Genomic DNA, 71,835 nt, shown 5'->3' on the forward strand with positions numbered 1-71,835 from the left:
AATTAATAAAGTTAAAACAAAATAAATAAGTTATAGTAAAAACAGTAATAAAATTAATACTAATAAACTCATACCTGCGCATGTGATGAGCTGCCATAACTCAGTCGGTGCCCACTATCAAAATCTCGGATCGGTCGAGACTCATCAGTGGTAGACGGGCCAGGGAAATATCTACCCAACTCCACTCCTTGAAAATCCGAGCCCATGATCAAGAATTGACCCGATGGGGTCACCTGCGACGTCCCTGGAGTGTCATAAATGCCAAGGCTGTAAGACGGCATGTCGGTCTCATGCATGCCACCTCCTATATCAGCAGCAACATCATCAGTAGGAGCCTCAAAGCCCCCTTACTGGGGACCTCCTCTCCACCCACGACCACGTCGTCCAACACCAGCAGGTCATCGTAGAGCAGCAGCAGCTCGTCGGCCACAACCCCGTGGCATACCACGACCTCGATGGTATGTGGCTGGGTCAACATAATCTGGCTGGTGTGCCAAACGCTGATCCGATCGGCCTCGCTGCAGTGTCTGGGCAGCCACATCCATTAAGCGACGACTATAGTCCTGCATGATCACAGGGTCGTGGACATAACTCTGCACCTGCTGCCCCATACGATATACGGTATGCAATCCAATCGCCTGCACAAAAGTTTTTAACAGAAAACATACCAGAGCCTCATGTCTCCCGGCGTATGAGACGTATCGACTATCTACCTGATGAACTGGGTTCCCGATAAAAAGTCAGGAAACAGTGCGGTACCATGCCATATAAACTTCGATAGGAAAGTGTTGCGGAGCTGGGGTCAAGTCCCCTCGGCTGTCCCAAATACCCAACTGCGCTGTCAGCCACTCAATAAATGTGTCGTCCACTCTCATTTTATCATCCCTCTCATAATGTAAAGGATCCCATGCAGGCTGAGTCGGTATAGACTGCGAAAATCCAAACTGACGAAATACTCGCTCTGAGGCATGATGCTCAACAATATCGAGGCACGTGAGAGGGATGGAAGCCCTCCAAATATGGCGACCGTGCATGCAATACGCTGGCAGGGTACCTATCAGCTCTTCGCTGTACGACGTCCAGATGAACTATTAAATAATAACACAAACCGTTAGTATGTGCAACACCTAGTTAAAAAATAATTGGTAAGTTTAGTTAGATGTTCACCTGTGCATCCTCCAGAAAATCCAACACATCCCTACAGAAGGGGAGATTATGATGGCCATGATACTCTCGTGCAAGTCTACGACGCAATACCCACATACAAGCTAGAGGGAGATCAGGAATATGTACATTAGCCGGTAGCTGTGGTAGAGGTGGCCGAAGTTGCAGAAATCGCTCCCACACCCAAACTTAAAACAGAAAGTTGACGTAAAGATTAACTATAACTAGGTAGAATTGGTTTCTAAACGACAAATTATTTGAATAAGTTGTCACCTGTAGAAGTGGCAGAAAGCCAGAAACGTCTTTCTGTGTGCCCATGGATGCCCGGCACATCTGCCTGTACAAAAAAAGATAGGACAGCACCACCCCAGCTGTAGCTGACTGTATCATCAAAGTCCGCAATATGATGCAGAAAACGAAGGCTCACTAGGTTCCCCGAAGTGTTCGGGAACAAGACCCCCCAAATAGAAGGAGCAACAACAGCCTCGTATATTGCTCCACATCCACCTCCGCTGAATCGTCGGTGATAGTATCGTGGATCTGCACCAAGTGGTCTCTAATGGGGACCAACTGCATACGACTGCTCCCAATTGCTACATTTGGGTCCTCGGACCTGAAGCCCGTGAGCCTGTGCAGCATATCCATATATGAAGACCGGTTAAAATATCTCATGTTCCCAGGCAGTAAAACTGGCAAGCCATCGGTGGACAGGCCATATAAAATCTCGACGTCCTGGAGTGTGATGGTGGCTTCGCCGATGGGCAGATGGAAAGTGTGCGTCTCCGGTCGCCACCGCTCAATCAACGCCGTGATCAAAGCATAGTCGAGCTGTATCCGGCCAATGCTAATGATCCTATATAATCCCATCTCCTCCAGGTGATGGACCACACGGGGATGTAGAACGCGGGGAGGAGTCAAAAACTCCCACAATAAATCCACTCTCCTGCCCCGAAAAGTCTGCGTAAGCAACTCTCCCCCCCATATATGCTCGGATCTATGCTGGGGCTGTAGGGGTAGTAGCTCCGACGTCCGAGGGCCGGGATGTATAGGTGCATCCATGTCGTCAACTGCAAATTCATAATTTTTAATAACTATCATTAAAATTTATGTGTGTTTTTTATAATTTAAATTCATATTTTTTAACAACTTAATTGTAAAAATTATATATATATTTATGGGTTTTGTGCTAGATTTTCTAAGGCCCAGTGGTACCAAACTATCATTAATAATTTTATGTTTTTTTAATAATTTTTATTCATATTTTTTAATAACTTAATTGTAAAAATTATATATATATAATTTTTATAATTATGGGTTTCGTGCTAGATTTTCTGAAGCTCAGTAGTACCAAACTATCATTAATAATTTTATGTTTCTTTAATAATTTTTATTCATATTTATTTAATAACTAAATTGTAAAAATAATATATATATATATATATATATATATATATATATATATATATATATATATTATAATTATGGGTTTCGTGCTAGATTTTCTGAGGCCCAGTAGTACCAAACTATCATTAATAATTTTATGTTTTTTTATAATTTTTATTCATATTTTTTAATAAATTAATTGTAAGAATTATATATATATATATATATATATATATATAATTATGGGTTTCGTGCTAGAATATAAGATAATTAAACAATTACTACACAATACTACGCTACAAGGCTCTACATTTTACTACGCTAAAGGGGTCTACGTTTTACTACGCTAAAAAGGTCTACGTTTTACTACGCTAAAAAAATATACATTTTACTACGCTAAAAAATAATCTAAACTAAACGGCATAAAAACACATAAATATACATGAGGATATTAACAAACACATTTTTTAGACTAATTTACATATTTTTAAACAACACTAAAATTAAATCCGGATAAAATTTAACATGCTAGTTTCGGAAAAAATAAACACAAACCGAAATAGAACACATACAAATCAAGTAATATGCATTGTTATAAAAGTTTCAACTTAAAATAAATCGAAATACCTCGATTTAGAATTTTCGAAATGTAGATAGATCGAAATTTTGACTCCGGAAGAGTGAATCCACAATAACACGAAGCTCTACTCGACAGTGGGACCACAAATATTAAACTTTTATGTGACGGGGGGCCCAAAAAAAAATTTAAAAAAAATGGGGGCAGAATCAGTGGTGGGGCACCAGAAATGAAAATGAGGGAGATGGAACGAAGAAGAAGAAGATGGAGGATTTGTATTAAGGGGTATAGCGCCACTATTAATGGCGCTATGTCTTCAGGTAATATACATATAGCGCCACTATTAATGGCGCTATGTAAGTTTGTCAGTATAACGTCACTAATAGTGGCGCTATACAGTAACGGTACAGTTAACGTTACTGTAACGTTACTGTATAGTGCCACTATTAGTGGCGTTATATATACTTTGGTAACTTTTTTTTTACACTTATTTAAGTATTTTGAATAAAAATAAACCATATTTTGGTTCCGCACTCCTTTAAGTTCTGTAGGCGGCCGCTACCATTTGCCACTCTCTGCTCTTCTTCACTCTTTTCCTCTTTTACAGAAAAAATCCAAAAAGGAAAAAGAAGAAAGAACCCATTTTGATCGGCCATTTTCATGATTCAGGTCTTTTTCAACAAAAATTAGGGTTCTTTTCCCATTTCAAGAAAATTTTAGGGCTTCTTCCACCCTTTTTTTTTTCATCAGAATCATTAATTTTTGTCAAAGAAAATGGAGAAGTTGAACAACATTTTCAAGAAGAAGACTTCACCCAAAGGTAAGATCTTTCCCCCCTTTTTCTCTAATCCCACTTTCTCTATTAATCTTCCTTCAGCTTAGTATAGGGACTTTAGCTTGTTTCTTATCACATTTTTTTATGGTTTTATTCTTTGTTTTGAGTGATGATCTATGGTGAAAGTTTTGTAATTGATTAACAGAAGCACTAAGGACCAGTAAAAGGGAAATGGCTGTTGCTACCAGAGGTACCATTACTGTCTTGGGCTTCTATTTTCATTGAGTTTTGTTTTGATTAAAGACAACTTTTGACTTAATGAAATTTTGAAGGCATTTTTTTCAAATTTAGAAATAATGGATGTTGATTCCTGATTCCCGATCCCAATTGCACTGGCTGACTTTGATAGGGATGCCATTTGGTTAAATTCCTCTTGTTTTGATTTTAGATGTACTTCAAACACTATGCTCTTTACATTAGAACAGTCTAATTCTCCAATATGTTGAGCAAGAGATGCTTACTAGGAATAAATGTTCCAGCAAAAAGGAACAAAAGGATCACGCTTGCAGAAATTCTTATGTATTTTATATTGGGAAAGAGAAGTACTTAAGCATATTGAGGGTTGAGGGTAAACTCAAGCAATTTGATTGTAATGATGTAAGGTATTCAACAAAAGCAAAATCAAATAAGAATTGTTGTGCCTTTGCAATAAGAATAAAAAGGATGAGTGATCCTTCAGAATACGATAGTAAAAGAGGTGAGGGAGATATAATACTGGTTGAGAAGGTTCGTTAGTAAGTGGATAACCAAAATCATGTAATATCTGGTATTATAATTCTGTACGGCAATGGTGCTTCATAATATGATAGTATGATATATTAGGAAAATTGTCAAATTAGTTTTGGGGACTAAACCGTAGTTCAGGTGCATTGCAAATGATAGGCAAGCTCAATATAATTTACTCTAACAATCTAATCTGCTTTGCTTGGACAATCATTGGCAGAGTTGGAAGAATTGCTATATTGGCTAAAAGCTAGATGTACTTATTTCCTTTGCAAGTGACTAAGCGTCTCAACTCAACTACCTATAAGTTTTATTGATCTCTTTTCATTATTACAGTTGAAAACCATCAGTAGTTGGTTTTCAACAGAAATAAGCAAGGCGGTGGACAAGCCAAAAGCATTAATACTGTTGAAAATAAACTGTGTCGAAGATGTCTGTCTCATGTTTGGGTGTCGTTCTTATTTTTGACTAAAACCATCAGGGTCAGCTATTTTGCTAAATGAGTAAACAAATTGCATATTTGAGGTTTTATATTTTGGACTGTTGATAAAGATTTGGGATATGATCATTGTTATGCTATTCTAGTAAATTGCGTGTCATTGTCATTTGCATAAGCAAGGAGTTGGATAACACCAAAAGCTTTAAACAGTGTTTGGAAAAAATTATCCTTGTTGAGGATGTGTCATAGTTGGATGTCATTCATACTTTTTACTTAGCCGTTATCAGCTTATTTTGGTAAACAAGAAGATAACTTTGTATTCCATGCTATCTTTTGTGTTGTTATAGAGCGCTGGAATATGATAATTGGTGTGCAAGTTTAGTATATTTCACTTCATTTTTCACTTTGTATTGTCTTTCTCATTCTTTATTTGGTTCTTTTGTACTTTCATCAGTTCATTTCTTTGTTCATGTTTAACTTTTAGGCATTGAGCGGGAGATTTCATCTTTACAAATGGAGGTAAGTTACTAGAAAAATGTTCATAGACATGATGCAAGTGTTGTTTGTTCAGTTAGTTCAGAGTATTCTTGCCAATTTATGGTCAATTATGTTCTGAGTATTCTTACAGTACCCAATCTTTTTCTTCTGTGTTAGTTATATTCTTATTTATTAACTTATGTAATTCTTATTTTACCATCTTGTAGGAGAAAAAGTTAGTTGCAGAGATCAAGAAAACAGCCAAAACAGGAAACGAGGCAAGTGTTTGTTCATTAAACTTATTTTTTGTTACTAACACCACACTTGGAATCGCGATCATATTGATATTGGTCTCCCTGGGTGCTTATTTGCACTAGAAACTGCATGCTTTTTGCAGCCTCTTATTTCTTTTGGTATGTAAGAAAGAGGCCGAACAAGTTACAAAGCCGGACGATCTCGCGTGTCCCCGGTACGTAGCCTCCTCCTCGACTCGAGCTGTCCGCTCGGGTACACAGTCTAGAACATATACCCAGGATGAACCTAGTATAACAAAACCTCATGTCGGATCCTAGTAGGAACGCTTATTTGCATCACGTTGCATCTGACATAGGGGACTCAACACAGGGGTTGGGTCCGTCTAGGACAAGCAACCCGAAATGAAAAGACCATCCTGTTGCATCCCGTTTGTTTTGCGCATTTATTTGCTTCAGATCTGCATGCTGACCGGTTTCTGCATAGAAAAAAAAATCTCTTTTTAGAAGAAAAGAAAAATAGCAGCGTAGGGAGATAACTACTTATTTTTAAAACCAATGTCCAAGTAGTGTCAAAACCTCGCAGAAATTTTCTTTAAAAAAAATATAAATAAAAATAAAAACAAAATTTGTCTTTTATATATATATATATATATATATATATATATATATATATATATATATATATATATAATGCAAAAAATATAGTTCCTTTCAATCGCTTTCAAAAATAATTGTTTAAAATTAAAAAAAAAAAAAGAGAAAATTCAAAATTCAAAAATATTTTTTTTTCCTTTTGTAGAATCTCTTTCATAAATTCAAACTAATAGTCCAAATATTTCCTTAAGAGATTTTTTGAAATTTCAAAAAAAAAAAGTGAAAAGAAGTAAAATTCAAAATGTTTCTTTAGTTGTCGTTTCTTTTCAAAAAATATATAAAAAAAATACACCAAAAAAAAATACAAAAATATTTTCTCCTTTTCTTTAAAAGGTTTTATTAAAAAAAAGGGTTTAGTTTATTTCCCCTATTCCTGATCGGCCCGAACTACGCCGGTTTGATTCTCGCAGGGTGTGAGATACGTAGGCAGCCTTCATCAGGTCCAACCTCCCTTTTTTTAGAAATAGCCAAAATGTCAGAATTTTAATTTATGAGTCAGGTGATGCCGTTTGTCAAGATTAGCCGAATGTTCCCGAAAAGGGACGCCGGAAGGCTGACTTTGCATAAATAGCCATTTTGGTCATTTTTTTTTGTGACCAAATTGCCCAATGGCCTTAGGATCCTCGTCCCCGAGGCTCTGCGAGGTCATGTTCCCAATGTCGGGTCACCATTCTAAAAAAAACAGAGTCATAAATAAATCAAGTGATTGTTTTGTCAAAAAAAAGCCAAATGTTCCCGAAAGGGACGGTGGAAGGCTTACTTTGCATAAACGGCCACTTTCGATCATCTTTTAGAGTTTTGATCGGTTGACCCTCACAGCCTTAAAATCTTCATCCCCAAAGTGCTGAAAGGTCGTGTTCGAAAATCGGATCTTTCTTTCTGAAATATAGTCAAATCATTTTTGAGTCAAATCATTTTTGCTTAAGTCACTTTAATAAATGTGCAGGATGAGCACAATGCAAAATGAACGCTTTACGATAATGACTAAAATCCCTGTCAAGTTACGGCTATGGTGGAATGATCTAGGTGTTGAAGGGCAAGATGATGTCAAGAAATATCTGAAAGGTCTCACGGGTTTATTGAAAATCCAGCCTCGGGGAGATATCATAAGAGCTTTGGTCACCTACTGGGACCCAGCGCACAATGTCTTCCACTTCTCCAATTTTGAACTCACCCCGACTCTGGAGGAAATAGTCGGGTACATCGGAAATGCTGAACTTCCATTAAGGCAGAAATACCTGGTTGCCCCAAGAGCTGTCACGGTACATCGATTTCTAGATTCATTAAAGATACCCAGGATGGTCCATAACCCGGATTTGGCCGCAGATTTTTGTAATCCGTGCTTCATATACGACAGATATGGTCATGTAGGAGGATTCAATAATCCGGTTAACAAGCTATGCAGCAAAGGTAACCGTCAGAAGTGGGATGAGCACAGACGAGTGGCTTTCGTGATAACATTTTTGGGCCTTTTGGTATTTCCGAGGAAAGACGGAAACATTGATCTGAAAATATCCGGGGTCGTCAGTACTTTGCTCACTCAGAATGAAAGTACTCTCGCGCATATGGTAGTATCTGATATCTTTCGAGCTCTCACAGCCTGCAAAGCCAGGGGAATTTCTTCGAAGGGTGTAACTTACTGCTACAAATATGGATGACTGAACATCTCTGCCATCGTTCTGAGCTTTTGAGTCATGGTTCCTCGAAGAAAACTTGCATAGAAGAGTTTTACACGAGAACCAAGGAGGTCAGTCTGCCCGAAGGAGTTACGGCATGGACGTCGTTCTTTCAAACTCTCACGGCCAGCCAAATACAGTGGACATTGGGATGGTTGCCTGTTGATGAGGTTATGTATATGCCGGCGGCTAGAACCCACTTTCTATTGATGGGACTTAAGAGCATTCAGCCTTACGCGCCCTATCGAGTTTTGAGACAACTCGGGAGATGCCAGATAGTGCCACACGAGGAAGATCTTAGTGCTCAAGCAATTGAGATTAGCCCTGACGGACAATTTCCTGAAACAAATGTCCGACAGATCTGGAATGAATGTCAATATTTGAAAGCAGATACTTGTGTGCAGGATCGGGCCAAAAGTGAAATGGCGCCAGGTTACCTTGCGTGGTACAGAAGAGAACTTGAACACGAAAGGCCGGCTAAAAGACCCCACATCCTGAATTTTGCCGAGTCATCACAAAAGCAATGGGATTGGTTAGCAAAAGAAAGAGGCTATCGTGTCAAAATCAGCAAATTAAAGCGACAAGTCGAAGGTCTAAAATATGAGCACAACGTGCAGTTTGCTACTGATCTGGGAGAAAAGAACAGGTTGACCCAGGAAAACGAGATGCTCAGGGCCCAGATCCAGCAGATAAGGATAGCCGCTAATAACCAACAAAGGAGCCGGTCGGATGAACGATTGATAAAAGGTTTAAAAATGGAAATTGGTGAGTGCCGGAGTGAGTCGGAAAATCTTGAGAGTACCATAGCAGGACTCAAAGCACACTGGGCAAAAAGAACAGAAAAACGTAACTGGTACCTGCAACAGTTGAAAAGGGATCACGAGCAAACCATTGCCAATTTGAAGAAAAAGGTGGTCACTCTTGAGGACAGAGCAGCTGAGCAAGCCCGAACCTTTGAAGCTGAAAATAGACGTTGCCACAAGCTACTGGCCCAAATGGAAGTAGAAATTCAGCAGTGGCAAAATCAATATCTCCAGGATTCTCGGGTTTTGACAGCTCGTAATGATCAAATAGAGCGCATACTCATAGAAAAAAGGCGAACCAGGGATAAGATTAAGACCATTGCCCATGCCATCATCAGGAGATGTCTGCGATGCGAAGATATGACCAGTATTACCTTTTTCTCGGCAGTGATGATTTATGTCAAGCAGACCATGTATGAGCTGGAACAACTTGAAAGGGACCTCACACCTGAGACCGCGGCAAGGCCGAACGATGCCCCGCGAGCGCCAATTCTTGAAACCTTAATGTATTTATAGGTCGAGTCTGTATTTTTGGTCATAGCATCTTCTGTCTGTCTTTTCGCATCAGGGTGTATCAGTAGTGGTTTGAGTTTGTCTGTTATTTTCACTTTTTCAAAAATGTTAGTTTGTAATAGATTGTTTCAGTAATAAAAAAATGCTTCTTTTTACACGCGTTTGTCTTTGAACTACGTAATGATCTGATTCACGCGGCATCGTGATAAGTAGGCAATCCTTATCAGATCCGGTCACATTTTAACTGCAAATGATGAAAATAATAATAAAAATAATAAATAAAGGGGAGCATAAAGAGAAGCCGGAATGACGTATGTCATCGATGCAAACATGTAGAAATTCACTTAACTGTATAGGTGCATCACACCCCAAAGTGAGATTACCTGTCTGTTATTTGTTTCAAACTAACCATTTGCTTGCTGCTAAGTCCAGGTTTTTAGAAAAGGTGGTTTGGTTTGGTGAAGGTCTGGCCTCGCATTCATACTTTACGAGGTCGAAAGGAAGTGTTCAGTTACCCGTCATTAAGTCGAGAGGAAATATTCACACTTACTTCACAAGATCAAAGGGAAGTGTAGAGATGTCTTCAGAAATTCCTTTGCCGGCAATTCCTGTCTCCGAGGAGAGTTCAATCTTGGCCATCCCAACTTCCGAGTCAGCAACTGCTGAAGAAAACAGAATCTTGCGACTTCGCATGTTGGAAATGTTGGATGACTGGAACAACAGAAAAGAGCCGCCGAGTGTAATCCCTGGATTCCCCGAGTTGTTCTCTAGGACAAATGGGACTTTCAACGTCCCCATAAGTTATCCAACTGCCCCATTCGGGTACCCGACCATTTTCAGCCCACTCTGCTGGATCACCCTCTGATTCTTATCCCCGGATGTCAACGACAGATGTAGCTACAAACACATTCACCGTACCGCCCTGTCCAATCATGGCACAACCCGCTACACACAGGCCTAATTTTGACTCTTCCTCATTCACATTTCAAGCACCATCCTTCTCACTGGAACCAACTCGGTTTACCACCAGCACTCACCCTCAACAGCCTCAATACGGGCTTACGCCTGGGAAAGACCAAAATCCCAAAGCTTTTGAATAAGATGAAATGGCAAAAAGAATGAGGAGCCTCGAGCAGAGTTTGAAAAATATGCAAGGTTTGAGCGAGCAAATGAGTGTTTCCTATACTGATCTGTGCATGTTCCCTCACGTGCACCTACCCGAGGGGTTCAAAACACCGAAGTTTGAGAAATATGATGGGCATGGCGATCCCATTGCTCACCTCAAAAAGTATTGAAACCAATTGTGTGGAGCTGGCGGCAAAGAAGAATTGTTGATGGCGTACTTCGGAGAAAGCTTGGTAGGAATAGCCTCAGAATAGTATATGGATCAAGACATATCTCGATGGCATATTTGGGATGATCTCGCCAGAGATTTTGTAAGACAGTTTCAGTATAATATCGACATCGCGCCGGACAGGAATTCGTTGTCAAACTTGAAGAAGAAACCCTCGGAAAGCTTCAGAGAATATGCTATTAAATGGAGCGAGCAAGCATCAAGGGTAAAACCTCCCATGGATGAAATAGAAATGGTCACTACTTTCCTCCAGGCTCAAGAATCAGATTACTTCCAAAACATGATGTCAGCCATGGGAAAGCCTTTCGCGGAAGCGATTAAGATCGGGGAGATGGTAGAGAATGGTTTGAAAACGGGTAGAATTTTGAGTCAGGCAGCCATAAGGGCAACCTCCCAAGCCGTCCAAAGCGGGTCCGGAGGAATGGCAAGAGTGAAGAAAAAGGAAGAGACATCCATGGCGGCATCAGAAGCAAGAGAATATCGTAATCCCAAGCCCCGTTTTCCAGAAAGAACCCCACAACATTACTACCCCCACCAAAATGCGACCTATGCTCTTCAACCCTACATGGACATGAATACTCAGCCTTATGTCCAGCCGCCGCAACAAGCCAATCGGGGCCAAGCTCCACCTCCCAGAAATCAGCCTCCTTACCGAAACCACTATAATCCACAGCTACCTCAAAATAACTTTCGTCCTCAAGAACCACCCAGAAGACGGACTTTCACACCCATTGGTGAACCATATTCTACCATATTCCCAAAGCTAGTCCAGATGGGTTTCCTGCAACCAGTCCCTCAGACAAGGCACAATCCAGCATCACCTGCTTACAAAGTCGGTGTCAGGTATGCTTATCATTCGGGAGCAGAAGGGCATGATACCAATGATTGTTGGACTTTAAGAAGGGTGGTAGAGAACTTAATAGAACAGGGAAAGATAGTGTTAAGGGATGAGGAGGTCCCAAATGTGACCAACAATCCGTTGCCCGCTCACAATAATGGCCCGTTAATTGGGATGATCTGTGAGGACAAGGAGTTTGATCCCGCCCTGAAAGCTATAATCGCCATTGTCGATGCAGGGAAAAAGCCTAAAGCAGCCCCGAAGCTAGAGAAAGGAGAAAAGAAGACTAGTATTGTCAAGGGTGAGCTCGAAGAGAAGGCCGAGACAAAGACAGTGACGATGGTGCCCGCGAAGAATGAAGTTCTTTATATTCCACGAGGTCGATCAGAGAAGCCGCAAAGATTCGAAGTCAAAAGGGCAATACCAATGTACGTATCGAAAGGGGCCTATGTGGTTCGGGGACGATTAAACCACCTCGGCTGAATGAGCCAGTGGTTATCGGACACGTACCACAGAAGCCAATGACAGACCCGTCCACAGTACCGTGGAACTATCAAAGAACATTGGTTACATACAAAGGCAAAGAAGTCATGGGGGAACTTCCAGAGAATACTTTTGTTGGAAAATATTCAGACACTCAAGAGTTAAACAACGCCACACGGAAGCGCTTCCCACCCAAGAAGCCTGTAAGCGTTGAAGAAGCGGAGGTTTTCTTTCAAAAGATGAAAATGCCTGACTACGAAGTGGTGGATCAGTTACTCAAGTACCCTGAGCGAGTGTCGATGCTATCTTTGCTAATGAGGTCGGTCGAACATCAGAAGATCTTGCTCAAAACCCTGAACGAAGCATATATACCGGCTGAGACTTCAGTTGAACAACTGGAGAGAATGACGGAAAGGTTCTTCGAAGTTAATCAGGTTTCTTTTAGTAAGAACGATTTACCTCCGGAGGGAGCGGCTCACAACAAGGCTTTACATCTGACAATTAAGTGTGAAGACTACTACGTCAAGCGGGTAATGTTGGATGGAGGTTCGGGTGTTGACATTTGTCCACTCTCTACGCTGCAAAGAATGGAAATTGGGACCGGAAGAATTCGCCCCAATAATGTCTGTGTAAGGGCTTTTGATGGCATCAAGAGGGACACCCTCGGGGAAATAGACTTGGTATTGACTATAGGACCGGTGGAGTTCGAAATAACTTTCCAGGTACTTGATATGGATACGTCTTACAATTTTCTCCTCGGAAGACCTTGGATTCATGCGGCAGGGGCTGTACCTTCCACTCTCCACCAAATGGTGAAGTTTGAATATGAATATCGGGAAATTGTGGTCCACGGAGAAGACGAACAATCTATTTATCGGGACTCATCGATCCCATATCTTGAAGCAGGGGAAGGGAGTGAGCACACAGTTTACCAGGCTTTCGAAGTTGTGCTGGCAGAGCAGTATGAAGAAGGAAAACCTTGCCCCCAACCTTTCTTGTCCAACGCCTCATTCATGGTTGCTAAAGAAATGATCCGATGGGGATTCAGACCAGGGAAAGGGCTTGGGCGAACGCTGCAAGGAATAACGGAACCCATCACCTTACCTTCCACTAAGAAACTCTTTGGGATAGGTTTCCAACCCACTCCAAAAGATGAGGATTGGGCGAAGAAGAGGAAAAATGAGGGTTGGAAGTTGCCTCGACCATTGCCACATTTATACGAGACTTTCGTCGGACCAAAATACATTGAAGAGGAAGACGACGAGGCTTTTACGGTCGAAGAGATCGAAGAAATATGTGGGGGCAATGAGAGGAATGCTTTATGAAACTCACATGGTTCAACCGGGAGAAGGCACAAGCACCGCTGAGATGCTATATGTGGGCCAAATGCTAAGCTTCAGAATTGGGAGGTCACGCCATTCCCAACTAGGCAGGAGTCCGGGTAGACCTGTCTTGCCACCTTTCCTGCATCACGAGTTATCCCAGGATGTAACTCGGATGTTTTTCTTTAGTTTCCTGTTTTGAATCCCTGAATTATAAACATTGTTATCTTCCCAATTCCAAAGAATAAAATCAGTATTTCCTCATTTTTTTCCTTTATTCTGATTTTTGCTATTTTTCCTTTATCTTTTCCTTTCAGTTATAATAATGCGGCTTTAAATAATATGACGTGTTTGCGGACTTCACGCCCAGAACCTAACGAGCTGTTTAATTGTGAAATAATGAACCAAGAACCGAAATATGACGAAGAAGAGGCTTTTAGGGAAATAAATCGAGAATTGGAACACTTTGAGAATAAACCTAAGCCGAATTTGAATGACACTGAACCGGTTAATTTGGGAACTCCTGAAGAAATCCGAGAGACCAAAATAAGCATTCACACGGACAAGAAAACGCGAGACGCAATAATTCAACTCCTTTTTGAATTTAAAGATATGTTTGCTTGGTCATACGATGACATGCCAGGATTAGGTGCTGATCTAGTTGGTGCATAAATTGTCAATTTACCCTGATTGTCCTCCCGTTCAACAGAAGCAGAGAAAGTTCAAGACTAATGTCAGTGATAAGATCAAAGAAGAAACACCAAGCAGTTGAAAACAGGAGTAATCCGGGTAGTCCAGTACACTACGTGGTTGGCGAATGTAGTTCCGGTACTGAAGAAAGATGGGAAGACTCGGGTATGTGTGGATTATCAAGATTTGAATAGGGCGAGTCCCAAAGACAATTTCCCATTGCCCAACATCCACATCCTTGTTGATAATTGTGCCAAACATGAGATACAGTCTTTCGTAGATTGTTACGCTGGATATCATCAGGTGTTGATGGATGAAGAAGATGCCAAGAAAATCGCCTTCACTACACCTTGGGGTACTTACTGTTATCGGGTTATGCCATTCGGTTTAAAGAATGCCGGGGCAACTTACATGAGAGCCATGACTGCCATTTTTCATGATATGATGCATCAAGAGATAGAGGTGTATGTGGACGACGTGATAGTCAAGTCCAAGACTCAGGACGATCATGTCCAAGACTTGAGGAAATTCTTCAAGAGGCTGAGAAAGTACGCCCTGAAGTTGAATCCGGCTAAATGCGCCTTCGGAGTCCCATCGGGCAAACTTTTGGGTTTCATAGTAAGCAGGAGAGGTATCGAGTTAGATCCAACAAAGATAAAATCTATCCGAGATCTACCTCCTCCAAGAACGAAGAAAGACGTGATGAGTCTGTTGGGCAGGTTAAATTATATCAGTCGATTCATTGCCCAGCTAACCAGCACATGTGAGCCCATATTCAAGTTATTGAGGAAGGATGCAGCAATCAAATGGATGGCTGAGTGTCAAGAGGCTTTTGACAAGATCAAAGAATATCTTTCAAACCCTCCAGTTTTGGTCCCGCCAGAGCCAGAGAGACCCTTATTCTTGTATCTGATGGTCTTGGAAAATTCTTTCAGTTGTGTCCTCGGGCAACATGACATAACCGGAAAGAAAGAGCAGATGATATATTACTTAAGCAAGAAATTCACCAGCTATGAGGCCAAGTACACTTTGTTGGAAAGAACGTGTTGTGCTTTGATGTGGGTCGCTCAAAATTGAGACATTATCTCCAAGCTCATACTACTTACCTCATAACCAGGTTGGATCTGTTGAAGTACATATTCCAGAAACCAATGCCTACTGGCAGACTAGCCAACTGGCAAATCTTGCTTACTGAATTCGACATAGTCTATGTCACTCGCACGACAATAAAAGCCCAGGCGTTAGCGGATCATTTGGCCGAGAACCCGGTTGATGAGGAATACCAACCATTGAGTACTTATTTTCCAGATGAAGAAATAAACACCATAGAAGTAGTCTCGGAAAACGCCCATGTTTGGAAGATATTCTTTGATGGGGCCGTAAATGCCAAAGGTGTAGGAATTGGGGCAATCTTGATCTCACCCACTGGTCAGCACTATCCGGCTACAGCTAGGCTTTGTTTCTTCTACACGAACAATACAACTGAATATGAAGCCTGCATCATGGGCATGAATATGGCGATCGATCAGGATGTTGAAGATTTGTTGATTATGGGGGATTCTGACCTGATTATCCGGCAAGCCCAAGGTGAATGGGAAACTCGAGATGTCAAGCTTATTCCTTACCGACAGCACGTGGAGGATCTCAGCAAGCGATTCAAATCAATAGAGTTTAGGTATATCCTGCGGTGTCACAATGAACTAGCTGATGCACTTGCCACCTTAGCTTCAATGTTGCCTTACCCAGGCAACGCCCACATCGATCCCTTGGAAATCCAAATCAGGGAAAGACACAGTTACTGTATTGTAATCGAGGCAGGATCAAGTACCCAGCCATGGTACCACGATATCAAGAGGTTCTTGAAGACACAAGAATACCCCGAACATGCTACTGGAGATCAAAAGAGAACTATTAGGCGGCATGCGGGTGGTTTCTTTTTGAGTGGCGAAGTATTGTATAAGAGAACCCCGGATCTCAACTTGTTAAGATGTGTTGACACCGAGGAGGCAGGAAGAATCATGCATGAGGTACACGCGGGAGTATGCGAGCCCCACATGAACGGGTATGTTTTAGCAAAGAAAATTCTTCGAGCGGGTTATTACTGGATGACCATAGAGAAGGACTGTTTTAGTTTCGTTCGGAAGTGTCATCAGTGTCAGGTGCACGGTGATTTGATTCATGCACCCCCCACAGAACTACATCTTATGTCGGCGCCGTGGCCTTTTGTCGCTTGGGGTATGGACGTCATTGGTCCGATTGAGCCAAAAGCCTCAAATGGGCACAGATTCATATTGGTCGCTATCGACTACTTCACAAAATGGGTCGAAGCTGTCACTCTCAAATCGGTCACTAAGAAGGCCGTGGTGGATTTTGTACATTCAAATCTTATCTGTCGTTTCGGTATTTCTGCAACTATCATCACAGATAACGCGGCAAACCTGAATAGTCATTTGATAGAGGATGTGTGCGAACAGTTCAAAATAACGCATAGGAACTCCACTCCTTATCGGCCCAAGGCCAATGGCGCTGTTGAAGCAGCAAACAAGAACACCAAGAAGATTTTGAGGAAGACGATCCAAAGTTCCAGACAATGGCATGAATAGTTACCTTTTGCCTTGCTAGGATATCGCACTACAGTGCGCACATCAGTAGGGGCAACCCCATACTTGTTGGTTTATGGGACCGAGGCTGTGATACCGGCAGAGGTAGAAATTCCTTCGCTCCGAACCATTGTTGAAGCAGAAATTGAAGATAGCGAGTGGGTTAAGACTCGATTGGAGCAGTTGACTTTGATTGATGAGAAACGAATGGCCGTGGTTTGTCACGGGCAGTTGTACCAACAAAGAATGGCCCGTGCTTACAACAAGAAAGTGCAACCCAGGAATTTTGAAGTAGGGCAATTGGTATTAAGGTGCATTCTGCCACATCACCAGGAAGCGAAAGGAAAATTTGCTCCTAATTGGAAAGGCCCGTACATCATCAGGAAGATACTGCCAAGAGGAGCGTTGTATCTGGGTGATATTGAAGGAAATGATCCTGAGACAGCGGTGAATGTGGATGCAGTCAAAAGGTACTATGTCTGAGTTTACTTCGGTGATGTCTTGGCACATTTGAGATGATGAAGGTTTTATTCCCACTACCCAAACACTATCAACTCTCTCTACAAGCCCTTTGAGCCGGTTACATTTCTTTGGCTACCTTCTTTCAAAAAAAAAACAATCGATTTGAGCCTGAAGTACGTTTGACTTGATTCCGAAAGGATACGTAGACAGCCTCTCTCTGGGGTTCAGTCACACCAAAAATAAAATCCAATTTACCCTGAAGTTGAAATTGGGGCCCACCAAATGGTTCCGAAGTTGTAACGTCATCCACAATTTTTTTTACCAAAACCCAAGTACAAGTCCTTCGGATCAATTGCCAAAGGCGGGGAAAACCAAGAAATATCATTATTGGAAGCTGATGCATTCTGAAATTGAGAGAAATAAAATGAGAGAGTCTTGTCGGTGAAAACCTTCGGGCACCATAAGGCGACGGGAGTAGAGAAATCGAAAATGAGAGAGCTTGTTTAGTAAAAACTCGCAAAGAGTGCTATCAGGCTACAGTGAGAAGAGAAATGAGAGAGGTCGACTAGCAAAAACCCGCAAAGGGCACTGTTGGCCGAAAAGATGATTCCACCTCAGAAAGTTCTGGCAAGGTTCCATGGTTTGGAAACATAGATCCGTTTTTGGTTCATGAGGAAATGCAAGTTCGTGAGGGTCGGGCATCCAGTCCAAAAGACATGTCATGTCAATTTAAAGCCAGCATGCACCTCAGATAAGTCCTTCTTTTCCCCCCGAAAGGGACGCTTCTCTTTTAAGTTCGTTCCTCCGCTTTTCGTTTACCTTTCCTTGAATCCCTTTCGTTTTAACTCTAAATTCCAAAATGTGTTAGAAAGAAAAGGTGGCAGGACCGGTTTACAGAACTCCGTCTATGCAAGAAGTGGAGAAAATACTCAGCCCCAGTGGTGCGTCAGTCCAATCCCGACTGATCATGATGTTGATTGCCCTCAAAGTAAAGACACACACACAAAAAAAAATCCCCAACGAGTCTGCCCCAGTAAAAATCCCCACTGAGTCTGCCTCAGTAAAAATTCCCAAGCAGAATGAGATGGAAGAACCAAAGCATTACACGGGCGAATCATCACAAAATCCGGAAATGCGAGTCTGATCAGTTCGAAAGGGGGTCGCCTGTTGAATCCAATCAATGGCGGAGTTTCTCAAACGGAAATGAGGCCGGGACCAAGCAATCAAAACCACCGAACCAACCACCATTTTCAAACTGACAATTGTTCTTTGTTTGGAAATTGAAACAGGTGCGATCCAAAGCAACCATGCAAGAAGCAAGTGCCGCCCAAAAGGAAAAGAAATGCACAAGTGCAAGAAACAACTTTGCAGCAAGGAATCGACCCAAGAGGGAAGTTTCCTCCAAATTCTTTCCTGCATTTTTACTAAACAAAAAAAATAATTAAAAAAATATATATAAAAAACGAAAAGAGAAATAAGAAGAAAATTCCAAAAAAGGGTTAGTTTAGAATCCCCAAAATCAATCCTTCACCTGTTGCCAACGTTAGGGCCCCAATCCCTGAGTTGAGAAATTTCTTTTAGCCGGCGTTAGGGCTCCAATCCCTTAGTTGAGTAATTTTCCTTTAGCCGACATTAGGGCTCTAATCCCTGAGTTGAGCAGTTTTTTTCTTTAGCCAACATTAGGGCTCCAATCCCTGAGTTGAGCGATTTTCTTTAGCCGACATTAGGGCTCCAATCCCTGAGTTGAGCGATTTTCTTTAGCTGACATTAGGGCTCCAATCCCTGAGTTAAACAATTTTTTCTTTAGCCAACATTAGGGCTTCAATCCCTGAGTTGAGCAATTTTTTCTTTAGCCAACATTAGGGCTCCAATCCCTGAGTTGAGCAATTTCCTGTTAGCCGACATTAGGGCTCCAATCCCTGAGTTGAGCGTTTTCCTTTAGCCGACATTAGGGCTCCAATCCCTAAGTTGAGCATTTTCTTTTAGCCGACATTACGGCTCCAATCCCTGAGTTGAGCAATTTCCTGTTAGCCGACATTAGGGCTCCAATCCCTGAGTTGAGCATTTTCTTTTAGCCGACATTAGGGCTCCAATCCCTGAGTTGAGCATTTTCTTTTAGCCGACATTAGGGCTCCAATCCCTGAGTTGAGCAATTTCCTGTTAGCCGACATTAGGGCTCCAATCCCTGAGTTGAGCGTTTTTCCTTTAGCCGACATTAGGGCTCCAATCCCTGAATTGAGCGATTTTTCTTTTAGCCGACATTAGGGCTCCAATCCCTGAGTTGAGCGATTTTCTGTTAGCCGACATTAGGGCTCCAATCCCTGAGTTGAGCGAGTTTTTTCTTTAGCCGACATTAGGGCTCCAATCCCTGAGTTGAGCGATTTTCTTTTAGCCGACATTAGGGCTCCAATCCATGAGTTGAGCGAGTTCTCCTTTTAGCCGACATTAAGGCTCCAATCCCTGAGTTGAGCAATTTCCTGTTAGCCGACATTAGGGCTCCAATCCCTGAATGGAGCAGTTTTCTTTAGCCGACATTAGGGCTCCAATCCCTGAGTTGAGCGTTTTTCTTTTAGTTGACATTAGGGCTACAATCCCTGAGTTGAGCGATTTCCTTTAGCCGACATTAGGGATTCAATCCCTGAGTTGAGCAATTTTCCTTTAGCCGACATTAGGGCCCCAATCCCTGAGTTGCGCGTTTTTCTTTTAGCCGATATTAGGGCTCCAATCCCTGAGTTGAGCATTTTTCTTTTAGCCGGCATTAGGTCTCCAATCCCTGTGTTGAGCGATTCCCTTTCAGCCGACATTAGGGCTCAAATCTCTGAGTTGGGCAATTTCCTGTTAGCCGACATTAGGGCTTCAATCCCTAAGTCGAGCGGTTTTTCCCTTTTAGCCAATATTAGGGCTCCAATCCCTGAATTGAGCGTTTTTACCTTTTGCAAACATTAGGGCTCCAATCCCTGAGTTGCGCCTTCTAGACTTGAGATTTCCAATCCCCTCATCAATTCTGTAGATTTTTATGGCAATTAACTCACGAAATTTTCCTAGTGAAACTGGGGCAGAAAATTTCGTTCGTTTGTTTTGTTTTGTCTCAGCAGGTCTGACCTTGAGGCGCATGGATCGAGATGACCTACAGAGTGAGTCTCAATCCAGAATAAAGAAAAGAAGAAAAGAACAAAAAGAAGATTGTTCCCAAGGAACAAACAAAGTGCAGGTTGCTCAAAATTTGATTAAATTCCCGAGCTCCGCCAATCCCGTTTCACTCAAATGCTGCAGAAATGAACAAGCACCTACAACTTGCGAGCATCAAGATTCGGATCGGAGTCTACAAGCAGAATCAGCTAAGACCAAGATCAAGTTGCGAAAGAATTATAGATAGGAATCTTGTAACTAGCGGTTGACAGGCATAACTAGTTAGTTCAGTTTCAATTTTCTTTGGTTGTAATAAGGAGGTCGGTAAAGCAGTAGCGGCAACAGCAACAGCAGTAACAGCAAGCATTGCAATCCCATGGTAGTCCCAACTACCAAAATTTCCCGAACTACATTGACCTGATTCCTGTTTAGCCCAGGATATGTAGGAAATCTTTGAAGCAAAGATTCGGTCAAATCTTTCAAAATGTGCTTCACACGGAGTAGTCAAACAGACGAAAATCGCTCGTATCCGCTCACTTCATCTTTGCACGAAAACCCTTCGTGTTTTCGAACAAAGAGGGGCAGCTGTGAGCACGTGATTTTTGTTTACACGACAATTACTCCAAAAGAAATCGAAAAATAAAACAAATCGTCTTGTTGTACAATTTTAGAATTTGCATGGCATTTTTTGGTAGCTATTTGTAGTTTTTGTCTGTGATTTGTTTAGTTTTATCAATTAAAAATAAAAAAATATATGTCGCATGTAAGTTTAGGATCTCGTTCTACTATTAGGAATTAATTAAATCATATTTGGTTTTGAATGAATAAAAAATCACAAAAATATTACCTTTGGTAATTTTGTCATTTTTATCATTTAAAGGTTGATTATTACTAAAAATCAATTAATGTCTTTTTAATATAATTGTAATTTTGCAACTTATTTTAGGATTTTTGGTAGATTTAGTATTTAGATTAGAAATTTTAAAAAAAAAAGCAAAAAGAAAAGAGTACAAAATTGAGGAAAGGATTCGGACCTGGGCTCGTTTTAAACCCAAAAATCAGGCCCAAAACACACTGACCCAGTCCATCCCTCAGACACCATAAAGAACGACGTCGTTTTGGCACCCTCCATCTGAACCGTTGGTCAAACAGATCCAACGGTCCAGTTCAGGTCCCTCATTAATCCAAACGACGTCGTTTAGGCATGACCAATCGGAGCCGTTTATCCCATCCAATCCAACGGCTCCAGGCTTTCCCCAGATACCCGACCCACTGATACCCGGATTGACCCATTCCTAACATTAAACCAAACGACATCGTCCTTTAAGTTGAGAGATCAAGGCCGTTGATCATCAATGATCCAACGGCCAATATTCAACCCCTCGTCCCGTATATAAACTTTCCCCTCTCACCCCCGCGCCCTAAGCCAGACCCCCCTCCCTCATCTTTGTCTCTTTCAGAGACTGAACCCAAACACCCCCAAGAACCCTAGCGCCGCCCTTCCACCCCCTCACCGTAAACCCGATGGCAACGATGCCGGTGACCACCAGACTAACACCCCTAGTGCACCTCGACCCCCTGGACACGGATCTGCAAACCGTTGGTCTCGAATCTTTCCCCATCGTCTCGAATCTTCATTTGAAGTTTCGAGCCAAACCCCAACCTATGCCAAACCACCCCAAATCCATACCAGTTACTCCCCTGACCTCCCTCGTGACCAAACCAAGCTTGGTTTGGTTCGAATCTAACCAGAAAACACCAAGTCCCAAATCAGCCCCAAGAACCCTAGGAAATCCAGAACCTGAGGGTTTTGTCCAATTAAACGAAAGGGTTGGGGTCTAATAGACCTTAATCGAGGTGTTCTCAGTTGAGAACACTTCGATTAAAGTCTGTTCAACCCCAAAAGAAGTCTGAGTCAGAATCCAAGACGGGTTCGTCTGATCTTCAATTTCTTAAGGTATTTTTTTTCTTTTCCTTGTCAGTTCCATGTTGTTTTCTGATGATATTTGTTTATGTGTTTAAATGTCAGTTGAGTTGTTTTCATTTTGTGTCGACTATTCTGTCCACCTTGCCCGGACCTTTTATTTGGTCGAATTTTTTCCTCTATTCATTGATGAGTGTATGTGTTTAACTATATAATCGATTGAAATGAGTTTTGATCGATTAATTAGTTTCCAGGGAAACTCTTTGTTTTTGACAGTACAACTTGAATCACCTGTTAATACTGTTTGATTCTGATCATTTGCTACTGAGTGTATGTGTTGTAATTCGCGTAGTCGATTCGATATATGTCGTCGATTAGTTTCAGTTTGGAATGGTAGTAATCTGACTTATGCTGTTTAATTTTGTTTACTGAGGCATTGTTTGAATCAGCTGAGAATTGATTATAACTATTTGTAGTTTGTTAGTTGAATCAAAGTCATCTAAGGATTGGTTATAGCTGCAGTTTTAATATAGATTTTAGAGTTTAGTTTGAATTGATTGCAGGCATGTTTACTCATTTTAGATCTTGGACAACATGTGCATTGTAGTTTTTAATGAATTAAAGTAGAATGGACAGCATGTGCTGTCAGGACATACTCATGCTGTCCATACTTGCTTAAATTAATAAAGGATAAACCTTTATAATAAGGAAAAGAGGGTTGTCAGGGGAATCTCATGGCGAATACTTTTCTTTTGAATCGTGAGTGGAAAAACAGAAAAGAGAACATGGGGGGTCAGTTTTAATGGGCTTGAACAGGCTGTGGAATGAAGTCATTTTTGGCTATAAAAAGGGAAGGGTTTTCAGAACTAAGGGGAGACACCAAAACAGAGAGAGAGTTTTTGACATAACATTTTGGGACACCAAGAGTTTTAAAAAACCAGAAAAAGACAGAACCCAAGAACTGAAGAAAAAGAACTAAAAACCAGAAAGAGAGAGCAGGTTTAGGACCAAAAAGAGATTTGGGAACAAAGAAAGAAGTTGAAAGCTTTTCTTTTCTTGCCTTTTGTTTTGAAATCAGCATTAACTGCCTCTTTCTATGCGAAACTTGGGTTTCTTGCTTTGAGTATCCAAAAACCAGAAACAGTTGTTCCATTGTCATTGCGGATACACCTATTTCCGTCTAGCCTCAACTGAGTCTCCGGAGTCTGTTTTGGCTCGGATTTTGAGTGCTATTTTCATTGAGTTTTATGCTGTTTCCATTCGCTGGTTGTATTTTGTTGGTGGTTACTGCTGTCACACCTCCTTTTTCCGCACCCAAAAGGGGGCAGGGGAGTTTTTTCCAATTAAAGGACAATCGAAACGGGATTGGTTATTTATTTCAGAGTCGCCACTTGGGAGATTTAGGGTGTCCCAAGTCACCAATTTTAATCCCGAATCGAGGAAATGAATGACTCTATATTACAGTCTGCGTACCAGAAATCCGGATAAGGAATTCTGTTAACCCGGGAGAAGGTGTTAGGCATTCCCGAGTTCCGTGGTTCTAGCACGGTCGCTCAACTGTTATATTTGGCTTATTTATCTGATTTTAAATACAATATGAACTTATGTGCAAATTTTATCTTTCAACCGCTTTTATCATTTACTGTTATTTTTATCAAGAATTGCAACGTTATAAAATGTATCTCGAACCACGTTACAATCAATGTACCCGTGGTCGTCGACACACTTTGACTCCGTTGAGATTTGGATTTGGGTCACATCAATGTGCACCCGAGTTTAAGGAAATTAAATTATTAAAGGCGCGCCTAAAGCGACTAGCGTATTTATTTTGGGTAGGACCGTGGAATTTTACTAAACGGTCCATCCCGAAGTCTAAACAATTTTTAAAGCAAATATTTACTGAGGGCCCCGCAATTTGTATTTTATTTGGCGAGGCTCATCTCATTCTTATTTTTTAAAATGAATTTGCAACGTCATGGACACGCATCTCGAACCACGTCACAATCAATGTACCCGTGATTAGAAACACATTTCGACTCCGTTGAGAATTGGATTTGGGTCACATAAATGTGCACCCGAGTTTAAGAAGGTAAGATTTATTAAGGCGCGTCCTAAAGAGTCTAACGTATTGTTATTTTAGGAAGAGGCCGTGAAGGTTCATTAAACGGCCAAATCCAAAGTCTAGTCAATGGTTATGTATTTTATTGAGGGCCCCGGCGGTTTGTGATTTATTTGGCGAGGCTCGTCTCATTTTTATTTTAAAGGATAAACCTATAGTGACTACATTTTTCTATTAAGTTCGTCTCTAAAATAAAAGAAAATCTCCTAATTATTTACATGCTAAAAACGCAACTTATTAGTTATTAAGTTACGGCTAATGTGAACGGAAAATTGCGATCGCGTTTGTACAAGGAAAAACTGCTTTCATTCTACATTCTATTATTTGCTAGAACATGAGATTAGATACACAATAATATCAAAACAGATTAACTATTCTTCGGTTAATTTAAACTAACATTATTAGATGAAGAAAGTATACATATGCAGCCTCATTACTCATTAATTAATCGACTACATTTTTATACAAAGAGAGGAAAATTAATATTCAAACACAGATCCAAACAAAAGAATTCAACAGGAACAGGAGCCTGATTAATATTTCATTTTTCGCTTCAAGCCAAGAGTGTACAAATGTGTACCTGGAAACAGCAGTACAAGAACAAAAGAAGTAGGAGTCAGCAACAGTAATAACGCGGCAACAGCAGGTTCAGCAACACCGCAAAACCAATAACAACCAGTAGAATAACCCAGCAACGGATTGAAAAATCAGCAGTGCCAAAATGCAATCACAATCAAAGCAGAGAAGAGAAAAGATACGAGATGCAGTAGCTTCGGATTTTTGAATAACACTCGAAGAAAAACAAACAGAATTGTTCGAGTGAAAGTTCAAATTGTCTTTCTCTTTTACTATCACAAACTCTCTCAAGTATCCAAGTATGTCAACTCTCCAAATCTCTCTTAATAATATTCAATTTCTAAAAACTCTCCCAAAAATCCTCCCAAGTTTCAAGTTCTAGTCCCCTTTTAATGTCAAGAATGACTCTATATATAGTAAGACAAGTCTTCCATTCCCAACCCCAAAATTATTCCCCCAATGGCATGCTTTGGCCCACTATTAAATGTCTTCTTTATTTTAAATTTTGTCCCCCATGCCTACATTAAATAACTAACACATTCCCAACCCATTACAATTTGTCCCCCATGCCTATATTAAAAAAGTACAAGATTCCTCCCCATTATGTTTTGTCTTGTCCCCCATTATATTAAACAAATACCTCAAAAACCCCCCCATTATATTTGTCCCCCATGCTTAACATAAAGAATCAAAATAATGTTCAATTACCAAACTACCCCTCTGACCTTATTGCAATTACAAATCTACCCCCGAATGCAATGCAATTTACCAAATTACCCCTCTGCTCTAAACAATCAATTAATCATAACTCAACCAAAATATAGTCAAGATGACCAATTTCTCAACAATCTTCAACAACAATTATATGAACACGATGAACAACACAACTCAAAATTAATGGAATGAATTAACCATATCGGGAACCAATCCTGGTTAATTTAGACCATGAATGTATGAGCAAGAACACAACAATACAAACAACAATATACATGATTCAAATTAAATCAAGCGAATCACAAACAAACATAAACTCACATTAAATCACTGGATTTAAGACATGGACTTCAAACAAAGATGAACATGAATTAAATCTATTTTTAGCAACAAACATGACAGATTCTAACGATTCAAACAACATTAATATTTTCTGGAAAATTCATAACAACATGACACAAATTGAAGAAATAATTAATTAAATTTCAATTTGAATCTAACAAACATTAAACTAACAAATATTCACTTAAACAACAATACAAACATGAAATAAACATGAAAAATAACTAATTAATCTTTCATTTGAAATCTGAAAAATTAATTTAACAAACAACACATGAACATGAACTAAAATTAATTCAAACGATAAACAAAACAAACATTTGCCGATTTTAGATTCGAAAATATCAAAACAAAATACGGACAAAATAAAACTCAAAAACTACTAACCAGACCGACACGAATATGTATGGACTGTTTTGATGAACCTCGACCAAAGCTCAACCAAACGACGATGAACGAACTTAAGAAGCAAATTGAAGTCGCGCCGAAGCAGCAGCAGCAACAGTTGTCGCGGCAGAAGTGATGAACGGAAGCAGCTAGTTCATTCATGAGGAAAATGAAGGCAGAAGAAGCAACGATGGAGACTGGCCATGGTGCTGCTCAAGCTCGAAGAAGACGAAGTGAGGCAGCTGTTCGTGCGTTCGGCTAGCCATGGAGTCAGCAGCGACGAGCTGCAGACATGGCATCCATGGGGTTTCAGAAACAAGGGCAGTAGCGAGAGACAAAAGCAGTAGCACGAGCTTGAAGCGGACGACACAACAGCAGTTGGGTTCGTTCGAAGAAGGTCGATTTATAGGTAGCAGCTGCGACGAGAAAATAGCCGCAGTACGGAGGAGCTGGAGCATTTGTTGGCTGCGTCAATGGGGACGTTCGCGATGGTGAGGTCGAGGAAGAAGAAGGCAGAAGCGTCTGGTTAAGGGCAGCCATGGGAGGTCGTTTGGTGGTTCTTAGTTTTTGGAGAAGATGGAGCGTGGGGGCGGGTAGTTTTCTTTAGGTTTTAGGGTTTTTTGTTCTTTTTGTTTTTTCTTTTGTTTTGTTTTTTGAATGAAGAGGGGTGTTGGGTTAATGGGTTAATGGGGCAGATCGGGTCGACCCGTGTGAAGTGGACTGGGTCGTGGACAATTGTTTGGGCCTGGGGTTGAAAATTGAAGAAGTGGCCCAATCCGATTTTTATTTATATTTTTGTTATCTTTTCTTCTTTCATTTTCTAAAACTAAATTATGAAAATACTTAAATTATTATTAAGAACTAAATTAAGTTATAAAAGCGCAAATTAACTACCAATAACAATTAACGCACAATTAGGTAATAATTAAGCACAAAATTGTTCATTTGGACATTAAATGCTAAAAATGCAAAAGATGCCTATTTTTGTAATTTTAATTTTTGTAAAACTAATTTAATTACTAACAATTGTAGAATTAAATCCTACATGCAAAATGCGACATATTTTTGTATTTTTTATTAATTTAACAAATAAGCAAACACAGACAAATACAAATAATTATCCAAAAATAGCACAAAATCTCACAAAATTGCACACCAAGGAAAATCATTTTATTTTGCATTTTTTGGGAGTATTTCTCATATAGGGCAAAAATCACGTGCTTACAACTGCAGTGGCTGTTTGTGTTGCTGTTGTTGTCGCATACTTCATCTGTTGATCCTCCTCTTTTCCTTCTTGTGTCCAATATCCAGGTACACACTTAAATTTCTTACTGATGTAACAGTACCAATGAGTATGAAATGAAAGACACGAAGAATTTTCAATCATTTGGTGTTGTACCTATAGTCTTATAAAGTGTTAGTAGATTTGTGTAATTCTTTAGGTTGTAACTCAATAGGAAAATACATTAGGTAGATTGAACTTACTGAAACTTAATTTGTTCAATATTGTGATCTATAGTTATTTAGTTATATATATGATATGATTATGTAACCTGTGGAATGCACTAGTAGTTAGTATATCGATAACTAGGCTTCACCTTTAGTCGTATTTTGCGCATATAAGGCAGAATGTTTCCAACCTTGCCAAATGCAATATAGCTTTCAATCATTTGAGTTAACTCTATCAAAAAATCGGATTCCATTAGGCAGTTTATAGGACAATGTTCGAATCCCATTAATAACATCCTCTAGTAGTTAATTCCATTAATCTCATAAAAAATAAGTTAGTTTAAATTCAACTTGGAGAACGTTTAGCGTTAGTTTAGCATTTTATCAATCTTGTATGCAATTTTTTAATTAAATTAAAAGCATGTTCGCTCATGGAATAAGGCATGAAATAATTCCCCGTCTCACAAATAATTAATCTGATAAATTGCATGTAATTTAATTAGCGTATATTTTCTTTCTTTCATTTTTAGAGACAAACATAATAGAAAATGTAGTCACTGTAGGTTTATCCTTTCAAAAAAAAATGAGACGAGTCTCGCCAAATACAAAAAAATGCAAATTGCGGGGCCCTCAATAATTAGTCGTAATAAATATTTAGATTTCTTGAGATGGACTGTTTAGTGAACTTCACTGCTTTCCCTAAAGATAATTACGCGTTAGACTCTTTAGGCGCGATTTAATTAAATTACCTTCTTAAATTTGGGTGCGCATTTATGTGACCCAAATCCAAATCTCAACGGAGTTGGAATGTATTAACAACCACGGGCGCATTGATTGTGACGTGGTTCGAAATGCATTTTCACGACGTTGCAATTCCATAAAAAATAAATAATAATAATAATAATAATAATAATAATAATAATAATAATAATAATAATAATAATAATAATAATAAAAAAGCGGTTTTAACCTAATAAAAGCACACAATCTATAACATGTATTAAAAATCAGATATTTGGCCATTGTAACAATTTAAGCGACCGTGCTAGAACCACGGAATTCGGGGGTGCCTAACACCTTCCCTCGGGTCAACAGAATTCCTTACTTAGAATTTCTGGTTCGCAGACTTCATTTGGAAAGTCTAATATTTTCCTCGATTTGGGATTCAAGATAAACCAGTGACTTGGGACACCAAAAGCCAAACCTTTCCCAAGTGGCGACTCTGAATTAAATAAATAATCTCATTTCGAATATTGTCACTTAAATTGGAAAAACTCCCTCACGCATTTACCTTTCGGGGCGGGCGCGCAAAAAGGAGGTGTGACATATACTATATGTGAATTCTTCTCTTTTTTGTTTATCTCCAGTGAATTGTCTTCTCTTTTTTACATAACTCTAGATTGAGTTATCTTATCGGGTAAATCGATAACCGAAGCGATAATGATCGATAACTGATTAATCGATAGCCGATAACCGATATCTTATTGCTTCAGTTATCGGTTTATCATATTTGTAAACCGATAACCGATATGTTAAACCTATAATATTCGCAACCGAATCGATGCGACCGATGCTCACCCCTAACATAGGGACTTAGGGGAAGAGGGTGAGAGATTAGTATAAAAAAATATTTTCTACTATCTAATCAAATACTAAAAAATATTTTTCGGCAAAAGAATTTTATTCATCAACCAAACAAGAGAAAATAAGTGTTTTTCCTCGTAGCCAAACACACCCGGAGCGGACACGAATTTTCCTCGTACCCAAGCTCAAAACAATGTGTCAAACAACCAAAAGGACAATATTGTCTTTTGACCTTTTGTGAGGGCAAATATGAGAATGGTAGCTTGGTCATTTCAACCTGTACAACGGCTACTTATTTGCTGGCCGTTAGATAAAATCATAGTATTATGTGGGAAAAGAACAGAAGTCACTGCACGCTCCACTAGAAGTTCTGTAGGCGGCCGCTACCATTTGCCACTCTCTGCTCTTCTTCACTCTTTTCCTCTTTTACAGAAAAAAATCCAAAAAGGAAAAAGAAGAAAGAACACATTTTGATCGGCCATTTTCATGATTCAGGTCTTTTTCAACAAAAATTAGGGTTCTTTTCCCATTTCAAGAAAATTTTAGGGCTTCTTCCACTCTTTTTTTTTCCATCAGAATCATTAATTTTTGTCAAAGAAAATGGAGAAGTTGAACAACATTTTCAAGAAGAAGACTTCACCCAAAGGTAAGATCTTTCCCCCCTTTTTCTCTAATCCCATTTTCTCTATTAATTTTCCTTCAGCTTAGTATAGGGACTTTAGCTTGTTTCTTATCACATTTTTTTATGGTTTTATTCTTTGTTTTGAGTGATGATCTATGGTGAAAGTTTTGTAATTGATTAACAGAAGCACTAAGGACCAGCAAAAGGGAAATGGCTGTTGCTACCAGAGGTACCATTACTGTCTTGGGCTTCTATTTTCATTGAGTTTTGTTTTGATTAAAGACAACTTTTGACTTAATGAAATTTTGAAGGCATTTTTTTCAAATTTAGAAATAATGGATGCTGATTCCTGATTCCCGATCCCAATTGCACTGGCTGACTTTGATAGGGATGCCATTTGGTTAAATTCCTCTTGTTTTGATTTTAGATGTACTTCAAACACTATGCTCTTTACATTAGAACAGTCTAATTCTCCAATGTGTTGAGCAAGAGATGATTACTAGGAATAAATGTTCCAGCAAAAAGGAACAAAAGGATCACGCTTGCAGAAATTCTTATGTATTTTATATTGGGAAAGAGAAGTACTTAAGCATATTGAGGGTTGAGGGTAAACTCAAGCAATTTGATTGTAATGATGTAAGGTATTCAACAAAAGCAAAATCAAATAAGAATTGTTGTGCCTTTGCAATAAGAATAAAAAGGATGAGTGATCCTTCAGAATACGATAGTAAAAGAGGTGAGGGAGATATAATACTGGTTGAGAAGGTTCGTTAGTAAGTGGATAACCAAAATCATGTAATATCTGGTATTATAATTCTGTACGGCAATGGTGCTTCATAATATGATAGTATGATATATTAGGAAAATTGTCAAATTAGTTTTGGGGACTAAACCGTAGTTCAGGTGCATTGCAAATGATAGGCAAGCTCAATATAATTTACTCTAACAATCTAATCTGCTTTGCTTGGACAATCATTGGCAGAGTTGGAAGAATTGCTATATTGGCTAAAAGCTAGATGTACTTATTTCCTTTGCAAGTGACTAAGCGTCTCAACTCAACTACCTATAAGTTTTATTGATCTCTTTTCATTATTACAGTTGAAAACCATCAGTAGTTGGTTTTCAACAGAAATAAGCAAGGCGGTGGACAAGCCAAAAGCATTAATACTGTTGAAAATAAACTGTGTCGAAGATGTCTGTCTCATGTTTGGGTGTCGTTCTTATTTTTGACTAAAACCATCAGGGTCAGCTATTTTGCTAAATGAGTAAACAAATTGCATATTTGAGGTTTTATATTTTGGACTGTTGATAAAGATTTGGGATATGATCATTGTTATGCTATTCTAGTAAATTGCGTGTCATTGTCATTTGCATAAGCAAGGAGTTGGATAACACCAAAAGCTTTAAACAGTGTTTGGAAAAAATTATCCTTGTTGAGGATGTGTCATAGTTGGATGTCATTCATACTTTTTACTTAGCCGTTATCAGCTTATTTTGGTAAACAAGAAGATAACTTTGTATGTTATCTTTTGTGTTGTTATAGAGCGCTGGAATATGATAATTGGTGTGCAAGTTTAGTATATTTCACTTCATTTTTCACTTTGTATTGTCTTTCTCATTCTTTATTTGGTTCTTTTGTACTTTCATCGGTTCATTTCTTTGTTCATGTTTAACTTTTAGGCATTGAGCGGGAGATTTCATCTTTACAAATGGAGGTAAGTTACTAGAAAAATGTTCATAGACATGATGCAAGTGTTGTTTGTTCAGTTAGTTCAGAGTATTCTTGCCAATTTATGGTCAATTATGTTCTGAGTATTCTTACAGTACCCAATCTTTTTCTTCTGTGTTAGTTATATTCTTATTTATTAACTTATGTAATTCTTATTTTACCATCTTGTAGGAGAAAAAGTTAGTTGCAGAGATCAAGAAAACAGCCAAAACAGGAAACGAGGCAAGTGTTTGTTCATTAAACTTATTTTTTGTTACTAACACCACACTTGGAATCGCGATCATATTGATACTGGTTTCCATGGGTGCTTATTTGCACTAGAAACTGCATGCTTTTTGCAGCCTCTTATTTCTTTTGGTATAATGTGTGGTGTTATTCTGATCAAAAGCACATCAACCTGATTCTACCTGGCTAGTTAATGTGAATTTACCTAATCATCCCAAGCATACAAGAGTTAGATATAAGAGTTCTATTATTTATCACATTATATTTGAACAGTTTAAGATAACTAAAACACTGATTAGACTAGAGTTAATTTGTATGTACATAGTCTTGAGTCATTCTCAGCTTGCATAAATCATCCTTCTAAAGTACTCATGCATAAACATCTTGTCACAACCTTAGAGAAAGATATTATTTGACAGGAAAGTATCAGAATTTGAAAGACATATATATGGTTTATGTCTGCAATTGAATTGAACCGAGTCAAATACCCAAGGTATTGACTTGATTAGAGCTTGAGCTAGAGTTCGAGCTCAACAAAAGTTTAACTGACTAGAGCCTGACAATTGTTTAACTAATTTCAAATTCTTAAGGTTCATTCTCACACCAGCAAATAATCCACAGAATTTGTATACGTGTACGAATCCTATATAAATTTTAAAAAATACTTGTATGAGGGTGTGAGCCATGTTAGCTAGCTTTCTCTACCCGAGCATCTCCTTTTCATATTCAAGATCAAAATTTATTTGAGCCCTTTTTTTAATTTTTTTTTCTATTCGAGCTCAATAAGATTTTAAGTTTGAATCAAGACTAATTAAATTCGAGGTGTAGTTATTCATTTAGGAGTTGATTCAGTTGCAGCTTTTGTGGTAACATGAATGTTATACTATGTGATTCAAGTAGTTCTTTTTATGTAGCATGCTCAACCGCTGTGGAATTATCTTGTCAAACTCTTTGATGTCAAATGAATGGCATTTTTTTAAGAAGGGATGAGCAAATAACTCATTCATCCGACGTAATCTGTACATCAGCCATTTCTTTCTCCTCAAAGTAAATCTTGCTCATGCATTTTGACTTGTCAGGCCGCCACTAAAATTCTAGCTCGTCAACTTGTGCGACTGCGGCAACAAATTGTAAATTTGCAAGGTAGTCGTGCTCAGATTAGGGGTGTAGCAACTCATACACAGGTGAAATCTTTTCTCCAGATAACTATTGTTTATGACCAAGCAATTGAAAATTTTTGGTGGATCTTATACATGGCTTCCTTTCTCTTCTGTAGGCACTGTATGCTAGCACCTCTATGTCTACTGGAATGAAAGGTGCAACTAAAGCGATGACTGCCATGAACAAGGTACTGATTATTTGCTGGTAGTGAGTTTCTTTTCCTCTTTTCTTCTTAAATCATTCGAACATATTAAAATGAAATACAAAACATATGAAAGTGAAAGATTTGTCACCTACATCTTTTCTCCTCCATTTTGTTTGCCGTTGTGCTATCATTTAGGTTCTGTGCTCCACAAGCTAATCAAGGTGTAATTCCATCTAATTGGTTTGTTCTTTGTGTGTTAACTTCTCAGCAAATGGCACCTGCAAAACAAGTTAAAGTGATCAGAGAATTCCAGAAGCAGTCATCACAGTTGGACATGACAGTAAGCACATTCATCAATGCAGTTTCTTCAAGGCAACTAAGCAAAATATTTTAGCTTGGTGAAGTTCAGCCTATGCATACTGATAAAAATATCTGATTTTTTCAGATTGAGATGATGTCAGAGTCCATTGATGAAACTTTGGATAAAGATGAAGCTGAAGAAGAAACTGAGGAGCTTACAAACCAGGTTCAATACTCATTTTTCATCATGCAGTTTATCTGTTTCCTAATTGTATTTTTCTGGTCAACTTTTCTAATTTGGATTTTCATTTGTTAGGTGCTGGACGAGATTGGTGTTGACATTGCATCGCAGGTAGATTGTTGATTAAGGATAGTTGAGCCATCAGTTGTTTTTCTCATCTTTAGTTTGCAAGCTGGTTTATTCATTATTGTTTTCTATTTTGGCAGCTATCTTCAGCTCCAAAAGGTCGAATTGCATCGAAGAAAGTTGAAAATGTTGCTCCCCCTAGGTACGTCGAAACTGTTTTTATATCATGTCAGACATGTATTATCTGATATACTTAAGTTGGATTGTGTGTCTACATGTGTCAAGCTACATTTGTTGTGCATTTCCGTATCAATACTGATAGAGCCAATTCTCAACTATATAGGCATAGTATTCTTCTTGATATGTTCCCTTCTGTTCTCTAATTGTACTCCCGCTGCGTCTGATCATGATGATTATTTACTGCTTTGACCAAGTGCTGACTATGAACATTGTATTGATGCATGTACCAATCTAGAATTTCTAAAAGTTCGTTTTAGTTCTTCCTTCTATAATATGTTTTTGGTGGTCAGAACAATCAGAAAATAATATATTCTTTTGGAACATGAAGTTTATACAGATGGCTTCTTATCTTCTCCTTTTCAAATACTTTGTTATGTTCTTGCTGTTTGATTTTGTGGCAATACGAGATGAATTCTAGCTACTTAGAATACCTAACAATTCTTCTGTTTTAATGCAGTTCTGACTCTGCGGACATTGAGGAACTTGAGAAGAGGTTGGCCTCTCTTCGACGAATTTGAGGAAGAACGTGCATATTGGACAGCTTCTTACATTGATCCCCTTTCTTCTTGTATAAATTCTCTTTAGCATAAACATATAGTATGTACTAAATTGTATTTCTCTGACTATTGTTCTCTAGCACTAAACATCAACATTTATGAATTAATATCTAGAGGTATAAATGCTGTAAGAATGATAATGGATATGTTTTTGGTTTCATAAATCCTTCTTCACGTAGTTTTGTAATTCAGCATTCATCAATTTCATTTCTCAGTTAAATCAACTGCACAAAAATATGTTAAATCTTCATTATATTAATACAAACTTCTGCTACAATCCAAATGAAAACCAAAACTTAACTTATTTTTACTTTTACCTTAAATTTTACAATACAACATCAAACCAAAAGTAATGCTTCTTCAGTGAATCAAACTTTTCCCTTCTTTTCCAACTTTAAAAGGAAGGATTGGGAGACTTTGTTCATGCCAAAAAAAGTTATCAGGATCAACCTTAGTCTTCACAAGCACAAGCCTATCATAATTATTCTTGAAATACTTTTTACCCCAAACACTAGCTTCCAAGAAATTTGAGTTGGCATTTCTATTCATTCCCAAATCAAGATCTCTATAATTCACATAAGCTTCTCTAGGAAACTTGGATACAAAAGTGCCCATGTACTCATATAGCCCTCTGATCCAGTTGATATGTTTATCTGCAGATTTCTTGTCTCCTTCTGTCCAAGAAGTTAAGTACTGTATCTTGCATATGACTCCTTTTCTATGTGGGAAAGGAATGGAAGATTCTGATATCTTTCCCATCATTCCTCCATAAGGATTCCATATCATCATAGGTGAATCTTCTTCCAAAAACTTCTTCCACATACCTTCAAGTCCAGTTTCTGGAACTGGTACGCGGAGAAAGTCTGATTTAGCCTTGAAGTTTACTGGAGGGAATAATGACTTCCCTTGAAGTAGAAACTCAGGCTTAATGCTACTTGGATATCCTGCAATATAAATGACTGATTCAATCCAGCTCATTTCGACACAATCCTTTCGCGTCAATCCCAATTCAGGGAAGCTATGATTCATCACATGAAGAAGCCTATCAGTTTTGCCAAGAAACAATGCTTGGTAAGCTGTTTGCACTGTTTTCTTCCCATTTTTAGTTGAATTGGCTGTAGTTATCAGTACCCTTATGAAGAGATCTTCATCAATCTTATTTGCAACATGTTGCCATTTATTCAGGACTTTTGTTGCACCAGTTTCCAGTGTCTTTGGAACAGTGAAAACTGTGACAGTTGATGGAACAGGAACAAGTCTAATTTTCCAAGCCAAAAGTATACCAAAACTACCTCCTCCACCTCCTCTGATTGCCCAAAACAAGTCTTCTCCCATTAATTCCCTATCAAGAACTCTGCCACTAGCATCAACTATCCGAGCATCAACAACATTGTCAGCTCCAAGTCCATATTTTCTCATCATAGGACCATAAGCTCCCCCAGTGATATGACCACCTATTCCTAAGCTGGTGCATAGGCCAGCAGGATAACCATGTGTCTTGCTTTTTTCAGCAATCCTATAGTACACTTCACCAATCGTCGCGCCAGCTTGAACCCAAGCACTGTTATCCTCAATGTCTACTTTGATCGCGCGAAGTTTAGCTAAGTCAAGCAAGATGAAGGGCATTGATCTTTTCATTTCTGATGTATAAGAGATGCCCTCATAATCATGGCCTCCACTCCTAACTCTGAGCTGAAGCTTTAGCTCTTTCGCGCAAATGACTGCTGCTTGTACATTGGATTCACTCAAAGCAGTGAAAATAAGCAGTGGTTTTGGTTGAGAAGGTGCCAAACACCTTAGATTTTGGGCAGTGGATTTAAGGACAGAGTTGAATGAAGTAGCATTGGAAGTAGGGGTGAAGAAAGCTGTGGAGAAAGGTATTGAACGGTCCGAATGAAGAGTAATGCATCGATAGAATTGATCTTGAATTGTATAAGAAACAGCACATGAAGCTGAAAATAGGACTATGAATGAAGAAAGAATGATAAAGATTGATGAAGCCATGAGCCCCTCTTGTTTTCTTGCTTGTTCTGTTCTTAGAAAGATTGAAGGAGAGAAGACTTATATTTCAACTTTCAATGCCTCTGGGTTCGTTTGGTTGGGAAATAAAAAACGCTACAATCCCAAATAACGAATCCTAAGATTAGTTATGCCACGATTTTATCCCTACCAAACATGGGGTACTCATCTCAAATTTAATCTCAGAATTAATTATCTCTGGTCCGTCCTACCAAACCAGTCATTAATCTCATATTTGGACGGTAGGAAAGAGAAAAGAAAAGAATAGAAAATGGGGAGAGGGGAAATTGTGGAGAAAGTGGGGGAGAGGAAAAAAGGAAATAAATGCCTCTTGTTTGGGTTGGAAGAGAATTTAAGGAGTAAAATAAGGTATTATTTATTTTAAGAAAGACTTTGTTGTCAAAAGAGAAACAATTTCACTCTTTTCTTTTTTGCTTACATTCTTTTTTCCATTTTACATACTTTCTCCGTTTCAATTTATGCGAATCTATTTGATTGGGCATGAATTTTTAAGAAAAATTATAAGACTTTTAAACTTGTGGTATAAAATAATACACATATATTTTATGTGGTTATAAATCATTTTATAAAGATAAATTATTTTTCAAATATGAAAATGGGGTCATTCCTTTTAACATAAACTAAAAAGAAAATAGGCTCACAAAAATAGAAAGGGACGGAGTATTTCAAACAGAAGAAGGGAAAAATTCAAAATATTTTGGTTTCCCTTATCTTCCTTTATCTCCTTGCCAAACTAAGCAAGTTTTGGGTAGGTAACTTAATGGTCAATCTCTTTTTAAGAAAGTAAAAGTGGAGAATATGTGGAAAATAGCTAGGTGGGGTCATGGGAGTCTAAAGCTTAAAGATTGCAAAGCAGAGTCAACATCAAATAATGCCTTTAATTTTGCCCAAATTATAGGTTACATGTTGGAACTTACACTATAAGGGACTTGGAGAAAATGGTTTGGAAAACGACATTGTATAGTCGCTCTTAAAATAATAATCGAAAAAATATATTTTTTTTGTATATATATATATACATTTTGTATGTTATATACAAATTTTATATACTTTTTCGACTACCAAATATAAATAATTTCTGGCGTGAACTAAAAGTGAAAAAAACTCAAAATGAGTTTGCCTTCCAATTGGGTTGAAAGACACTTGTCAAATTTCTTGCCTTAAAGAATTGCAAAATCTTGCGTTTCTTCGTTCCTAGGTTTTGTATGACTTACGTATTTTGTTTGTAGAACTGAAACTAAAAATAAATCTAAAATGGTTGGCTTAGTTTCAAGAATCTATCTTTTGCAGGGGAGAAAATCATTTACACCCTCCAACTTTGCTCTAAAAATCAAACTCCCCCTTACCTTTGAACAATAGTCATTTTCCCCCTCTTATCCTATGCAATATCAACTTTGCCCTTGACATTTTTAATTTTCCATCTATATAATACCTTTTAATATTATATAGAATAATATTTTATTTTTTAACCTAGACATTTTACCTATAGTTTAAATAATTTTCTATCTTACTATAGATCTTTACTTAAGTTTATAAACATTATAAGTAAAATATTCTTTTAATAATTATTACAAAATCTAATGTTATTTTTTTATGATTGTTATCAAAATATTACGTACATTAAGTATGTATATCTGAGTGTGTGCATACATATATATTTAAGTTTCACTCTCTCTTATTCTCTATCATCTATATAGATAAATGAGTTTTGATCGTCATTAATAAAATAATATTTAAATTATAATTTAGAATGAATTTATAATATAAATAGATAATCTTTTAGAATTTTGTTATAAAATTTATTTCTATTTTTATATCATTAGTGGTGACTAAAACTCATTTATCTATATAGAATTCTATTATAAATTAATCTCTAATTTTATTCATTATCTTTGTATTACTTGCATTCAAATATTTATAAAAAATTTACTCCTTTTTATTGTCACTTTATAAATATATATTAGAGCTTTGATTGCTATAAATAAAATTAAATTATTTTTATTCTGCCCATTTATTTCACTATAGAACATATTACTTAATTACTATTTCTCACTTCTTTTTCCGTCTCAAGAACAATTTTTCTTTTGTTATATAAATTTTAAAAAATGAAAGAAAAATATCATGATTCTAAAAAAGTAAAGAAAAAAAAAGAAGAAGAAGAGACAAAGGTTGATATGTAAGGGTAAAATAGGTATTAAAAAGTCAATGGACATGGGGGGGGGGGATGACTGTTATTCAATGTTGAGGGGGGAAATTTAATTTTTAAAGCAAAGTTAAGGGGTAAAAATGATTTTCACCGATTTTTGATGTGTAAAAATAATTTATACCATAATGACACATAATGTAAAAAGAATCTCTTTGTTTTTCTTTTTAGGCAAAGTGATATCGTAAATTATCTTCTAAGTATAAAAGAAATCCCTAACCACACTCAAAGAATGGCAACTTGGATTCTTAAAATGTGAAAATATTCTTAAATTGTCCTCGCAATTCCAACGGTAAGCCAATTGTGATTATCTATTTCTATTTATTTGGCTAAAAATAGTAAGTTTTACCTTCCATATTTTGTGGTCTGAGTCCATTCCTAGAGACAATAACCTTTCAGTTTTCTGGTTTACTATACTCTCAAAAGCTCTTTCTGTTATTATAATTTTGGGATAAGCATAGTCTTACTTATTTCCTTTAAAGTTAAATAGTTATAAGTTATTTATTCTAACTACTAGCTATCACTATAAGGAGTTAAAGAGTAACATCATATCATATATTTATTTGTCCATGCATTTCGTGTGCCAAGAATACATTGTAGTTTCTTAAAACGAGAGAATTGATTTTGTAGTCCTTTACAATTTTATTTTATTTTTGTTTTATGTCTTTTTTATAAGAGATCTTCATTTTTATATATAAGAGACCTGAAAATAACACGCAAGAGACCTGAAAAGATTATTTTCTTCTATTCAAATTGTAAGTGGTCACAGGATCATTTCCTCTCTTAAACCCGAGGACAAATACATACGCAAAATTATAATTTCAATCACGAAATATTAAGCTTTTCATTAATCATTTGTTGAGGAAAAAAACTCTTATAGTACTAATATCCAATTGACATATAGATTAAGAAGTGACTTTGATAGAAGCTCATATATACATGACAATACATTGAAAAATGTTTCAAATGTAAATTTATGTTTCCTTCGTCGAGGATCCATTTGACATAAAAAATTTAAAAATTTAAAAATAATAATAAATTATATATATATGTTGTACAGAGGAACTATCCAAAGATATATAACCGTAGCAAAAGAAAATAACAAAACATTGAACCTCATTAAGTAGAAATAACAACAAAATGTAATGAATTACTACTAATTAAGGTAAGTGGTTTAGTTGAGATCTCCAGTTTGTTTTTTCATATCTGTTTATTTCTGTTTCACATGGAATTCTTTCGTTTTTTGTGAAATAGAATTATTTGTACTTAAAAAAATACACTTGAGAAATCTCCAAAATAAAAAGAAAGTTGAAAAGCCAAGTCATTGATGAAATAAGTCAATGGTAGGTCTAACAACCATAACTAAAATGATATAAGCTCATTTTTTTCCTCATTGTTTTCTGGCGGTATTTTAACTCATAACTCTTGTATTTATTATGGGATCATATAATTATGAAAAATATCTTCTATCATACATTTTTTTGCCCTTCTTTTTTTTCTTCGCTTTGCTTTAAGTATTTGTATCCAAAATTTATTGGTCTGATTAATTAGATTTGGGTATGAAAGGACCACTAAAAATGTAGCAAAGCATTTGCTTCCGAAAGGTTTTTAATAACGAAGATTAGAATTTGAGATCTTTAGTTAATAATTTGTCATGTCCCACCACTCTTTTTGTTGTGTGATCTTCTTGTTGTTTAATTTCTGATGTTCCCTTTTTTTTCTTTCTTTTTTTCACTCAAATTCAAAAACAAGAAATAGTCTGCAGGCACAAACAATTTTTATTTCAGCTAACAAAAAAGAAAGTTTTGATTTGTCAGAATTATTTGTTTAAATCATTGAAGGTTCATTGTTCTTACTTCTTAGGCATGGAGAAAAAATATCAAGAGTGAAGTTTCTAAGGCTCGTTCTTTTCCTTTTTTTTTTCTTTTCTGAAAAGGGAGTTGGTCGACTTTTTTCTTTTCTTTTTAAGCCTCTACAAGTTGTTTTCTGTTTAATGAACTACTAACATTATGTGATGTTGTTATTCATATCAATGAATATAAAATTTGAAAATTATACAAAGATTATCAAACTATGTGATGAGTTATAAAATAAATAAAAAAAATAAAACGTACAAGCTTAATAAAGACTGTTGATCCTTTTTAGCCAACTTAATAAAGAAAAAAATTATATCACGCAAAAGTATTCTAATACCTTTACATAACTTCGATATATGAGTTGTGCATTTGCTTTAATAGCTCAAATAGAGAATAATATGTTGACTTGTATTCAAGTATCATGTAAAATATACTATGTTCTCATAGCCTTAAAGAAATAAATTCTATTTGCTCAAAGTACCTAATATAAATTTCATATTAATCTTATTGAATTCAAATTGAAAAATGCGAAAAATAATAAGATACTCCATATATTGTTAGATATAATTAATATATAAAGAATTTTATTAGATTAGTAATACTAAAATCCAACAAAATTTATTTCTAGAAAGAAATAAATGATATAAATTTAATCATTATATCATTATGATATAATTAAGTTAAATTTGCTTAAACATTATTTATATTGTTAATGTACTCAAAATAAATTAAATTATCTACGTTGTTAGAGTATTATTTGGGGCATTTGCATCTATATCCGCTTTTTGTGTCACATTTTAACTTGTGCCCGCTTTGCAAAAAAAATTGCAAGCGTACCCGCTTTTTCGCAAAACTTCAGCATTCTAGTAGCCGGGCCTGAAGTTCAGCTCTAGAGCTGAAGTTTTTGTTTGTAAGCTTCAACTCTAGAGCTGAAGTTTTTGTTTTGTAATTGTCGAATTTCAGCTCTAGAGCTGAAGTTTTTGTTTTGTAACTGGCGAACTTCAGCTCTAGAGCTGAAGTGTTTTCTGGAAAAATCAGCTTTTTATGTTATCGTCCGCTTTAAATGCAGCAACCTCATTTCGTCTAACTCACACTCAGCTTTGCTCAGCCATTTTTATTGTTAAGCAACTGATATTCGAAAATACATTATACAGTTCTATTATACATTCAGACAACACAAATTTTTCTTTTTCTGAACACATGAACACAGAACACATATAATTCACATATACAAGGTTAGCTTTCTACTTGCTTCAATTATGCTTCTGGCTATAGCAATAAGTTTCTCCACAAATTATGTTGGAAAAATCCCAAGTACTAGAGGCTCTTTCTAAAAATAATTAATAATTTCTTGAAAACGAAATCCTAGATAAAAACGTTGTGTGAATACAAGTTATATACATAGCCGTAACAGATTTCTTGCAGAAAAGGGAGAAGGAGAAGTTTGAGAAAGAAGAGGCGGATATAACTTTGAGGAGGAGGAAAAAGGGGATGAAGTTGTTTAAAAAGTGATTACAAATTAAAAGTTTTTAAAAAATGGGTATTGGTTAAATGGGGGCGACCAAATAGGACACCCCGTGCAATTTTTACGTATTATTTAGCTGCAGAATTCCAATGTAGGATATAGTGTTGAGTACAAACTCATAATCAAACATTAGTAAACAACTATTAAACAGAAAATTATAATTTGAGATTTTAACCAATATAAAAAATATGCATATACACTTTGTTTCGGTTATATAAACTAAATTTATAAAACGTGTATGTTTTTGCATGTCACACTTATAAAAGTTCCCAAATGTTTTTTAGATATTTCAATATAGTTAGTAATCTTCCTTAAATATGTAGTACGCTTGCAAATTTTATTTTTTTTAAAACCTAGATATTAGGAGCTTTTACATTAATTATATAAGGAAATATATAATAACAATAATTTTAGTTGATTTAAAATCCTAAATTTTAGGAAAAATTATCAAATGACAATTTTGTCTAGTATGAACTTTATTTTTTAAGGGTGTAAAAGGCGAACGACATTTCGCTAAGGGTCTTCGTGCTTTTAATATAATATATAGATATAGATTAACATGTTCCCATCGACGTGCTAAATAACAATTATTGACCCTACAAAATAGCTTTCCTCCTTTTATATTCAAAAAATAAGAATATAGTATTTATTAATTCCTTCAAATAACATGTTCCAGTTGTTTTATTATTCCTTCTAAAAAATAGAAAATAGCTTTAATAAAAATAAAAAAGGTGAAATTTTTAAGAATCGTTAGCATGTCAGAATCACCATGAGGCTACCAAATCTTTTTTTTTTTTTAATTGTCAGACTATCACATCAGCTGTTTAAGTATTAAATAATGCCTATTTTATATAAGGGGAAGCAAAGGATTTGGAGGGAAAGGGAGTCATTGAATCACGTCGAGGAGTAATCAAAGTTAAAATGAAATTCTAAATCCAAAAGTAGAGCGTGATAAATAATTTTGCTATTTTTAATTTAGGTATTTGAATGAGCGGCTTCTTAGGTTAATTCTTCTTTTTATTATTCGATTTATAACAATTTTCCTAAAAACGAATCTTTTGTGTTCTTTTTCTTTTTTCATTTTTTTTGGGGGGGGGGGGGTTGGGGGTGGGGGGGGTGAGGGTGAAGGAATTGGTGAAGAGGGGAAGGAGGTAATGGCTAAGGAAGGGATTTAATGAAAGTCAAATAGCTGACGCTAATCGTGCTAAAACAATGCATAATGTATAGCTCTTTTTTTAAAAAAATAAATAATTAAATAACAACAGTTTGCAGTATAGAGACTTTCCTTTTAACTTAGAAAACTTTATGGTCAACACAAACCAACAACTTTCCAGAATACTTGACCCTATCAAACTTATTATTTTACATGAAGTTTTGGTTGCCATAGTTCATACTAATAATCCTAATGCTCAGATTCTAATTTGTTGTTAAGGTCCTCTTAAAATTTTGAATCTGAATCAAAGATCAATGGGAACTATAAATGACGTTCTTAGACAAGCAAAAGGGCGACTAAAATGAACAATTTCACACTTCCATATACTAGGTCCACACTACACACAAGATCCAAAGTAATCAATGTTGTATTCTGTTCATATCAATTGAAACAAATCAAGAAAAGGCTAACATGCAGATTGTCAAATGTCCAGAGGCTCAGCCCCGCGAAAACAAAAGAATGAATTTAACCAAGGGCAGTAAGCAAATACAAGCAAAAACAGGATGGTAAATATAGCATAAACTCTGCCTCATGGCTTTGATTCATCGGCATAGGTAGTACTGGGGAACCAAGTCTGGCATTTAAGTAGAGAAGGGTAGAAGGGAAGACCATTATTCACAGGATTTGAAGAGGGAACAACATAGTTATTGGTTATCAAAAAGAAAAAATGACAAAAACTCATGCTTGTGAACAACTTCGCCATACCTATGTAGATACAAGGCTAGTCCAAATCATTGGCATATATTGCTCCAACAGCATCTGCAAAGAAACTAAAGCCACCAAGCATAACGATCAACAAGAATTGAAGAGTGTAAGAACTAAACATATAACCAATAGCTCAGATGTCTATTGGGAGAGTGCAGAAGATTTCCTGCTGGAATCAAAATGAAAGATGTAGATCCCATTATCCCAATTCTCCAATAGAGAGAGGGATAGCTGTTTCCTTTATCAAAAGACAAGCATTTGTAGTCTGAAGGAAACACCATAAATCCAGATGTACTATGATTTACTTGGATGCATAAGTTTTGGTCCTAGTTTTAGACATGAACCAAGTTTTTCTTTTTTTTCCCGGATCAATTGTTATCCAAGTAACCATACCACTGAACAAAGTTAAAAATCTCAGAAATATAGGAACTTCTCCTTTTATAATTGCCTCTGCCGTCCCTAAATGGAGGTGTCTTTGCACATCCTAAATTACGCATTTAAGTCTCTAAAATGAGCACTCTCTTTTCTTCATCTACCTTAGTAGTTTATTGAATAAACTAATATAACATAAGATGTGCAGGCTACAGAAAATAGTTAAGAAATATGCTAACCAAAGATAACGCATACTCCAAGGCTTGTGATGGTGTTAGTAAAAACGAAAAGCATAAAAAAGAGCCAAGGTCTGCTGGAACTTAAGTGCAAGGTAAAGAACTGCGAAAATGAAGGGAAAAGGGGATTGGCATGCAAGCTCATACAACAATTGTTTTAACTAGAACGGAAACTTTTGTATAGTGTAAGGATTAAAAATCAAATCAGTCGATTTCAAGAACCATTTTAGTTTCCGATTCAAATGCAAATTTACAGTTTTAAGTTTCTAAGACAATTTTACTGACTCATTTCCAATTCCTTATCGCTAACATATATGCATTTCCTATTCCTAATCACTACTAATATATTCATTCATAGTATTTCCTTAACCAAAAACGTGAGTTGCCAAAAATGGATCCGGGGGACTTGAGGTATTCCTCCATACATTCTACAAACGGCTGATAGGAGATAAAGGAAAAGATAAAATAGTATAGGAAGACAAAGGAGAAGATAAATTATTACAGGAAGGGAGAGGAGTAAAGTCATTCACGGTCTCGTCATTCTACACAAAGTTCGTTGTAGCTGGGAATAGGAACAGTATGGGAGACCAAAGCACCTCAAATGGCAGCTTTCTCCACTTGATCTGCAGTCTGAGGTGAAATTAATCTGAAAAATAAAAAAGGAGAGTGGGGAGGAGCTGCTGTTATGTTATGTGAGGAGTAGTGGGAAATCACTGATCATAACTTACTTCAGCTACAAGTTATTGCTCCTCAGATTTTCCTTGTTCGACAGCTTGGGTGATGCCGAGGACAGTGGAACAGACTGCTACTTGTTGAAGCGCATAGAGTGTAGGCAAGACAACTAGGGCAGTATGGAAGATCATACTTATGCCTTCTCTGGACACATGGAATATAAGGAATAGGAGATCATTTAAAGAAGCGAGAAGGATTTAGGATGCATCCAAATGTCTCTTTTTCACGTATCATTTTGGTGTAACGGTAGCATTCGGGTGTATATGCGATTGGGACAATTTGATGAATAATGGTGGTTGAACAGGGTGGTATGGAAAAACACTCCCTTATGCCTTTATAGACTACATAGACTGAAAGGAATAGGAGATCATTTCATAGCAGTTAGAATGATATTGAATTTGAATGTATCAAAACATAGTTATTTCATGTATCTTTTTTATGTAAAGAAGCATTCGAGTGTGTATAGCCGAGTGGGACAATTTATAGTCACAGTGTTTGAGCCTCCCATATAGTTGTACGTATTTTTTGACATTAACTTGGTGTCAAGGATTTAGCTTTACGGAATAAATGCTTATTAATGAAGCGGCTATGGAGGTACATTCAGGAGAATAACTGTCTGTGGAAGGAAGTTGTCAATGCCAAACATGGTGTACAAAACCACTGGTACACTAAACAATCTAAGAGCACCACATGGAGTTGGAGTTTGGAAGCATATCTGTAAACTTTGGGAGGAGTTCTCACAGAATATGCACTTTGTAGTTGGGAATGGACATCATATCAAGTTCTGGAAGGATAAGTGGCTGGGCAGCACAACTTTAATGAATGCCTATCCTGCAATGTACCAGAGAGCCTGACTCAACAATATGCCATTACAGGGAAGACAACACTTGGAACATAATTTACAGAAGGAACCTACAAGATTGGGAATTTGAGGAATTGCTCAGACTACTGGCCACCCTAAATGGCTTCTCGAGCAACCAATTAGCACCAAATCAACTCATATAGGGAACTACACACGCAGGAAGATACTCAGTGAAAGCAGCCTACAAATTTACTGGAACTCATAATGCAATTACTGACCAGTGGCCATGGAAGCTAATTTGGAAGGTCAAACTACCACCTAAAGTTTTTTTTTATAAGGTAAGTTGTATTAATCAAACGGGAGAGAACTCCCGTATACAGGAAGTATACCAAAAAGTAGAGAATTTACATCAGAATATGATTCTCTACAAAAGACGCCCGATTTTCTATACAAGTAGGGGCTATATGAGTGTACCACAAAGCGATCAAAGATAAAAGACTATTCTTAAGATGTGGAAAAGGAGACTCAATCCCCTCAAAAACTCTCCTATTTCGCTCCCCCCAAACTATCCACATGACAGCTAACGGAGCGAACTTCCATGCTTTTTGCTTTCTTCTTCTATGGAAACGGGCCCAGCTACATAACATTTCCTTTACTGTGCTTGGCATCACCTATTGAACACCAAAAAGATTCAGGATTGCCCTCCACAAAGCCAAGGACATAGGGGAATGCAACAAAAGATGGTCAACTTCTTCCCCTGAGCTTTTACACATGTAGCACCAACTAACAAGTGTAATTCCGCTCTTTCGCAGATTTTCAGCAGTCAAAATCACTCCCCTCGCCGCTAGCCATGGGAAAACACCCCTTCGTGGGCGCCTAAGGAATTCAGATCGAGGAGTATGGAAAAGTGTCCTCCTCTCTCACCAACATACTCTGGTAAAAGGACTTTACGATGAGCAAAACATCGCCACGCAAACCCCATCTCCAAGAATCACAAGATGGTTGGGGCCTGTCTTGCCCATATAGCAGTGTCAACAAATCTTGGAGCTCAGCAATCTCCCAATCTTGCATGTTAACTACCACCTAAAGTTATCTGCTTCAATTGGACTGCACTTCATGGAGCTTGCCTAATACAGGATAACTTGGCCAGAAGGAACTTCTCTATGGCTAATAGATGCTTTATGTGCCAGAGGAAAGCAGAGTCACACAGTCACCTCTTTCTACATTGCACAATCGCCGGAGGTCTTTGGAATATGTTTTTATCTCTTTTTGGACTCAGATGGGTCAAGCCACAAAACTTCAGGGAAGCTTTTGAGAGCTGGAGCCTTAGGAAAGTTGATAGCTCCATCAGGAAAATATGGAAGATGATACCTGCAGCCATTTCTTGGACTATCTGGAATGAACGGAATAGAAGGTGTTTTGATGGGATATCAACTGCTCAATCTCTCAAAGCTTTTTGCCTAGTGTATTAATTTAGTTGGGCTTATTTAGCCCCTGTAGATTCTCCTGATAGTTATCTGAACTTTGTTAGCTCCCTAGTACTAAGCTGATTTTTTTTTTTTTGCCCTTTTGTATTGGAGCTAGCAATTTTCATTACTTTTGTAACTATTCTGCATCTTCTTGATGCCATCAATGAAACCAATTACTTCATCAAAAAAAAAAAAACTGTGTGATATCGAGCCATCGAGGAAATGATCTTGACTTTTCAACAAAAAAAAAAGACCAGCTTAATGCTGCCAAATTGTCGTGGCTACAGCAGTTAGCAGAATAATTCTGATCAAGAAGACAACTTTATCAATGAAATGAAAAAGAGAGACGAGCGGAAAGTTGCCATCTACTGCAGTATATTGTAGTAACACTTATGGACAGCTCAGGATAATCAATTAAAAGCACAGAACATAGGCGTACTGTATGATTCAAAGTGATATATCTCTCCTTTACTATGACATTAGGTTATATTTTTGGAATAATTAGGAAGAACTCACCTTGCCATACAGCAGACACATTGGAGCATGAAACAACTGCAGAGCAGAGTCAATAATGAAATTCCTCAAGAGACTGCTAATAACGTTTCTCTGAAAGCACTCCAGAGTCCAGACACAGCATATATTACTTCGCAAGCAACAATAGCACTCATGGGAAAACCAAAGAAGTGGGAGCCAAACTCTTCACTACCCTCAGTTAATACGTCCTGCAGTTCCTCAGGAGACACCTCGTCTACAGTATGAATTTGAAACAGAGCCGCGCTCTCCTGATATGACAAGAAGAAGAGGGGCCTCATACAGCAATAGACTGCCACTGACACCCACCTACTTGACACCAACTTCATTTCCTACCCCCGGTTACCAATAACCAAATACCAGGATGGGACCACATAAGTTTGCTTGGTTAAAAACCAAACCATAGTTGTTTTTTAGCTATCAAGAAGTGGGTTCACTTGACTCTGACAATGTAACAATTTGGTCACAATTTGCTTGGACTGAGTTTCACTTTAGCCTCCTTTTTTCTATTCTTCAAATGAACTTTTTTTCTTTTCAAAACCCATTTCTTTGAAAATATGTTTAGTCTCAAATAAAGATATTTTAGTCAATTTGATTAATCATAAAGGCTCTAAAATGCTTTAAGAGTTTTCGTCATATTATTTTCCAATAAAAGAAATTCAACACCAATTCTTCCAAAAACAAATCCAATGTTTGTTAAACACTAAATACCAATAGTCAAACTCACATTTGTTTTCCGGAAAACAAAATCAGTACCAATTCTCCCAAAACAAAATCATTTTCTAACCAACACCATCATAATGTCTCCACGCAAAATGGTGATCAGCTTGTTCATTGATACAACATGTCTTACAATCTTTTTCATCGAGACAAGTATCTGCTCATCAACTGAGACATGAACCAACAAATTATTCTCAGATTTCATTGCATCGGGAGACGAGTAATGATTGATTCAATCAAACAGAAACTTTATAACAGAAATATAAACAGTATGAAGATTATGCAACACGGAAAGAAGAAGACTCAAGAAAAGGAGTCGCAGAGCACCTACATTGTGAGTATTTGTACAGCAGAATACATCATTGATGGACATAACAAGCTCCTTACAATGGAACTTTGTCCCTTGCTTCCAACAAGATACAAATGAAGCTCACTAACCAAATCAATTAACACAATCTGAATTCTCAGTGCCAGATGATTAATGATTTCCATACTAACCACTAAGCCCAAAGAATGAAACAATTCCCATTGCACTGCTCAGCCGAACAGACAGAAATACCGAATAGATGATGATAAGGCCTACACCAAGCATCTTGTTAGGGCGCATGTCATTCCTGGGAAGAACAAAGAGGGCCCATAGCAAACCAGACATGAGGAAACATATGGTGAAGAACAAGCTTTTGTCCCGTGGAAGTATGAAAGAAGAAGGCTTCTCTGACCAGGCACCGAGAAATAATGAGATTCCTAACCCAATAAGTGTATTGAACATGGGACCTGCATAGCATCCAGATAAAGCAATCTGCACACCATCTCCACCATTCATCGCCAAAGCAACATTTGAGACCAGATCACCCATTGAATTGCCCCAAGCCAAAACCGTTAGCCCAAGAATTGAAGGATTAACCCCCAGTACCACACCCAATCCAACCAGCAGTGCCACCAGTTCATTCGCAATCATATAAAACCAAACGATACTCATAATAAAACCCCCCAAAACCCATGGAAGCAAAAACCTCTGAGGTGGCCGGTCAGCTCTTGTATACTTGTATGCAAGAATACCCAACGTGCAACCAGTAGAAATGCCAAAAAATATTGCAACATTTCTGCCTAGGGTGCCTGCATTGTCGTGAGTATTCCATAAAGCTGCTAGAAGAACAGGAGCTAAAGCAGCACTGCCTACAGCATATGGCTTTGACCAAGTTTCCTCCTCGACTAGGGGAATTGTCAACCGTCTTGGCACAGTCAATGGCAGCTCCAGAAGTGAACAGAGCTGAGAGCAGGAAAATGACGGGCTTTTGACTTCTCCATCCTCCTCAATCCATCCCCACAAAGGTCTTTCCCCATCATGCACCTTCAATGACTGATTAGAATATATTGCCACATTTGATGCCCACATCCACTGCGGCAAGGAACTATGTGACTGTACGCTCCTCTCTTCTGTCTCAACATCAAGCAAAGAGCTATAAATGGAGTCATCCTCCTGAGTCCCTTCAGAAAATATACTTCCTCTAACAGGAAGCAAAGGGGTAACAACATCCAATCTCAATTGTCGCGCATGCTTCCTCAACATCTCATTGGCAGCAACAACAAAGGCATAAACAACATATATCAATATAAATGCAATGGTTGCTCCGACACTAACCTCACCAACAATCAAGATTAACAATAGTGACATCAGAGTCACAATGAAGAAGACAATATCCCTAATAAAGCATTTCCGGTCAACCTGAACATCCTGATCAGCTACACAAAGAGAAACAACACCCACAACAATACAAGTAACAAACACAGCCCCACCTAAAACACTGTTAAGCCCAACATCACCAGCACCACTTCCTACAAAAGCAGCAATACTCGCAAATACATCCGGAGCGCCATTACCAAGCGGGAGTAAAACAACTCCAGCAACCGTAGGCGATAGCTTCAACAAGCTAGCCAGTTTCTCCAAGGAACCACAAAAGTAATCAGCTGCAGTGTTACCCAAAAGATAGAACAATGCAGCAAGCCAAACACCAAACACTACATAAGCCCACGCACTTCCATTACAATTACAGTAATAGAACTTTAAGTAATCAAAGAACCCCCCGGAGGAGCAATCCGGATGAGCTTTCAAGAAATCACAACTACTCTTATACCCCGTGTGATCAAACAATCCTGCACATAACTGAGGCTTTTTTACAGCAAAATCATTAGCATCTGCAGACCCGTTTACTTCTAATACCCCTCGACGAATCACACGTGTATAGAAAGAATAACCACCAAAACTACTCCTTGTGTGCCACTGACTAGGAACTAAAGATGACTCTTTTAAAATTGGATTGGTCACAATATCTTCACTGTTATAGAACATAAACAGTAGAACTAGGGCACATACAATATTGAACAACCCACGAAGCCATGGACTTTTTCTAATGAAAAAACCATTAGATTTCTCCATTTGTCAACAAATATTTCAAATTACCCAAGAACCATGATCCTCGGTTTTTCAATTAAAAACCTACTGTAACTCGGGTAAAGCAACGAAAAGTCTTCGAATTGGCCTTGAATTTCGTGTAAGACCAAAAAAATAGCTCAAAAGCAGAAAAGGGTACTTACCAGATTGATAGGGTTCTTGGGGAAAAAACGAGGGTTTGAAATTCAAAGCGAGCTTTGAGGGGTAAATGAAGGAAGTTGAGGTTTAAGGAGTTAAGGTCTAATGGAGATTGATTGTGATGAATTGTCTTTGCTCCTTTCGGAGAAGCTTCCTGCAATGGATTCCCTTCACAATCCTTCAATGTTCCCTTTGGAAGGTAATAATGGTAATGGGTCCTAGTAAAGTCGTATTTCCTTTTTCTTTTTCTTTTTTTTGTTGGTTAATTTCCTTTTTCTTTTTTGGTTTAAATAAATAATATCATTTGACATACTTATTTTTCTTATCAGTACATGTGTTCGCTTTTTATACATATTTTGGCTACTTGATTTTGTTACGCCTCATCACTTATTAACGTGAAAATAACATGAGCTAGCCAGTTTTTTGAAATGGTAATCAAAACATAGCTAGTAATTACAAAATTATTGAAAAATAGTCATTATTTTTGCTGAAACACGGAAAATTTCTGCATAATATAATGATTTTGGATCTCCTACATATAAACTTCTAACATATTATGTTGGAACTCCAAGATATTATGTTGGAATCTTGTATGTAAAAGATTCGAACTCCAACATATTATGCTGGAATTTTTTCTAATTTTTAAAGTTATTTTATTGAGATTTTATTTTTTCATAAAAAAGTAATTACTACTTTTCAATTACCAATTATAAATTTGGCTATTTCTCTTTTTTTTCCCCATATTAGTCTCTTGCTTTTAGGGGCGGTCTCCATACTTATTTTTTTAGAATGTAATAATTCAAATGTAAATCCATCATGGTATATAATTCCTAAGTTAAAATCCTTTTTGTCTATCATTAAATTTTTTTGGAATTAACTATATGGATTTAGAAGATCCAATAAATAAGTAGATAGTGTTAGTATTTTAGCATTTTAATATTAAAATAAAATATGGCATAATTCTCACTACTCCATGATGTAGAAAATGACCATCACTCTTTTGTAACTCTTCTCACATGTTCTCCATGATTTCATAACTTACTACCCCACTTTCTTCCAATTTAATACAAGGAAGAATTTTTACACCTATAAATAGGAGTCTTTCTTCCATAATGTGGTATATGAAAAATAATTGAGGTTGTTTCAATAAAGTTATGAAGAAAAAAAAAGAGTTTTTACTTTTGTTGAAGGAAGGTGTTCATCTGGGTGGAGTTTTGGACTCAACAACTTGTCCAGAGTTTGTTCGAGTCATACGACGTGATCGGGTTGTTGTATCCTGAGGGAGACAAGTCAAGAAGATTACTGTTGGACCAGTTGTTGCAGTGGGCTTGAATCTCTTTAAATAGAGCGAGATATCCACACCTCAGCCTTAACATATTTTATTTTTTTCATTTTATTTTTCAACTGTAATTGTATTTTCACCAATAATTTTAAGGAGATTCAAATGGCTACAGTTAAAAAAATCCGCGGATACCAAGGTAGGAGATCTCAACAAGCCATTTTGTTTCAATGGTGCTCATTTCAAGAGATGAAAGGGTAAAGTACTTTTTTATTTGAGTCTTCTCAATGTTTCTTACGTTTTAACTGAGAAAAGTCCAAGCAAATAGACAACTCCTCCATGAATGATGATGAGCTAATTGCCCTTCAAAAAAAATTGAAAAATATAACGATGATTCATACAAGTGTCGGTATTATCTTCTTAATTGTCTATCTGATAATTTTTATGATTATTATGACAAAACTTACTCTACTGCAAAGAAAATTTGGAAAGCATTGTAGAGTAAATATGACACTGTGACGACCCGACCAGTCGTCTCATGAGTTACCACTTCGGTTTCCCCTATTTCAGCTTATTTATGCTTCGTTATCCGTGTTTTATGTGATCGGGTTGATTAGTTCGAGTTCGGAGAGGATTTGGTAAGAAATGAGACACTTAGTCTCTTTTAAGAAGGGTTAAGTTGGAAAAGTTAACCGGATGTTGACTTATGTGTTAGAAGGATCGGAAGTGAGTTCTGATGGTTCGGTTAGCTTCGGGAGGTGATTTGTGACTTAGGAGCACGATCGGAAAGGGTTTTGGAGTTGTAGAGAAGATTTAGGCTTAAATTGGCGAAGTTGATATTTTGGCGGTTCCGGTTAATAGGCGAGATTTTGATATAGGGGTCGGAATAGAATTCCGAAGTGTCAGTAGTTTTGTTGTGTCATTTGGGATGTGTGTGCAAAAGTTTAGGTCATTCAGACGATATTTGGTAGACATTTCGATCGAAAACATAACTTAAGAGTTCTTGGAGTTCTTAGGCTTGAATCCCTTGTTAAATTGGCGATTTGATGTTGTTGTGAGCGTCCCGAGGTTTTGAAAAAGTTTAAACGATGTCATGGGATGTGTTGGTACAACTGGTTTGAAGTTCCGGGAGTTTCGGGTAGGTTTCGAGATGTTTTGGGCCAAAAATCATAGCTGTAACAGGTCCAGAAACGTTGCAGGCCTTGGAACCTACCCGCGCGGACCGCACAAAAGGGAGTGCGACCGCAGTATGTGCTGTGCAGACCGCACAAAATGAAGTGCGGCCGCGGTGGTTTTGTGCGGGCCGCGGTGCTTTTGCGCGGACCGCGGTGGTTCTGTGCGGACCGCGGAGGCTGAGATATGAGGGTACTCTATAAATACGAGGTTTTGGGTTTTATTTGATATTTTGACCTACAGAGCTCGGATTTTGGCGATTTCTCGAAGGTTGTAAGTGATTCTAACTCAGATTTGGCTAGAGTACATGAATCTATCATTTAATTCATGATTTGGGAAGGAAATTGTGAAACCTTTCAAAAATATAAAATAATGATTTGAAAGACCAAATGGTATCGAAATTGGATAATTTTGGTATGGTTAGACTCGTGAGGGTATGAGGATTCTGAAAATGTAAATTTTACCCGATTTTGAGACGTGGGCCCAAGGCTCGGGTTTTGCTAATTTTGGATTTTTTGATATTTTTCGAATGTTTTCGCTTGGGCTTTGTTCCCTTAGCATATTGTGACGTATTCGTTCTGATTTTGGATAGATTTGATGCGCGTTGAGTCCAATTCGAGGGGCAAAGGCGTCGCAAGCTAGAGAATTAGTCGGTTCGAGGTGAGTAATGAATGTAAATGATGTTCTGAGGGTTTGAAACCCCGGATTTGCAGATCGTAGTGTTGTATTGAGGTGAGACACGTGCTTGATGATGAGCGAAGGGTCGTTTACTATTGGGGATTGTGACTTGGTTCGTCCCGAGTGATGCTTTTACCGCGTATTTTGGTTGAAACTTATTTGTTCTCATCAATGTTTGAATTGACTGCCATATTTGGGCTTCGTGCCAATTATTTGAACCCTCCAGGGAGTTTTATCACTATTTCCTCACTGTTTTGACTTACTACTTGAACTCAGTCGTACCGTTTTCCACTGTTTTACAACTCAGCCACTTTTTTACTCGGTTTTGAAACTAAAATGATATATTAAATGATGTTTTGGGATGAGAACTACTATTTTACTAATGCCCGAGGGGCTTATATGATTTTTGGACTGTACGGCCAAGGGCCAGATGTGAGGATACTATAGGATCGGGCTGCGCGCCGTAGCAGTTTATACTGATATTGATATGAGTCTAAGGGCCTAGATTTGATGCCACGAGATGGCTTGATATTACGCTTGGGCCGTAAGGGGCCCCTCCCGGAGTCTGCACACCCCTAGTGAGTGCCGTCAACGATAAATGTATGGATCGGGCTGCACGCCGTAGTGGGTACTGTAGGGTACTGTTCTATGTGTTAGTTTTCTTTATATGTCTGTCACTTAACTTCTTATTTGTTGTAGCATTTCCATATTTCGTTTCCATTGGTTTATTGGTTCCATATTACCTGTTTAAACTGACGCATTATAGATTACTCTGTGTTTTCCATGATTTCTTATTCTCAGTCATTATTTATGCTTATTACTCACTGGGTCGGAGTACTCACATTACTCCCTGCACCTTGCGTGCAGATCCAGGTGTTCCAGAGGCTGAGTGAGGATTTTCAGTCGATCAGTTCATATCCGGGAGTATCGAGGTAGCTGCACGACGTCTGCAACCCGGATCTCTCCCTTCTATCCTTTCATTTTATCCCATTCCCTAGATTGATATGTATTAGGGTGATAAACTGGTATTAGAGGCTCAGACTTGTGACACCAGATCTATATAGGCTATGTAGTAGTAGTTTTATCATTTGAAACTCCGCCTATTTAACTCGGGTTTCAGACTGTTAATATGGTGTTTTGGAAATTTAACTGTGTTAGCTAATAATGAACTATATAAGAAATGGGTTGAGGTTGTTAATTGGTCAAGCTTGCCTAACAGTGTGTTGGGCGCCATCACGACCGGGGTTGGGGTCGTGACAAGTTGGTATCAGAGCCTAGGTTACATAGGTCTCGCAAGTCATGAGCCGGTTTAGTAGAGCCTCGCGGATCGGTACGGAGACATCTGTATTTATCCTCGAGAGGCTGTAGAACCTTTAGGAAAAACTTCATATTCTTGAAATTCTGGTCGTGTGACTTTGTTGATCCGAAAACTAAACTTCTATTATTCCATTCTCTTACAGATGGTGAGGACGCGAGCTACCGGACGAGGTGGACGACCACCAGTGCCACCTACTGAGGCCACCAGAGGCCGGGGACGCGGTCGTGGACGTGGCAGAGGCAGAGCAGCGAGGGCAGCACCTGTTGATCCCCCAGCTGCCCCGGCTCCAGATCAGGCTCCAGCAGCACCACTAGTTGTGCCCATCGTGATTCCGGGTCTTCAGGAGGCCTTGGCACAGATCTTATCAGTTTGCACTAGCCTAGCTCAGGCAGTTTCAGCTACTACCGCTGCAGCTACTTCACATGCCGGGGGAGGCAATCAGATCCCCGCTGCTCGCACACCTGAGCAGGTAGTGCAGAGACTACAGACGCCGGGGAAACCTCTTGCTCAGCCGGTTGCACCAGTTCAGGAGTTCATGGTACCAGTTATGCCGGATGATGAGCAGCGTCTTCTTGAGAGGTTTGGTAGACTCCAGCCTCCGTCATTCAGTGGTGCTGAGGGTGAGGATGCCCAGAGTTTTCTTGACAAGTGTCAACGGATGCTCTGTACAGCAGGGATCCTTGAGTCTAGTGGTGTAGCATTTACCACCTTTCAGTTCTCGGGGGTTGCCTTTACTTGGTGGGAGGATTTTGAGAGGCGTAGGCCTGTCGGTACCGCACCCCTTTCTTGGCAGCAGTTCTCCGCTCTCTTCTTGGAGAAGTATGTACCGCAGTCCCGTAGAGAGGAGCTGTGTAGGCAGTTTGAGTGGTTGACGCATGGGGTATGACCGTGACCCAATATGAGATGAGGTTTTCTAAGTTGGCTCGTCATGCCATTTTGATGATTCCGATAGATCATGAGAGGATCAAGAGATTTGTGGATGGCTATAACTACCATATTCGTATTCTGATGACTAGAGAGAGAGTATTGGGTGCTACGTTCGAGGAGGTGGTTGATATTGCTCGTGAGATTGAGACGGTTCGTTGTAGGGAGCGAGAGGAGAGGGAGGCCAAGAGGCCTCGAGGATCGGGCAGTTATAGTGGAGCTCCGTCGAGGGGCCAGTCCCAGCATGGTAGAGGTCGTTCTTTCAGGCCTGCTCAGTCGGCCCGTCTAGAGTATCATGGGGCATCTTCAGGTCATGGTCATAAGGGGTCCCAGCAGGGCCAGCCTTCATTCAGCGCCCTCCCAACTCAGAGTTCATCTCATGCCCATCAGCTTAGGGTTTTTATGCGCCGAGTGCATCTGCTAGTCACTCCGGTGCGAGGAGTTCCCTTCAGTCTCCATCTCCAGCACCGGGTAGTTGTTATGAGTGCGGAGAGTTTGGACATATGAGGAGGCAGTGCCCTCGACTTCGTGATGGTCAGTTTCAGCAGAGGGGTCAACCCTCGACTTCTACTCCAGTTACTTCACCACCCGCCCAGCCAGCTAGGGGTAGAGGTCAGGCAGCCAGGGGTTGCCCCAGAGTGGGAGGTCGATCAGGCCGTGGCCAGGCTCGTTTCTATGCTATTCCAAGAAGGCTAGATGCTATTGCTTGAAATGTTGTCATTACAAGTATTGTTTCAGTCTGCCATAGAGATGCCTCTGTATTATTTGATCCCGGTTCCACCTATTCTTATGTGTCCTCATATTTTTCTCATTATTGGGGTACGCCCCGGGAGTTTCTTGCTTTACTTGTTCATGTGTCTACCCCGATGGGCGATACTATTATTGTGAACCGTGTGTACCGGTCATATGTTCTGACTATTGGGGGTCTGGAGACCCGAGTTGATCTATTGCTAGTGAGCATGGTGGACTTTTGATGTTATTTTAGGCATGGATTGGTTATCTCCGTGTCATGTTATTCTAGACTGTCGTGCTAAGATAGTCATTTTGGCTATGTCGGGCGTACCACGGATTGAGTGGCGTGGCGTGACTGATTATATTCCTAGTAGAGTGATCTCTTTCTTGAAGGCCCAGCGTATGGTTAGGAAGGGTTGTCTATCATATCTAGCGTTTGTGAGGGATGTTGGAGCTGAGACTCCCAGTATTAATTTTGTTCCAGTCGTGAGGGATTTTCCCGATGTTTTTCCTGCAGACCTGTCGGGCATGCCACAAGACAGGGATATTGATTTTGGTATTGACATGGTGTCGGGCACTCAGCCCATTTCTATCCCGCCGTATCGTATGGCACCAGCAGAGTTGAAAGAATTGAAGGAGTAGCTTCAGGAACTCCTAGATAAGGGGTTCATTCGGCCTAGTGTGTCACCTTGGGGTGCACCGGTTTTGTTTGTGAAGAAGAAGGATGGCACGATGAGAATGTGCATTGATTATAGGCAATTGAACAAAGTAATAATTAAGAACAAGTATCCTTTGCCTCGCATTGATGATTTATTTGATCAGCTTCAGGGAGAGAGAGTGTTCTCCAAGATTGATCTCCGTTCCGGTTATCACCAATTGAAGATCAGGGATTCAGATATTCTTAAGACTGCCTTCAGGACCAGATATGGTCATTATGAGTTCCTTGTGATGTCTTTCGGGCTAACCACTGCCCCAGCAGCATTCATGCATTTGATGAACAGTGTATTCTGGCCTTATTTGGATTCGTTCGTTATTGTATTCATTGATGATATTCTGGTGTACTCGCGTATTCAGGAGGAGCACGCAGAGCATTTGAGAGTTGTGTTGCAGAGATTGAGGGAGGAGAAGTTTTATGCAAAATTCCCCAAGTGTGAGTTTTGGCTCAATTCAGTGGCTTTCTTGGGACACGTGGTGTCCAGCGAGGGTATTTAGGTTGATCCAAAGAAGATAGAGGCGGTTCAGAGTTGGCCTAGACCATTCTCAGCCATAGAGATTCGTAGCTTTCTTGGATTGGCAGGCTATTATCGCCGGTTTGTTCAGGGATTCTCATCCATTGCATTGCCCTTGACCAAGTTAACTCAGAAGGGTGCTCCATTTGTATGGTCGGACGAGTGTGAAAAAAGCTTTCAGAAGTTCAAGACAGTTTTGACCACAGCTCCAGTGTTGGTTTTGCCATCAGCTTCAGGTTCATATACCATGTGTTGTGATACTTTGAGAGTTGGGATTGGTTGTGTATTGATGCAGGAGGGTAGCATTATTGCTTATGCTTCTCGTCAGTTGAATCCCCATGAGAAGAACTACCATGTTCATGATTTGGAGTTGGCTGCCATAGTTCATGCATTGAAGATTTGTAGGCATTATTTGTATGGTGTATCTTGTGAGATATCCACCGATCATCACAGTCTTCAGCATTTATTCAAGCAAAAGGATCTTAATTTGAGGCAGCGGAGATGGTTGAAATTGCTTAAGGATTTTGATATCACCATATTGTATCATCCGGGAAAGGCCAATGTAGTGGCCGATGCGTTGAGCCGAAAGGCAGTGAGTATGAGGAGTTTGGCATATATTTCAGTTGGAGAGAGACCTCTTGTAGTTGATATTCAGGCCTTGGCCAATCGGTTCGTGAGGTTGGATATTTCGGAGTCCAGTCGGGTGTTGGCATGTGTGGTTTCTCGGTCTTCCTTATATGATCGTATCAGAGAGCGTCAGTATGATGATCCGCATTTTCTTGTCCTTAAGTACAGGGTTCAACATGATGATGCCAGAGATGTGACCATTGGTGACGATGGTGTGTTGAGGATGCAGGGCCGGATTTGTGTGCCCAATGTGGATGGGCTTAGAGAGTTGGTTCTGGAGGAGGCCCATAGCTTGCGGTATTCTATCCATCCTGGTGCCGCGAAGATGTACCAGGATTTGAGGCAGCACTATTGGTGGAGAAGTATGAAGAAAGATATTGTGGGATTTGTAGATCGGTGTCTCAACTGTCAGCAGGTAAAATATGAGCAACAAAGATCGGGTGGCTTGCTTCAGAAGATGGTTATTCCCGAGTGGAAGTGGGAGAGGATCACTATGGACTTTGTGCTTGGACTTCCTCGGACTTTGAAGAAGTTTGATGCTATTTGGGTGATTGTGGATCGGCTGACCAAGTCCGCGCACTTCATCCCTGTGTGTACTGTAGACATGTGATTTTTGACCTTACCCAAGATTTTTATATTTTAGCATGTAAATATTTGATGTAGGCCTAATATATCTATTTCAACTATTTTTGACTTCTTTACTTTATTTTCGTCATAAAAATGAAAGATTACAAAAAATATTTTAGCTTACGTATCTTTCATAAATTTAAATAAAAATATACAAAAATAGTACCTTATTTTTTATCTTTACATAATCTTGAAAATACAAAAAATATGTTGCATTCGCATCTAGGATTTAATTTTTGCATTTTTAAATCAGTTAGTAATTTATCTGCTTTACAAAATTGAAAAAATCACAAAAAAATGTAGTTTGCATTTTTATTGTTTAATTTCGAATTTTTGTAATTTTATTTTAATTTGGTATTTAATTAGGTGTGGTAATTATTATTCAGAGATAATTAAGTTAATTTGGTAGAATAATTTGGTTTAGGGGTTGTTCAATAAGGGTAATGTTTACCTAACTTTAGGAAGTTTCTACAATGGTAGGGTCTAGGAAATGCACTACTAAATTAAATAAAAGCACTAAGCTAGTTGAAAAATGGGAATGAGTAATGGAAATGACACTAACTTAATGCCCATTTAAGGGCTGAAAATCATGGTCAGAGGGGGAGAACATTCAAAGAGGGTAGAAGGCTAGGAAATTCGGAGCGGAAAAAAAAGAAGGGGGTGGAGAGAGTGGTATACACTCGATATACACCCTGGATACATTGGATATACATGAGAAGAGAGCTAAGAAAACTTGGAAGGGATTCTAAAAGAGATATAGGAAGAGAGATACACAGAAATAGATACAGAAAAAAAATCAAAAACGATTGCAGAATTTCAGAAAAATACACTGTTTCATTGAGTCATTTGGTATTTTCTGAAGTTTTCTTCTAGTATGGAAGAAATTCCTGGTTAGCTGATAATAAAAAGGGTTTAAGTCGAGTCGGGTTTGAGGTCTGTTGATTCACTAAGATTGAAATTAGGGTCTGACTATCGTATCACATCCCTTGGTTTCAAAATTAGTCTGCTGGTTCATTTTCTGGTGTTGAATACTACTGCTGATACCTCATTTTTCTGCTTCCTTCTTTCATTTCCAGGTGCACACTTGAACTCAAATTGATGTAGCTTTGAGATGAACATGAAATGAAAGTACTCAGACATTTGTTTACTGGATGATGCATGTTTGGACGACTATACATCTGTAGTTAAGTAGATATTAATGATATGTAATTGTGTAGTGTAGTCTAATTGGATTTATATTCACATGAAACTTCGGACTGCGTAATTTGTACCTAATTGGACTGTTTGGGACTGTTAATTTGTGGTTATCCAGTTGTAGCCTTAGTATAGCTTAGAACTTGCTTTAGTTTAACGGTTTTGTTTTAAAAAATAAAAAAATCAGAAATAGTTTGGGTGTTGCAATTGATTTTGAGATCAGCGTATGATATCCACATTAATTTTAATTTCAAGCTGAAGAGACGTCTCAAACAACTTTGTATTGCAGTAGCTAAGATCAGTAGATTAGTTACTCTTATCAACATATGTGTTTCATTAAGTAGTTTAGTTTAGCTGTATGATGATTAGATGTGAATAAAGTGTGAAGTTAGGCTATTAACCTGTTCGTGTTAGTGTAAGTAAAATCTCGTAATTAAGTTGCTTAGTCTGCTCATCTGAGGTTTATATTCATGACTATTTTTGTTAAAATTCAATTCACGTTTCCCAGTTTGTTTTGCCTTTAGTAATATCCAGAAGTTCACTAGTAGGTAAATAGATAAGAAAAATCTGAATTTTAGAATATAAATCCAATCCAGTCGGTTTAGACGTCTAGCTGTTTTGAATTTTATTGAGATGAGCATATGAGTATGTCAAGTGTTGATTTGAATAAATGTGAAATAGCTCCATCATTTGCAAGTTAATAAGCCTGAATGTCAAGGGTGGGCCTGAATGAAGTCTGTCCGAAGCCCAACTTGAGTTTTGACTGTGTCTTATTCTTACTGGGCTGAGCTTGAAGCCCAAGGGAATTACTGAAATTTTGAATAAAAGTCAAGGACGTAAGTATATTAGTTCTTGAACAATACTAATTAATTAGGGCTTTTTCTGTTATTATTAGAGACAAACTAAGTAGAAAATTGTAGTTTGCTTTAGGTTGGCCTTTAAATAATAAATGAGGCGAGCCCTGCTAAACAAAAATGCATAAATTGCGGGGTCCTCTTAAATGTATATAATAAAATACTTAGAATTCGAGATGGGGCATTTAACGAATTTCACAGTCCTCCCCAAAGATAGTAACGCATTAGTCACTTTAGGTGCGCTTTTAATAATTTACCTTCTTAAACTCGGGTGTGCATTTTGTAAGCACGTGATTTTTGCCCTATGAAAGAATTACTCCCAAAAAATTCAAAATAAAATGATTTTTCCTTGGTGTGCAATTTTTTGAATTTTTGTGGTATTTTTGTGTAATTATTTGTATATTTGTCTGCGCATGTTTATTTGCTAAATTAATAAAAAATACAAAAATATATCGCATTTTGCATGTATGATTTAATTTTACAATTGTTAGTAATTAAGTTTGTTTTACAAAAATGAAAATTACAAAAATAGGCATCTTTCACATTTTTAGCATTTAATGTTCAATTGTACAATTTTACGCTTAATTATTACTTAATTGTGTGTTAATTGTTATTGGGAGTTAATTTGCGCTTTTATAAATTAATTTAGTTCTATATGATAGTTTAAGGATTTTTAGAATTTAGTTTTAGAAAAATAAAAGAAGAAAAGAGAGCAAAAAATAAAGAAAATCGGAATTGGGCCTCTTCTTCAAATTCAAGCCACAGGCCCAAATAATACCCAACCTTCCCCATGACCCGGTCCATTTGAAACCGGGTCGACCCGGTCCATAACCCAAATACCCAACACCCCCTATCTTACATTTTACAAAACAAAAACCCTAAAACCTAAAAACACTCGCCCCCTCCCTCTTCTTCTTCTCCAAAATCCCAAACACCCCAAGCAACCATGGCTTCCCCCCTCGTTGCTGCTACCCTGCTGCCCAACGTCGACCACCCTCACACGACCTCCCCCTCCCCATCGACAACACACACACACACACAGAGCAGCCCGTCCATGGCTGCTTCTTCTTCTTCTCCTTCCAGCTTCACCATAACCATGGTGATGCGTTGATCCGTCTTCTGCTTCTTCTTCTTCATTGTCACCACGACCACCCCAACAGTCCACCCTTCTGCTTCTTCTTCTTCTTCGTCTTCTACGTCATGGAACCCCCAGTCCGTCAACCACCACGACGCACGACCATGCCTGCCCGCGTCGCTGCTGCCTCACCACCGTCCGTCGCCACTACTGCTGCATTTTCTTCTCCAGCTGCTGCTGCTTCTGTTTTCACCTCGTCGCTGCTGCTCCATCACGTTGCTGCTGCCTTGGTCTCGTCCGTGTTGTTGTTGCTCGATGCTGCTGCTTCGTCCAGCTTCGTTCAACATCCATGATGGCCACTGCTTAACCACAAACAATTGCTACTCGACGATCTTCAGTTTCAGTCCGTCGAGGTCGTTGTGTGTTGTTTTGAGTTCGTCAAGTTTAAAAGGAAGGTGAGTTTATCGTTGAAGGCAAGATCCGTTAGGGCGTTGGTAGTCTTGGTACGATAATCGTTTTCGGGCAGATTTGTTTTCATTCAAGATCATCGTCGTTTCGATCCGGTTAGTGGGTTTGAGTCTCATTTATTGTCCGTAATTTGTTTGATATTTTTCGGATCCGAAATCATTAAATGTTTGATTCTTGTTCTTGATTTTTATTTAGTTGTTTTATTTTTCTTGTTTATTTTTAGGTAGAAATTGTTAGTAATTATGATGTTTTTAGTTTTAAGTTGAAGTTCACTGAATTTTGTCTTTAGTTTATTCTGTTAATTTTGAAAGGATTTAGTATAGAAGAGTGTTAGTTTAAATCATTTGAATCTGTCATGTTTGTTGTTTAAAATAGATTTAATTCATATTCATCTTTGTTTGAAGTTCGTTTTTAATCCAGTGATTTAATGAAGTTATGTTTTGGTTTTTAATTTTTTGATTCAATGTATCTTTGTTATAATTTTGTTGGATTTAATTTAAAAAGATCAATTGATTATTTGAAGTTTAGTGATTTGAATATGTTTATTTGTTTTGTTTAAGCTTAATTCGAGTTTAATTCGAATTTGAATAAAACTTGCTTGTTATTGTTGTTGAATCTTTTCATTTATGTCCATACTTTGTTTGATTGTTCTTGAATCCGAAATTAGTATAAGTTTGATTTTCTTGTTTATTGTTTATCATTTATGATTATTTCTTGAGTTTGTCTCATAATCTTGTTTAAGTTTAACATATGAATTGTTGGTTGTAATGTTGTTAGATTTAATTTTATGTTCAAATGATTATTGAATTTAGAAATCTGAATATACTTGTTTGTTGTTATTGTTGTTGTTGTTGAATTTGAAAGTAGGTTTGTTTGTTGTTAAAAATATTGTTCAATCAAAATTTTAGTTGTTCTTTGTTGTTCATCATTTAGTTTGAATTTGTTGTTGAAAATTATTTAGAAATTGGTCATATTTGCTGTATTTTGGTTGAAATTGATTAGGTGAATTGGTTATAGCTGATGGGGGTACTTTGGTAATTTGCAGTACGTTCAGGGGTAATATGGTAATTTTAGTAAGGTCGGAGGGGTATTTTTGGAATTAAAATTCTGAACAAATGTTTATTTTGAGTGCTCTGTCCATTAAAATTAAATAATTTGTTAATTATATTAAAATAATGTTGCATGGGGGACAAGACATAATGGGGGGAATAATGTATTTGTTTAATGTAAGCATGGGGGACAAGACATAATAGGGTGAGGTTTGATATATTTGTTTAATGTAGTGGGAGACAAAACATTAGGTAGTGGGATTAAAAGGGGGATGAGTGGGAAGATAGTGGGTTTGGTAGGAGAAAGTGGTGATTTTATTAATTGATTAAAGGATTTGGGATGAGAAATAAATAAGAGATTTTGATCAGATTTTTGAGAGGACAGAATACAGAAGAAGAGGAAAATTTTAAGAGAGAGGGGAGAGAGAGAAAAAAGGGAGTTGGATATTAAAGAGAGAGAAAATTCCGAAAATACTAAGACTCCAAAAATAAAAAGAAAAACATTCTGGAAATTCAAAAGAAGAATAGGATACACCTGATATATAATTTAAGTATTCTGATATACGGATTCAGAAATTAAGGGTTGAACATTAATTAGTCTTTCAAATCTGAAAAGATTCCTTTGGCTTCTGCCCGTTGATTGTTGTTGGTGTTTTCTGGATTTTTATCTTGAGTTTTAAAATCCGTCACTGGTTTCTCATTGATGGTTGCTGGGTGTTGCTGTTGTATGCTACTGAATTTCTGCTGATCTCCCTTTTCTTTTGCTTCCAATATCAGGTACACAACTGACACATTGATTATTGTAAACTGAAACATGTAGCATGAATATGAAAATGAAGAGTTGAAGTTCCAGATTTATTTTAATTATATTCTAAATTTTATTTGTATATATAAATTGTTTAGCTTACTCTAATCAGAATCATGTAGCTATTTAATATATATAGTGAAACATCAGACGATAACTTAACGGACGAACTATCTATATATTGCCTAAAAATAAATAAATGGTGTAGTAACTTCGTCTAGTTAATTCGCTATTGTTGGATGATTACCATGTCTCAAAAAGCACGTTAGTTCATCAAGCGGATAGACCATTTTGGAACTTGGAAGAATGTTGTTTAGTTAAATATTATTGGTTAATTTCAGCATGTAAATAAATTAAGACATTTTTATTTTTATTTTGTAGAGACAAATTTAATAGAGAAAAATGTAGGCATTTTAGGATTGTTTTTTAAAAATAAATGAGATGAGTCCCGCCCAATAAAACGCACTAATTGTGGGGCCCTCAATAAACGTTTAATTGAATATTTCGAATTCGGGATGGACTGTTTAGTGAATTTCACTGCCTTCCCCAAAGATAATAACGCGTTAGACTCTTTAGGCGCATTTTAATAATCTTACCTTCTTAAATTCGGGTGTGCATTTCATGCGACCCAAATCCAAATCCCAAAACATTGAATAAAAATGTGTTCCGGATTGCGGGTGCATTTCATGTGACGCAATCCAAAGACATGTTTTTAAACGATGTTCACATTCTTTTGAAATATAATAATAAAAGCGGTAAAGAGTTAAAACTTGCACATGAGCTCATAATTGTATAAAATCAGATAAATAAGCCGAATATGACAATTAAGCGACCGTGCTAGAACCACGGAACTCGGGAATGCCTAACACCTTCTCCCAGGTTAACAGAATTCCTTATCCGGATTTCTGGTTCGCGGACTGTAATACAGAGTCATTCTTTTCCTTGATTCGGGATTAAATTGGTGACTTGGGACACCCTAAATCTCCCAAGTGGCGACTCTGAAATAAATAAACAAATGTCGTTTCGATTGTCCTTTAATTGGAAAAAACTCCTTGTACCCTCGCGGTGCCGGAAAAAGGAGGTGTGACACATTTCATGTGACCCAAATCAAATCCCAAAAATGTTGAATAAAATGTGTTCAGGATTGCGGGTGCATTTCATGTGACGCAATCCAAAGACACGTTTTAAACGACGTTCAATTTTCTCTAAAAATAATTGAATAAAAGCGATTGAAAGCTAAAATTGGCACATAGGTTCAACATGTATTAAAATCAGATAAATAAGCTGAATATGACAGTTGAGCGACCGTGCTAGAACCACAGAATCCGGGAATGCCTAACACCTTCTCCCAGGTTAACAGAATTCCTTACTCGGATTTCTAGTTCGCGGACTGTTAAACAGAGTCATATTTTCCTCGATTCGGGATTCAATCGGTGACTTGGGACGCCATAAATATCCCAAGTGGCGACTCTGAATTTCTTAAAATAAATCCCGTTTCGATTGTCCTTTAATTAGAAAAACTCCCTTTACATATACCCTTTTCCGGGGTGTAGGTGAAAAAGGAGGTGTGACAGCTCTGGCGACTCTGCTGGCGACAAAACCCAGAATCTCTGGTTCAGGGTTCAAGAATTCGAGTTTATATAAATTGTTATATTTGGTTTTATCTGATTTTGTCACATGCTTTGGCTCAATGTTCTAATTGATTGCCTTTACCGCTTTGATATTATGTGAACTGTATATAAACTGTGCCGAAACCCTTCTCTTCTTACCTCCGGGGAGAAGCTCGCTGGTGGAGACTCCCTATTCTGTTAGTGTCAATACCTGAAATAAGAAAGAGGTCGGATAAGTTACAAAGCCGGACGACCCCGCGGGTCCCCGGTACGTAGCCCCCTCCTCGACTCGAGTTGTCCGCTCAGGTACACAGTTTAGAACAAATACCCAGGTTATGAACTTAGAATAACTCAGCTTCATGCCGGATCCCTAGTAGGAACGTTTATTTGCATCACGTGCATTTGACTTTGGAGGCTCAACACAGGGGTTGAGTCTGTCTAGGACAGGTGTACCAAAAATGAAAATGACCATCCTAATGCATCTTACCTGCTGCTACTTGCGCATTTATTTGATTCAAACTTGTGTGTTGACCGATTTTTGAATATCAGGAATATGTGAAATTGAAAAAAAAAAGAAAAAAAAAGAAATAGCGGTTAGGGAATTGATTGTTTATTTTTGAAAAAACCCAATGCCCAAATACTGTCAAAACTCTGCCGAAATTTTGAGAAAATGAGAAAAAAAAATGTCTTATTAGTTTGTTTTATTAAAAGCAAAGGAAAAATAGAAAAAGGGTCATTGTTCTGTCTTGTTTTTTCAAAAAAAAAATTGAAAAGAAAATAGTTTGTCTTGCCATGAAAATGAAAATAAAAAAGAGTCTTGTTTTTAAAATGGTTTTTTATTTATTTATTTGTTTATGAAAATGCCAAAAAAAAAGAGTCGGGCGTTGAAAGTGGTTTTATTATTTGTTGCAAATATATATATATATATATATAAATCCAAAAAGTTTTTCTTTATTTCCAAAATATATATATATATCTTTATTTGTTGCAAAAAATATTTGTCTTGCCAAAATGCCTAGAAAAGTTTTTTACACCCCCAACTTTCAAAACAAATAATCCAAGAATATTTTCCATTATTGACTTCTTTAGAAAGTTTTTTTTAATTATTTAAAAAAAAATAAAAAAAAAATAATAAAATAAAAAATCCGAAAATATTTTCCTTCTTCTTTCAAAATTGAAAAAAAATTCAAAATTCAAAAATACTTTTAGAAGCATTTCTTTCATTGAAAGTAAAAATTCCAAAAATATTTTCTTAGAAATTCTTCTTTGCAAAAATGCTCCCTTTCTTCTTTATAAGTCTTTCCTTCAAAAAATAAAATAAAAATAAAAAAAAGTTAGTTCATTTGCTTATTCATGATCTTCCCGAACTACGCGGGTTTGATTCTCACCGGATGTGAGATACATAGGCAACCCTCATCGGGTTCAACCTCCCATTTTGCTAAAAATAACCAAAAACAAATAAATAAATAAAAAACATGTCAAAGTTTTAATTTTGTCATAAATAAGTCGGGTGATGCTGTTTTGTCAAAAATAGCCGAATGTTCCCGAAAAGGACGCCGGAAGGCTGACTTTGCATAAACAGCCACTTTTTGGGTCATGTTTAAGATTTGGTCCAGTTGACCCCCATAGCCTTAAAAATCTTCGTCCCCGAGGCGTTGAAAGGCCGTGTTTGCAATATTGAGTTTTCTATTTTTGAAAATGATAAAAAGAGTCATAAATAAGTCGGGTGATGTTGTTTTTGTCAAAAATAACCAAATGTTCCCGAAAGGGACGCCGGAAGGCTGACTTTGTATAAACAGCCACCTTGGGTCATTTTTTTAGGATTTTGGTCCGGTTGACCCACACAGCCTTAAAAATCTTCCCCCCGAGGCGCTGAAGGGCTGTGTTTACAACACCAGGTTTTTATTATAATTTGAAAAAAAAACACAAAGAGTCAGCAGTCAGGTGAATACCGTTTGAATTTTTAGTCAAAAATAAGCCGAGCCAGCTTCGGCCGCGTCTTAAACCGTTCTTGCCGAAATAGCCTTAGAGTATCTCTCAGTTGTCGAAAGGCTATTTTCGTAAAAGAACGGACAAGTTTGTAAAGTGTCATAAAATAATCCTCCCCGACCTCAAAATTCATGTGAAATTTGGAAGGGGTTACATTTGCAAAAATAACCGTTTGGTTGCATTTGTCAAACGGAGAAAAGGAGCTGGTTTTTTGTTTTTGAGTTTGTAAATCTTTTGATTAAAATATGTGGGTTGTTTGATTTTCGAGTTTGTAGGTCATCTTCAAACCTTTGAAACCCAGTTTGTTTTAATATGAAAATTGTGAAAAAAAATATTTATTATTGTTTATCTTTTATTGGTCCGAACTACGCAAGGTCTGATTCATGCGGGGTCATGATACGTAGGCAATCTCCATAAGATTCGAGCACAACAAAAAAAAATGATGAAAAAAAAAATCGAAAAAAAGAAAGAAAAAAGAAAAAAAGATGTTGTTAATAATGAGGACCGACTGAGTCCATTCTAACCTGTTTTGTTTTGAATCGCAAAGAAAGTTAAGGTGGTTGGTTTGTGGTAAGCCGGAAATACAAGATCCAGAAGCACATTTTGCGAGGATCAGGCCTGATGACAGAAGCACTTGAATCATATTGGGGACTTGTTGACTGAGGTTGATGATGTTGAAGCTGGTAATGGTCTTGGCAGTATTGATGCAAAGCTTAGTGGCTAAGATGCCAGTTTTGATAAAATGGCAGGACGCTCTATTCCTTGGTTAGCAAGGGAGAAGCTTTTGGTGGCTTATTTTGTTGTCATTTCTGTTGTCCGGATTATTCTTGGGGTTGTAATCCGAATATTGTCTTGTGTCAAATCTTCTTATCTTTCCATTTTGTCATAGCGGTTTGTTTAAGTTTTGTCCAGGCTATTTTAGGATTTTATTTTGGTTTGTTTCGTTTGTTTTGTTATTCAAACCATTTCACCGGTAGTCTAATACAAAATCCGGTCTTTTATTATTTCCATTCATCTTTTTGTTTGATCCTTTTATCATTTTGTTCAGCGCCGATTCTAGTGACATGACATGGGCGCACAGTTGGGCCTAATCTTAAAAGTTAATCATAAAACCCTGGGAAGGTGATCAAAACATTTAAAGGAAATAAGGACGGTTTGAAATTATTCGGAGCTCGAGTCATGTGGAACTGGGGCAAGTAAAACACAAAGAAAACCGTTAAAAGGCAAGAGTCGCCAAATTGACATGAGGGTCGTTCATGATAATGAGATTGAGAGTGTTGCCCAACAGTGCTTTAGAGATGACAAATGAAAATGCAAATGTGTGAATATAATTGTCAAGTCCAGCACCGTCAGAAGAGGCTACAAATCTTTGTTTAATTGTGTTGTTTGCACTTGGCATGTTTTGAAGGTTGGAATGACGAAGGCATTTTGTTCTGCTACTTAAATATTTTATCCTTTGTTACCCCTTTTGAGCCTTATTTGTTTTTCTTTCGTACCCCTCGTTCGGAATCAATAGCAACGGCTAGAAAATACGAGCCTGGAAGGTAAAGAAGAAGAAAAGAAAAAAAAAAAAAAGAAAAGAAGAAAAAAAAATGACAAAAAGAAAGGAGAAATGAGAAAAAAAGAGAAAAGAAAAATGCTAACAAAAAAAAAACAAAAGAAAGTCAAATGAAAAAGAGGAATTGGGAACTACGTTTGACCTGATTCCTCAAAGAGGATACATAGGCACCTCACGGCTCGGTCATAGGGTGCATAGGGTGCGTAATGTGCATAATGTGCATAGTGTAATAATAATAATAATAATAATCCCCAAGCTAGAAACTGGGGCAAGAGTTGCGCTTGTCGTAAGCAAATATGGTTCCGAATGTTGTAATTTTGAACCCCAAGTTTATTTTGTTTTTGAGCCTTTAATACCCCTTTCTTTCTAGCCTATCCAAAACCCACATTACGGTCCAAAGAAAGACCTTCTGATCAGTCTTCAAAAGATGCCAAGTCAGACAAATGAGAGTCTTATCGATAAACATAACACTCTGATCCACAGCAGAAAGGACTCTATTCCCCAGCAGAGAGAGTCATACAACACTCCAAATCCCCAGCTAGAAAGTGATACAAATGAGAGAGTCTTATCGGTGAAAACCTTCACGGACACCATAAGGCGATGAAAGCTGAGAAAAAAAACAAAATGAGAGAGGCTTGATAGTGAAAACCCTTCGGGCACTACAAGTCGAATAAGATTGAGAATCAGATGGGGAATCGCCAAGCGAAGATCTTGAAAGACGATTGACGGCAGAGGATAGACCACATGCGCATGTCATGACCATTAGAGTCGGTATCTGCGTTTGATAAGTTTTTTTTATAGTTTCTTTTGTTAAGGAGTCATCTTTTTCCTTTATCTTTTATTCTATTCCCTTTTTGTTTATCTTTCTCCTTTCATAGAAAAATTCTCCAGTAGA

At 37.9% G+C, this 71,835-nt stretch overlaps 4 protein-coding genes across 9 annotated transcripts; 2 read left to right on the plus strand and 2 right to left on the minus strand.

Annotated features, from left to right (window-relative positions):
- Positions 1-3,688: 3,688 nt before the first annotated feature.
- On the plus strand, positions 3,689-27,990 carry LOC104217443 (vacuolar protein sorting-associated protein 2 homolog 2-like). 2 transcript variants are annotated; one of them, XR_011404999.1, is made up of 5 exons: positions 3,689-3,944; positions 4,105-4,149; positions 5,606-5,640; positions 5,826-5,876; positions 27,750-27,990. XR_011404999.1 is itself a non-coding variant. In XM_009767696.2 (5 exons), exons 1-5 carry the CDS (start codon positions 3,899-3,901, stop codon positions 18,690-18,692), a joined length of 333 nt encoding a protein of 110 aa, XP_009765998.1. In that variant the 5' UTR covers positions 3,689-3,898; the 3' UTR covers positions 18,693-21,151. The 2 variants fall into 2 exon arrangements, 1 of the variants encoding a protein (XP_009765998.1); XM_009767696.2 differs by lacking the exon at positions 27,750-27,990 and adding an exon at positions 18,537-21,151.
- Positions 27,991-29,797: 1,807 nt separating this feature from the next.
- Positions 29,798-34,921, plus strand: LOC104243498 (vacuolar protein sorting-associated protein 2 homolog 2). Of its 2 annotated transcripts, none has more exons than XM_009798689.2 (11): positions 29,798-30,117; positions 30,278-30,322; positions 31,774-31,808; positions 31,994-32,044; positions 33,127-33,231; positions 33,324-33,395; positions 33,622-33,693; positions 33,799-33,879; positions 33,970-34,005; positions 34,101-34,162; positions 34,658-34,921. In XM_009798689.2, exons 1-11 carry the CDS (start codon positions 30,072-30,074, stop codon positions 34,716-34,718), a joined length of 666 nt encoding a protein of 221 aa, XP_009796991.1. In that variant the 5' UTR covers positions 29,798-30,071; the 3' UTR covers positions 34,719-34,921. The 2 variants fall into 2 exon arrangements, with proteins under 2 accessions (XP_009796991.1, XP_070024008.1); XM_070167907.1 differs by having other exon boundaries at positions 29,802-30,117; positions 30,259-30,322.
- A 71-nt stretch (positions 34,922-34,992) lies between these two features.
- On the minus strand, positions 34,993-36,859 carry LOC104243497 (monolignol oxidoreductase AtBBE-like 15). The gene has a single exon (XM_009798688.2). It carries the CDS (start codon positions 36,759-36,761, stop codon positions 35,118-35,120), a length of 1,644 nt encoding a protein of 547 aa, XP_009796990.1. The 5' UTR covers positions 36,762-36,859; the 3' UTR covers positions 34,993-35,117.
- Positions 36,860-44,040: 7,181 nt separating this feature from the next.
- LOC104243496 (cation/calcium exchanger 4-like) lies at positions 44,041-51,946 on the minus strand. Of its 4 annotated transcripts, none has more exons than XM_009798685.2 (3): positions 49,493-51,946; positions 48,427-48,692; positions 44,041-44,364 (listed from the first exon to the last, which is right to left on the minus strand). In XM_009798685.2, the coding sequence occupies exon 1, from the start codon at positions 51,596-51,598 to the stop codon at positions 49,655-49,657; it is 1,944 nt and encodes a 647-aa protein (XP_009796987.1). In that variant the 5' UTR covers positions 51,599-51,946; the 3' UTR covers positions 44,041-44,364; positions 48,427-48,692; positions 49,493-49,654. The 4 variants fall into 4 exon arrangements, with proteins under 4 accessions (XP_009796987.1, XP_070024011.1, XP_070024010.1 ...); XM_070167910.1 differs by having other exon boundaries at positions 44,041-44,168; positions 44,300-48,692; XM_070167909.1 differs by having other exon boundaries at positions 44,041-48,692.
- Positions 51,947-71,835: the final 19,889 nt, after the last annotated feature.

This window comes from Nicotiana sylvestris, chromosome 2 (assembly GCF_000393655.2).
Source record: "Nicotiana sylvestris chromosome 2, ASM39365v2, whole genome shotgun sequence".
Taxonomy (NCBI): Eukaryota; Viridiplantae; Streptophyta; class Magnoliopsida; order Solanales; family Solanaceae; genus Nicotiana; species Nicotiana sylvestris.

Bases quoted from the DNA above. Each gene is read 5' to 3' on its own strand.
- LOC104217443 (XM_009767696.2), top strand. From the start codon at position 3,899: ATGGAGAAGTTGAACAACATTTTCAAGAAGAAGACTTCACCCAAAG. The intron at 3,945-4,104 runs GTAAGATCTTTC...ATTGATTAACAG, and splicing joins GAAGAAGACTTCACCCAAAG to AAGCACTAAGGACCAGTAAA. The intron at 5,641-5,825 runs GTAAGTTACTAG...ACCATCTTGTAG, and splicing joins TTTCATCTTTACAAATGGAG to GAGAAAAAGTTAGTTGCAGA.
- LOC104243498 (XM_009798689.2), top strand. From the start codon at position 30,072: ATGGAGAAGTTGAACAACATTTTCAAGAAGAAGACTTCACCCAAAG. The intron at 33,396-33,621 runs GTACTGATTATT...TTAACTTCTCAG, and splicing joins CGATGACTGCCATGAACAAG to CAAATGGCACCTGCAAAACA. The intron at 34,006-34,100 runs GTAGATTGTTGA...CTATTTTGGCAG, and splicing joins GTGTTGACATTGCATCGCAG to CTATCTTCAGCTCCAAAAGG.
- LOC104243497 (XM_009798688.2), bottom strand. From the start codon at position 36,761: ATGGCTTCATCAATCTTTATCATTCTTTCTTCATTCATAGTCCTATTT.
- LOC104243496 (XM_009798685.2), bottom strand. From the start codon at position 51,598: ATGGAGAAATCTAATGGTTTTTTCATTAGAAAAAGTCCATGGCTTCGT.